Below are 60,296 nucleotides of genomic sequence, written 5' to 3'. Positions count from 1 at the left end.
TACCACAATTGTTGAACCATTCTAGGTAGTAGGGGTGAGGGATAGAACGAGTGGTCAAGCCAAGGTTCTTGACCAAATCTGAACTCACCAAGTTGCTGCAACTTCCGCTATCAATTATGGTGAGAACACGACAATCCTGCACAATGACAAACATGTGGAACAAATTCTTGCGTTGGAGCTTCTCCTCATCCTCATGTTCTGCTTTAGAAGTCAACACACGCTGCACAAGAAGACTAGGAAAATCCGCCGTTGCAGCAATGGAATCAATTGCCTCACCCTCATCTTCCTCTGAATCTGCAATAATGTTAGCTGCAAGGACCAAATCATCCTCAACATCACTAGCACTTACATATCCATTACCATCAGGTGCAGTGATGAAAGCACAAGCACTTAGACAATCCTTCATGACATGTCCCATTCCCTTGCAGTGATGGCACACGATGTTTGTAGATGATCTACGAACCCCTTTCAAGCGTAGCATGCTTCTTGTGTTGTTGGGCCTGCACAGTAGATACATTGCTTACCTCAGAAACTGGCGGAGGAACTGGTGGTGTTGCTGGTGGCTTAGTAATAGGCGCCTTGGGCTTCTCAACGTCGGAACACTGCTGAAACGATCTCCCAGTGTTGGACCTGAAAGAATGTTGGACAATGCGGCGTCCCTGTACTTCCCGTTCTGCCTTAAGAGCAAGATGATACAATTGGAAAAAACGAGTCCAGTCTTTGTAATCAAGAATATCTTGTATATCACGATTTAAACCACCAAAGAACCTAGCACTAGTGTTATCATCATCCTCATGAATACCACAACGTGCTAGACCAATAAGCAATTCCTGATAATATTCCTCTACTCCTTTATCACCTTGTTTTAAATTTTGCAATTTTAAACGTAGATCACACTGGTAATAAGGAGGAACAAAATGAGACTTCATGCGTTGTTTCAAAACAGGCCAAGTTTGAGGCATAGCAGCAGCATTACCAGCATTGCAAAGATCATTCCACCAAAACAAAGCAAAGCTAGTAAATTCACTAGTAGCAAGTCTAGCTCTATGCTCAGCAGGAACCAAATGAGAATTAAATTTTTGTTCAACAGCAAGTTCCCAATCTAAATAAGCCTCAGGATCAGCAGTGCCAGCAAAAGGAATCATGGTAAATTTGGCTTTAGCAAAAGGATCATTGTTACCATGATTTTGATTACCTCCCATACCTTGACGATTGTGCCAAAGACGGTCCGCAGCACGAGCATCAGCATCAAGGTCGGCATCCTCATCCTCGTCGTCGTCATCCTCATAAGGTTGGCATCGGTGTCGCCGTGGAGGGTGACGTTGTTCAACATGTTCAACCCTGGTGACCAGGCCGTTGATAGTGCGCATCAGCTCATCAAACTTCCCGTCGATGTAGGTGCGCTGGTCATCAACAAGTTTCTACAGTTCATTCTTTGACACACACTTGTTGAAGTCTGTAGGTGATTCTCCTCCTGTCCTTGGCATGGTTAGCAGATAGCAAAAGACAACACCAAAGTATTATCCCTATCAACTAAAAGGTACTGGGTGGTGGTGACAGTGGAGTGCAAAATCTCAAACGGCTTACCACCGTCTTGCAAGTGTTCTTACCAAAGCCAAACAGAATGGTACAATCTATTGTCGAGCTGGGTGTAACAGTTGCAAGATGAACATGTGCTGATCAGAAGAATATGTGTAGCTTGGACAGACACAATATGGCAGCAAGGGATTAGCAATAAACGCAACAGAGTAGCAAAGTTCAATAAGTATCCAAGGAATAAGTCACAATTGCTGGCTAAAATATGTCCCTAGGCGTAGCACAACAAGTTGGAATAAAGAACGATAGATAAAGCTCAAAGAACAAGCAAAACAACACTTGCGCGATTGTTTTTATTCTTTTTGCCGATTTCCCTACAACACTAGTAGGAATCAAGATTTCTTACTTTCTCAACTATTTTTTTATATTTTTCTCTGAACAAGGATAACAAGAGATGGAACCACAAAAATTTTCAGCTTAAACAGAGGTGGGATGTGGCCTACACAAAATCAGGAACGTTTCCTGAAAATCTGAAAACAACGTCGGACCCTCAAAACTCGATGTTTGTGAATTTTTTTTGAATTTCTGAGATCATCCCCAAATGGCAAAACAATTTTATTGTATGTGCAAAATTTCGTCACCTTTCTGGTGTAAAAAATTGAGCCAAAACGGAGCATCGAGCGAAAAGTTATGCCCGTTTTACCGAAGGTATCTCAAGTTATGGTTTTCAGAGAGCACAACTTGGAAGATTGGGTGACGGCGGCTAGGGCAAAGCTTCCCTATTCTCCAACACAGAACCACGGCTGAGCAAAGCTTCTCAGCCATTGAACAACCTAAGGCAAAGCGTCCCTGGTGTATGCAGCAAGGGTATCGCCAGATGAAATCAAGAAGGGCTGCGATGCAAGGCGAAAACACAAGGCGGCTTGCAACCTATCTAGGGCTTGCGCGGCGAGAGTTCACACAAGGCGGCTAGTGAGGACAAGTCAAGTAGCATGAGGGCTCGACTCATTGGTGGGGTAAACATGGATAGGACGGTGGCGGAAACAAAAACAGCGACGAGCGGTTGACTATGACTGCGAACACACTAAACCAGCAACAAGACTCGACCACGAACACGAACTCAACTAAGCGAAACTGAAATGAAAATTACAGAGGCTAAAACAAGTTATGGGATAGCGGAAAGTGTAAATTTTTTTGGGCTTTTTGTGGACTGTAGGTAAAGGAACAAGATGAATCTAAAGGGAAACACAAAATTATACCTCACGGTAAACCTGAATCCTAATACCACTTGATGTAGACGCGGCCCGATCTTCCGAGAGGTAGGGTAGATTCGATTGATGGAGTACGTGACGTTGGCGATCTGACTTCTAATCAGACATGAATTCGAAGCTTGCAACCATTACACCACCGCTCCACTGGTTATCAACCAAGCACAACTTGATTGACCTCGCCGAGAAGGCTTTTCCTGCAAGCGAATCGAAGAACACAAGCAAGAATGGATAAACACACAATTTGAAATTACAGATGTGTATGAAGCGAAAATCAAAGTGGGGTTCAAAAACTCAATTCCAAAGGACTAATCGACACAGTGGGAGAGATCAAGAACGGGGGCCCTGGATCAATGTATAAGGACTTGTCGCCACAGATACAACGATGCAATATCTGTTCCTCAAAGGAAAACTCAAGACTAAACAAAACCCGAGTCTAAGCGGCGGCGGCTACTGAGTTTATAGAAGAACCAGGTGACCTACGGTTGGGGCAACCAGAGGTGGGCGCCCTCAACTTGGGCTTAAGGTCCGACACGATACGCAGGCCATTGGCCCAAAAGAGGTGGCGCAGCACCTTTCCAGATTCTGGATGTCGACTTGTTTCATGAATTTCTGTTGACTCCGAACAGATATGGACCTGTATCTAGTGGCGTTGGAAAGGTTATAAAATTATCTTTCCAACCATATAAAGTTCTCCTCAAACGGACTCCGTATGTGGCCGTGGTGTTGTGTTTTGTGCAGACTGTTTCTGGAATCCGAGAAGGAAACGAAGTCCAAGTTGTAGATGAGTCGGACTTCAACGTGTACGCATCCGATGCAGCGATGTCCTCATCAGAGGTATACAGCCCTTCTTCCAACTACCACATTCCGCCAAGGGCTTCCGCTCCCTTCAAGAAGCACAAACCGGCAACCATCAGTACCCGCCCTTAGGGTAAACCACGCACCCAGTATCAAGGTGAATCGTCTCAGTGCAAAAACAGGATCAACAAAGTACTGCTACACAAGTGCTTTATCCACCCAAAGAGCTCTCACACGATCTTCCAGTGCGACTCACTCTGCAAGGCCCTTGGGGCACCTCCCCTGAAGGAGACACCACCGATTAATATAGTCGACCTCTGCATCAACTAGTTCTACCTCAAATTTAGTCGATCATCATATCGACTAAGTTCCTTCTTCGAATAAATTTTATCCAGTCATGTAAACCATTGCTCACGTCTAACGAGCAAAGGGTAGGTCTTAAGAGTCAGAGTCTGTCACTTTACAGCTATTGTAATTTCGACAAATCCAAACAAAGTTGATTTTTCATATATCGACTACTTGGCTCTTGCTCACACGATCAGTACCCCATCTCGAAAGCCTTGCTCGGCTCGAGCAGCTATCGAGCAGTTTTTATGGTTCATACGTGCTTTTTGGGCATTTACGTCTTAGGCAACTCGACGGGGTTCGTACCTAACAGTTCTGTCCTAAAAGACACTCTAGTCCTCTGGTAGGACACCCTATTCGCCCCGCTCGAGTAGGTTTTGGATACTCTTTTGGCACCTTCATCTTGGGCAACCCGACAGGGTTAGTACCTAACAGACTTGACCCAAGAGTTAATCCAATCCTTGGTTAAAAGGACACCTTACTCGCCTCGCTCGAGTAAGTTTTGGATATCTTTCTGACATTTACGTCTTGAGCAACCCGATGGGGTTTGTACCTAACAGTTCTGTCTTAAAGATTACTCCAGTTCCTAGTTATAGGGACACCTTAGTCGCCTCGCTCGAGTAAGTTTTGGATATTTTTCTGACATTTACGTCTTGGGCAACCCAATGGGGTTCGTACCTAACAGTTCTGTCTTAAAGATTACTCCAGTTCCTAGTTAAAGGGACACCTTAGTCGCCTCGCTCGAGTAAGCTTTGGATATCCTTTCGACATTTACGTCTTGGGCAACCCGACGGGGTTCGTACCTAATAGTTCTGTCTTAAGGATTACTCCAGTCCTTGGTTAAAGGACACCCTACTCGCCGGCTCGAGTAGGTCTTGGATACTCTTTCGGCACCTTCGTCTTGGACAACTCAACGGGGTTAGTACCTAACAGACTTGCCTAAGAGTTACTCCAGTCCTCAGGTAGGACACCTTACTCTCTCTGCTCGAGTAAGTTTGGGATGTTTCTAGAATATTCACGTCTTGGTTAACTCGACGGAGTTCAATCCTAACAGTCCTATTCCAGAAACCAATCAAGTCCATTAAAGGACATACTACTCGATACGATCGAGTAGTTTGGGCCATTTTCGTAAACAGCTGCATACTATCTGGGTAATCAAACAAGGTCTATCCTAAATGGTCAACTACAAAAATCCCTTAAGGAGCATGGGTAAGTTCATGATACTCTAAAATAATGTGACACAAGTTTCCCGCTTGCTTAGTTTACTATGGGAATCTCCGCTACAGAGTCTTTTTGCCTCGAGTACTTGACACCGTCGCCGTCTCATGGTCAGAGTCCTCCTTGATCTTCTTAAGCCACTCTATTTCATCTGCGTTGCGGTACATAAGAATCTTTAAATCCAGTACCAAGCTTTTTTGAATCTCTAAAGATTTGGCACAAGCTGTATACTCGATGGAAAGAAAATCTTATAAACACTAAGCAGATCTACTAGTCGAGTGCATATTGAATGCTAACGACTAACCTTTTTTGGATTGGGAAAGCTTCTTCAGCTTCCCCTCAAGAGCAGTCTTCTCAGACGAGAGCGTTTTAACCCTCTCTTTGAGAGCATTTAGCTCTGTCTCATCTGGAGACTGGACACTCATTCGTCCCAGTGCTTCCTGCAAAACAAAAAGATCAGAATACTACTCGATCTACTCGAAAAGTACTCGAAGTATTCGACTACTTACTTCTAGCAGCTTGACAGCTAGCTCCACAATCTCTCTTGGCAAATTGCTTCCCGATGTGACCTGGGGAAGCACTCGCCACCACCTCTGTAACAACCCTCTTTGGCACTTCCTCAATTTTTCCTATAGTATTCCCTGTGACTTGGGAATCTAAAGGAAGAACATGCTACTTAAATTACAATAAGGGCAAATAAAAGGATACTTTTCCTACAAGGCACTACAAGCGTACCTGCAGGGGTCTCCACATGCTGTTTATTATCGCCTCCCTCAGGAATCTTCTCGCCTTCTCCTTCTTCCGAAAGCTTGCCGCTTCCACCACCTTCCGGGATCTCCTCGTTGGCCCTCTCAGAATGGGGTAAAGGAGAATCCAGAAGCATGGAGTCGACCATAGCCTCCGCATCACGAGCACTCATATCGGGTGTACTCAGGGGCTTCCCCAGCTCCAGCTGAGAAGCCGAGTGGCTCTCAGCCCCCACGTCCTCACCAAGGACCGCATCTCTTTAAAGACAAAGTAGTTACAAACTACTAGATTCAAGACAGATCCTACATATACAAGTTCTAAAGAACTTACGCAGGAGCTCTTATGAGGGCAAACCCCTTGACGCCAAATTTGCGGGCAGGCTTCGTGATCACGGCTAGCTTACCCGCATCGACGGTTTTATTTATATCGGAACTACTCGCTGAAGGAGTAGCCCCGATCCCACTTGACAGGTCCATTGTGGTGGAGGGGACAGGTTGTACCACCGCAGTATCATCCCCAGATAATGAGGTCCGTGGCATCTTAGCCGCCGGACTTAGAAAAGCAAAAACACAAATCAAAACTTGCAAATCGACAACTAGAAAGTACTCGATTGCAAATATAACTAGCTATACACCTGTCGCTAGTAGTTTTGGAGGAGCTGCTACGCTTCCTCGCCACTGACCGAGTACTCCTCAGGCGTTCGGTCTAGGCATCAGCACTTGGAGTGGGTCTGTGCTCCCCATCACTCCTTTCTCCAGATGCTGCCTCATCTGCACAATCAAGTCTGGACATCAGTACTGTTCATATGAAATCTCATATGAGCATACTAAGATTTGATTAACAGATCAAGGAAATTAGAAGAACAAAAGGACAAATAAATGTCTGGTAGTGAAGGACTACTCTTAAAACGATCCATGTCCTCCTACAGAAAGCAAATCCTATCAGATTGACACTATAGTAAAGTACTCAATTTTCTATGAATCGACTACCCCTAACAAGTACCTGCTTTGGAGGATTCGCAGCAGAAAATGTACCAGGAACAACTGGGATTTTCTTTAGATTCTTCAGAAGTCGTTGTACTCGACTAAAAACTACATCATTCGAGATCTCTTCCTCCGAGTATCTCGATGGATCAGTTGTCCCTTGGTACTGAAATCCAAGCGATTCCCGAGCCTGTAATGGCTGGATCCTTCGCTTCATCCAGTCAAATATGACTGCTTCCCCAGTCAACATATTTTGCCTTAGAACAGCAATTCACTCGAGAAGTTGGGGGATCTGACTCTCGTCGACTCGTTTTTTATTCCATTCAGGCAACTGAATTGGAGCGCCTGGAGTAATTGATGGAAAGCTTCCTAATCGGTTCTCGATAAAGAACCACTTGGGCTTCCACTCGATTACTTTATTGCTAAGTTTATAAGAAATATAGTCTCTATCTTTCTATTGCCTAAGTTGGAGACCCGCACCTCCTACTACATCTAAAACAAAGGAGTCGGGCTGCGGCTTCAAATGGAAAAAGTAGCGGAAGCGTTCAAAATGGGGCTCAATGCCCAGAAAAGCTTCGCATAAATGCACGAAGATGGACATATGAACAAAGGAATTTGGGGTCAGATGATGCAACTGGATCTTGTAGTAATGCAGGAGTCCAGAAAAGAAAGAAGAACAAGGAAACCCCAATCCTCGTTCCAAGTATGAGGTGAAAGCAACAACTTCCCCCGTATTCTCATATGGATGATCCGAACCCAAGGCAGGACGCCATTGGATAACAGATCTGGGAACTAAAAGACCTTGCGACACTAGAGATTCCAAATCAGATTGGGAACACTTATTGGTGTTCCACTCTTCATTGCGGGTTGGCTCCGTAGCCGCACCCTTCCCCTTGGTTGATTTCTTGGGCGCCATCCGAAAATCCACAGATCGCTTCACGCGCATAAACTGGTGGAAACCCTAAGAGGAGGATGGCGAACGACAAGGAACAGGAACTTTAGATCTGGGAGCTTGAGAGCGGAAAGACAGATCTAAAGTAGTAAAAACTAGTGGCGGCCAGTGGGGTAAAACCTAAGTCACCTTTTCATTTTATAATGATGGTGGCAAACATGGTAAAAACACCTAACAGGTCAACAGTCAGTTGTAAATCGCAGAAAAAATGGGATTTAAAAGAGACATTCCTTTTTCTGATATTACATTCTGGTAGCCCCAGAGGTGACAGCTCCGACCAGGCCTTTGAATTCCACCACGTTCGGGTTGGTGTTTCGTAGGGCTGTTGGTGGCCTGACCTTGATTACCATTTCCTAGTCTTTTCAAGGATCGAAAAGGTACCGTCGCTCCGAAGTAAGTGAAGTTTAGTGAGCCTGACCCTTTAGCATCTGATAATCTTAGGGATACCTTAGGAGACCCTCTCATCCTACAAAAACATTCTTTCTACCTTATCTTTGGATGACCTTGGCTCCTCTCTAGTTCACTTCTCGTTCCCCGTGGAAATCAATACCTTGGAATACTCTGGGTGAAAGCTACAGCAGTATCCGTGCGTTTGCGGATTTATCTGTTTGCGTTAACAAATACCAACAGTGAACATATTTACATAGCCGGTCATATGTTGTGTACATCCGCTATCAAGCACCCAATGCTTTCCACTGGCTTTGTAGTTCACCTACACACAAATGAATCACTTTTGAGGTTTGGGAACTCAAGTAACTTTCGGTCCTTTGACATGAGTTACTAAAGCTTTAGGAACCTATATTTGGCATGTAAGCTTTTTCTTTTCTTGGGTACCAATGAATTTTGCCTTAACCTTGCCACTTTTAAGTTTGCTTAACAAGAAATGATGTTCATTGAATTGTGACTTGTAGTTAGGAGGCAAGGTAGGAAGAGGGCGATTAGGAATTGGACACTCCCTTGTATGATGCCCGGTCACTTGACAATGTTGACAATAGGAGCCCACTTCCTTGGTGAAGCATGCTTTGAGCTCCAGCGACTTTGGACAATTTTCCGGAGTCTTGGGGAAAGATCCAAGTCCATTTGTCCCAAAGTGCCTTGCATTGTGGAAGAGAATCTCCTTGTGCAAGTGTGCTCCCTTTGTCATATTGTACATGCACTTGGTCGTACTTTGAAGTTTCTTCTCAAGTTCTTTCTCCCTATCATGGTTAGTCTTTGAACAAGTAGGAGAAATATGATGACAAGCAGTAGCATGAGGTAACTCCACAAGATCATCACAAGAAGTAGACATGTCTTTCTTGATGCCATCCTTTTTAGTTGCATTTAGTTCTTCATCCATGGCATCAAAGGCTAAGTCAAGTTCTTGATATTTCATGTTCAAATTAGCATAATCAAGCTTAAGTTTCTTGTTGCTTGAGACAAGTGACTTATTAAGCACAACTAATTCATCATGTTTAATAACTAATTCATTGTGCGTAGTAAGTAACTTGTCATGCTCCTCTCTAAGTTGCTTGCTAGAAACAATGCATGTGTCATGAGTTTCAACTACTTTTTTGTTTCTAATAAGCAACTCTTCATGTGAGGCCTTAAGCTTAGCATATTGGATTTCAAAAACTTTGCATTTAGATTTATACTTCTTGATCACTTGTTGGTGCTCATCTAGGATGGAATATAAGTCATTAGAAGATAGACCATTTTCACTTTCATCACTAGAGGAGTCCTCATCATCGCTCACATTGCTGTTACCTCTTGCCATGAAGCACATAGGTGGTGGAGGTAGAGGTGGCTCATCATCATCATGCATGGCAATTTCCATAATTGTCTTCTTTGATTCATCATCATTTGAGTCATCACTTGAGGTTTCGCCATCGGTGACCCATTCTCCAAGGAAGGCCTTGATGTTCTCTTTTCTCTTGAAAGACCTCTTCTTGCTTGAGTCTTTCTTCTCATGGCTCTTCCTTGAGTGCCTATGTTGATTGCCCTCATCTGCTTGCCTTTTGTTGGGCTTAATTGGTTTGGAGCAATCATAAGAGAGGTGCCCGTATTTCCCACAATTGTAGCACATCTGGTTGGAGTTGTCTTGATTTCTCTGGGTACGAAATTTGTTCTTCTTGGGATCATAGTTGTACCCTTTCTTGTTTAGCCTTGACATCGTCTTGGTGGTCTTCCTCATGAGAAGTGCTAGCTCAATGTCTCCATCCACATCACTTGATTCTTCACTAGCTTCATCATCACTTGAGCTTGGTGAAGGAGCCTTGCCCTTGTTTTTCTTCTTTGACTTGTGCTCACTTTTAGCTTTGAGTGCAAGGTCCTTCTTGGCTTGTGGAGGATCAATTTCGCCTAAGAAAAACATCTCATGAGACCGAATCTTCCCAACAACTTCACTCACTTGTAGTGTGGAAAGATCTTTCTCATAGAGCAAAGATGTGACAATGTCGTACTTGGGCTTGTGCAATGAGTGGAGGATCTTCCGGATGATGTCACTATTAGACAAAGGAGAAATTTCAAGAGCGTTAATGTCCTCAGCATGTACATTCAACCTAGCATACATTTGTTCAACTAATTCACTAGAAAGCATTTTAAACTTTTATGGTCCTTTTAGTACTTGGTATTTCTCTTCACTTACAGTGTTATTGAGTTTTCCTTTTAGCACTTGGTATTTCTCTTCACGGAGCTTCTTAGACCCAACATGGATGGTCTCAAGCTCTTCTCAAACTTCATGGGCGATTTTCTTGCTATGCACACGAGCAAATATTTCTTCACTAATAGCATCAAACAAAGCATTCTTAGCTCTAGCATTCCATTTTATATGGTCCTCATCCATAACACTGGCAACGGCTTTGTCGGTGACCTCCAAAGCAAGGGGATTAAGAGCCTCAAGGTAACCCGCCATGCGTGCTTTCCAATAGCTATAGTTTTTCCCATCGAGCATGGGTGGTCCACTACTCCCCGGGGCCATTCTCTAGGTTTTTAAGCCTATTAAAAGAGAGTCTAAGCTCTGATACCTATTGAAAGGATCGAGGCCCAAGAAGTGGGAGTTGAATTGGGACTTTTACAAATTTCTATCGAATTTTTAACCTAGACTAGTGTTGCCCAATCTACAAAGGTTGATCCTAACAACTAAAGCACACTAGCATCATCATTCTAGGTAGGATAACATACTAACATGTTCGTCTTCCTTAGAGTTGATCACACTAATAAAGATGCAACACAGTCAATAGAAACAAACTAGCATGATAACTTCTAGGCAAAAACAATCAAGTAAGAGTCTAAGCAAGCACAAGAGATATGAAATGCTAGTAAAGTAAATGAGAGAGGCACAGGACAACCGGATTTTTTTTCCCGTGGTATCGAGGAGTTGACGCTTCCCCCTAATCCACGTTGGAGCACCCACTAAGGATATCTCTCCCTTGCATCACCAAGAACCAAGTCTTCACTAAGAATGCTCTTTCTCCAACTCCAGAATTGCGAGCTTCACACCATGTACAATCTCCTTCTCTTGGGACTCCCACAATCTCTAAGAGCTCACTAAGAATCAACCGATCATCAAGATCGTCTACGTGCCGTCAAACACCAAAAGTAACAAGCTCTCAAGGCTTCACTTGACCCTCACTGAGATGGCCCTAAGCACTAGCACACTTGCTACTCAAGGAATGGTTGATTTCTTCAAGTTTGAATCACTTGCAATCACTAGATCTTCATTCAATGGCTCCAAACACTTCTCTTCTCTTCTCTAGGGTATCCTCAGGTATTCAATGCGTCAAAGACATCATAAATGAGCCTGGGGCTCAACTTATATGGAGTGGAGAAGCACCCCTAGCCGTTGGAAGTAAACTGCCCAAAAGTCGTAGGCACCGGTTAGGCCACTGAGGTAGAACTGGTGCAACCGGTCACACTAAAACTAAATAGTAGCCGTTGACAATCTGACACAGTGCCAGTCTGACAGAATTGCACCGGTGCTTGCTAATATGAGACACCGATGTAACCGGTGCTGAAGAGTTTCCTTCAATGCCCATTACTTAGCCTCTGATCAATGCCATAGTGAATGCACCGGTGCTTCCATTTCATGCCACCGGTGCAAACGGTGCTGAAGAGAAACTTTTCACCCCAAATACATGCTCTCTGAAGGATGTCACGGCGAATAGACCGGTGCTCATTTGTTGTACACCGGTGTAACCGGTTTTCCACTTTGATCCTTGCTGCAGAGTCCGGTTAGACCGGAGATAAGGCACCGGTGCAACCGGTCGCCTTCGGATGCACCGGTGCTTGAGCACCGGTGTAACCGGTGTAACTAAGCTTTGTCTGTTTTCAGCTGAGTTGATTTGGAATTGTTTCTTTCTTCGACCTTTTTTCTTCCAAGTAGTTTCATTGACTTGTATGAGCTGTTTTGAGTAGGATTGAGCAAGTGTGCATCGTTTCTAAGGCCAAATCAATTCGAGTCAAGCTACTTACCCGAGAACCCCTCTTAATAGTACGATCACAAACTAAAACCTATAAAACTCAAACTAAAACAAGTGTCCTTCATCTCCTTGTGACACTTGAATCTAGAAAGGTCCTTGTCCTTGAAAATTGAGTCCGTGAATCATTTGATCATGAATTTTGAGGGGTCTCCTTTCACATTTTATATGAGACTTAACTTGTAAAAATTATTTCCTTCAAAACACACGTTAGTCGCATACGGTCATCATTAATCACCGAAACTTACTGAAAACATCTATGGGCCTAGATGCGCTTCAACCATACATACCGCATGATACCGTGCCGTGCCGTGCCGTGCCGTGCCGTGAATAGCTAATAGGCATAAATAATGGAGCCCATAACTCAGAGCAACTTGTGATTGAATGGCATGCAGATAGCAGAAGGATGCACGATCAAGTTGGGCGTACGGCTCGAATCGATCGAGATCGACGACGGCGACACTCCAATCCTGCAGTCCTGCAGGGAGGGAGGGATCGTGTTCGATGCATGTATCGTTTTCCAAGCAAGCAAAGAATGATTGAAACTAAATAACGGATCTGCCTGCCGGCCGGCCGTAAGCATCGACGAAACGGGAGCGGTGTGCATGGGCGTGGCTTCCCGTGTTGAGTTGGAATCGCACCGGTTCCTCTCCTTTGGTTGGACTGATCGATCTATCGACTATTATTATTACTATTCCAGCTGATGCCTCTCTCTCTCTCTCCCAGCAATGGCTGGAGAATACTAGTACAGAAAGGCTTTTTTTTTTCATCCTTTGCATTTCTCCAGCCATCGTTGGTCCTGGACCAGCGAAGACTTTAATCCCGAATCCAATAGCTGGCTAGGTGGCCGTGGGATTAAGATTATTCAGTCCTGATAAAAAGCACATGATAAAGGTGCTCTTTGTTGATGTTTGTATACTGTGGGCATGCACTTTACCGTGTGTTACACACGATAAAGATTTTACCGTGTGCAAAAGGGCATTTGCCGTGTACATCTGGCACACGGCAAACTGGCCGAACTCCATAGTGCTAACTGATTTCCATATGAATGATATATGCTTTAAATATTATATAATATATCAACAGTACAGTTCTAATATATATACATATATATAGTTGTCTCCAATTAATGATTGCACTCAAGGAATCGAATGATCTCACTTATATTAAATCAATCAGCGATAGATCAAGCCAAAAGGAACAAGCAAATTAAAGGACCACATGGCCGGATCGGATGATATGTTAATAATTAAGTTCCTCCGCAAGTTGCTTCCGTCATGGATCGTCGTATGATTAACGGCCGGCCGGTCATGGCAAGTTGCCGTGGCGTTCGACCGGGACAGGGCCGTGACTCCCCCCGCGGATGGCGAGAACGTAGAAGAACTGCGTCACTGTCAGGACGATCGTGAAGGCCTCCATGGTGCCCTGCCAAAAAATAATGCAGATATATACATAAATGTATCCTAAAATTACAATATATATAGAATTAATAACGACGGACGGATCGATCGGAGGAGTACTATATAATACGCACCAGCTTGGCGTTTCGTCGGTCGAATGAGATCTCCTGGCATGCTAGTCCCATGGCTAGGACTGTGAGCGCCCAGGCAAGGAGGCCCAACGCCGCGGCGGGCTGCAGGCTGTGGTAGTTCCAGAAGCGGAGGTGGGCGAAGCCCACCATGGCGGAGGCGATCCCCACGACGCCGGCGATCAGGGAGAAGAGCACGAAGAAGCCGGTGGCGAAGTTGCCGACGGGGAAGAAAATGGGGTGGAAATGCGCCGGCAGCCGCAGCTCGGGGCCGATGATGAAGCTGCGTTCGATGGAGACGTTGAGCGCCCACCCGCCGATGATGGCCAGGATGGTGTACAAGCACAGGTTGAGCAGCAGCAGCAGCAGGGCCACGGGCTTGAGGTTCTCGGCCATGGATGTGTCTGAATCGTCAATGGTCGATCGATCTGTTCGTCGCTGCTGGTAGCTACCTAGCTAGCTAATAATAATTAGCTATGGATCGGATGATATGACCGAGCGATAGTTCTTGCAGTGGGAGCCGATCGATCGTCGATATATATGATCGACGCCTGCCTGCTTGCTTGTGCGTCAATTACATAGTATACGGCCGGGTACTTCTGAGGTCGGGCAATGCAGTGCATCAGCTAATAACAATTAATTGCTGGGAATTATTAGTAATCAAATTAGTTTGTTCTTTGCTTGCCCCCGTACGTACGCCTCTGTTAGTTGCTCTCCCACCAATGCAAATAAAGCATCTATATCTAACTGGAGAATAAGGAATAACGTACATGATAGATAGATGATCTGATCAGCAACCCCGGACGGGCATGCCTGCCGGATGGCTAGCTAGCTGTAAAGCGAGCGAGAGAAATGTAGATCGATATTATATATTTAATTATTTCTTGATTGGGAATTGGGATGGATCATATATATCATATATTCCTTCTGATTTTTTTTTACATGTCACGCTAGCTTAGGTTTGTCCTAAGTCAGATCTGTTCAACGTTGACCAAGTTTAGAAAAAAAATAACAATATCTATATTGCATTGTACTATCAAATATATACATTATCAAAATATATATCAGGATGGATTCAATTAATCGGTTTTGTTCCTGTAAACGTTATTATGTTTTCTTATAATTTCTGTCAAAGTTGAATAATTTGATTGAGGATAAAGATAATATAATATGTAAATAAAAACAGAGGAACTATATACAGTGTACTATATGATGGTCTGGACGGACAACGTGCGGGCCAAGCAAGGAAGCGAACCGGCTGCATAGTGTATATGTTAGATATATAGGCAAATTTTGGTATATTTTAGTTCCAAATATTACTACTAATTTCATAAGCACATATAGCAAAAGATATTGCCTATTCTGGCAAAACCATGTAGGCAGGTTGTACATCGTCAGTATCACTGGCCATGTACTGTGGGTGCTACTTTCACCAAACGGATTCATTCCATCCGTACTCAACGCAAACCGAATATTTCTCTAATCATTCCCAGATTCCAGATAATACTTGTCATCGAATTCCTTCCACTGCCGAGCATCAGCTGGCCAGATATCGGAGCTTTCCATCACCCTTCTTGCGATGATCTGAATTCCACTATCGCATCAGCTCAGTATCCTTCGGGTTTGAGAAAAATGCCTAAGGCAACCGGAAACTGGGAGGTACCACATAACCATGGAGGGAATTTTGCTCTGCTTCTCAGAAATGCCTAAAGTAGCATCGTCTGCCTCAACGGATGGACCTTGATTGTCATCACCATAGTAACCCGCTTTGTTTTTGTACCGACTTGCAGAACATATAAGGCATTTCTTCAAGTCTTTGAAAGTATCCCCACGATACAACATACAATGATTTGGATATGCATGGATTCTTTCAACACCCATCGTGAACGGGCTAATAAGCTTCCTGGCTTGGTATGTGTTGGCTGACACTTTATTTAGCTTTGGAAGCAACTAAGATACGTAGCAGATCGTTGAAACTACCATCTGACCAACTATGCTTAGCCTTCAGAGTCAACAGCTCCAATATGAAGCGAAGGATGGTCCAGTGTTTCGGGCATCCCTTTGATCGCTCATATATATATTACTATGCAGATTTTCTCACAGTCTCAAAGTTTGGTAGTCCCCTAGCACTAGCAGCCAATACCTCCGGTTTGGGGTGGCGTAGCAACTGGCTTAAAAAATCTCTGACGTCAAGTGCATCTTCACTACTATCCACTACTACAATTCTGGATTAAGCGTGGCACTTTGAAAAGGCCTCTAAGGTGGGCACAAAAAATAACCTCCCCAGCATTAACAGAGGCGGTCATTTTGTATTAATTGAGGCGGTTACACAAACCACCTCGCAAAATCTATTAACAAAGGCGGTCATCTGAAACGTGACCGCCTGTGTTAATGGGCCTATTTTCAAAGGCGGACACGTTATAGAAAACCACCTCAGTTAATGGGCCGAGCCCAATAGAACCCATATACCCCCAGCCAAACCCTAACTCCCTCAAATCTCTCTCTCCCTCGGATCTCTCTCTCCCTCCCTCGTCCGACCCAGGTCACCGGCGGCGGCCCCCTCCATCTCCACCAATCGGCGCCAGCCCCCTCCCTCTCCACCGCAAGGCACGGATCCCCTCGGGCAGGCGGCGGCCGCCGCGACCGTGTGCAGCGTGTTGCGGCGTGCGGCGGCAGTCCACTGCCTTGCGCCGCAACGGACGGAGCGGCAGCGGTGCAGCGGGCGAGCGGCGCGCTGTCAGCGGGCGGCGGCGGCGGGTGGAGGCCGGCTGGCGGGCGCAGATCTGGCGGATCTGGCGGTGGGCTGCGGGCGGCGGATCCTCCTCCTCACGCGAGCCAGTGGCGGAGAGGGCGCGCCGCGAGCGGCAGCGGCGATCGCGCCCTGCAGGCCGTGGTGGAGGCCGCGCGCTGCGGGCTCCAGATCCAGATCCGGCCACGGCCCGGGCCATAGGGAGCTCGGCAGCGGCGCGACCGGCCGGTGGCGGAGTGGGCAGCCGCCGGCGCGGGTTTTTTAATTTTTTTTGTTTTTCTTATTAACTGAAGTGGGCCCAATACAACCCCTCAGTAAATGCCCAATTAATAGAGACGATTGATCGAAGTCAATTGCCTTTGCCCGCCTAAGAAAATACTTTTCAACCGCCTCTGTTAGGATTTGTGTAGTAGTGATCACTATGGATCGACTTGTCATCGACATCATCACTATGGAATCCATCCGCTCCATCATCAATGCTAACACCATCATCTCTGTCAAAATCATAATAAGCATCAAAAATTCTGTCGAACTCCTCGCCTTGTATGATTTCATCCAGTGGATTATTCATCGGAGGGGGAGCATCCGTCTCGCCTTGTTTCTTCCAGATCGTCCATCACATGCGATTTGATTGTAGTTGGGTTGCTAAATACTATCAAATTCCCGCAAGCTCTGCACGGGCAATGTATCAACTGTGTCTTCTCCTTTCTTGTGTGGTTTTCTGCAACTTTAATGAATTTATCAAGCTCTCCACAGAAATATGTGTTCATCCTATTTGCAATGTACATCCATGGCCTATCCATCTATGAACAACAACAAATGATAAATAATGGATTAAAACATTAATAAATTCTTGTCTCCAAGGAAAACCATAAATGGCAATAAAAATATACTTCTTTAAATGTGTAGATATTGAAAAAAAAGGTAATTTACATAGTACTAAATGAGAAAATTAAAACCCAAGATCATGCATAAATTAAAACCTATTATCGTACCACTACATCTTAAAAAAAATCATGCATGTGTGTAAAAAAGGAAACAAACAAATCTTCTTCTCCCTCCCCCATAGATCTAGTAAATAATTTGCTTAGGAATGAGGATAAAACATATAGATCTAGTCCAAATGCTTATAATCTTGTTCTCCTACTAAAATAGCACAACTTCATCCAAAAGTTTGAGGCAAATAATGTCTCAAATCAAATGGCTAATCCACACCATGGAGATCTAGATCTAGTGAGAGGCAAAGAGAGCTCCATTTGAGCCATAAATCTAACAAAAAAACCTTACAAATGACAAGGATTTAGCATTAACTTACCTCCTAGAGCCCCCATCTCGATGGAAATCAAGTTGAAATCCCCCCTTTTTATTTTTTTGGATATTGAGGGTGCTCCTCTCCCGAGCCAACAATGGGGGGTCTGGAGGAGGAAGGAGGTGCCCAAATTTGTACATATATTTTTAAGGGCGGGTTGGGGGGTGAACCGCCCTTAAAATCTATTTGTTTGGGTGGCTCACCCCCCAGCCGCCCCTACTAATGGAGCTATTTGTAGGTGCGGATGGGGGGTGAGCCGCCCCTACAAATGGTATTTCTAGGGGCGGCTCGATTGCTATAGTACCGAGGATCATTTATAGCAACGGGTCAAATTTGGATCCGCCCCTAAAAACGTGACGTTGCTTCAAATCGTTTTTGTTGTAGTGTGAAGGCCTAGCCTAATTTTCTCTCTTCTTATTGAATAGAACTAGAACTCCAAGAGAGAAACCCTATACCTAACCATTTCTTCCCGACGCCACTTTTACGTGTCGGTCGGTAAAACTCCTGAGCTTGTCAAACAGTTGATTGGTAAAAACATGTTAGTCGGTATTGATTTATCCAGATGATATTTTTACCGACGAATAGTTAGGGTCGAGCAATGATGAGTTGATCGGAATTGGGGGGGAGATCAGCATGCCTCTCGGGGGGTGGCGGTGTCTCCGGGAGCTCCTAGGGCGATCTTGAGGCTCTCCAATGGCGATTGCTGATCTCCTCTACTTCGTTTGGTATTCTTTCGGTTTTCATGGCGGATCGTCAAGATCTATTTGATGAATTGGATCCAAGTCATGGATTACAATTCCAACGTGAAATCTGTGCCAGGTTTGGACGATCTGTTCATCAACCTTCCTCCTTTCCGGATGGCTCTTTCTTTCTTTTGGCAACCTTTAGGCGCTACACCTTTCGCTTGACGGAGGATTCTGTGGCCTGTGCTCTCCAATCCTATTTGGGTGGTTCTACTAATGGATTTCATGTTCAATTTCAAAGTGATCGGCATTTTTGATTCTCAGTCTCATGCAAAGCTGTTGACTTTCATGTTTATAAACTTTGTCACTTCATTGGTGATAGCGTTGATGTCTATTTCCATCTCTGGTCTAATGGTGCTCCGCATTGGGAACGGGAGAAATTCTAATGGGAGCAAGAACAATTAAAGGAATGGACTTATGTCCAATCATGCAAATAGAGAAGGAAGAGCAATTCTCCAACCCCTCGCCGTGTCAGGTTTGCTCCTAAGGTGTCTTCTGAATCAGCTTCAAATGTTTCTCCTCCCTATAATGATCCTCCAAGTGTTGTTAATCATGTTCGAATTGGGGAATTCAATATTCCAACATGCATCCCGGTTAATTAAGTTTTCAGTCGTCTAAGGTTTTCTGCTCGGAATTCGCCAAGAACAGATCTAGATTCTGCGCCGATTTCTTCAAGGGAGAGCAATGAAACAGTTCAAAATTAGAATCAGTTGGGCCGTTCGCACTGTCAAACCTACTCTAAGTGTTTGGCTTTGGGCCACTCAGCCCGTTTCTGTAATTTGCTTTGGCGGTGCAAAACCTGTCGTCATCTTGGACACAAGGCTAGAAGGTGTTTTTCTGGAACTACCAAGCCAAAGTTTATCTGGGCCCCGAAAGCTAAACCTAGCCCAACCGTTGGCCCATCTGTGCATACTTCTGGTTGTTCAGTTGGAAAGGAGCTGGAAATTACGAGAAAAATCCACCCTCCTCTGATACAGCAAACACACCGGTTACTCAAGCTACCCCTTCGTCTTCCTCCCCAATCTACAGTAACTGGCAATCGCCGACATCATCGCCATTGACATCGGAGGTTCAGAGGATTCTATCAACATGGCCAACTTCCCATGCAACCCGATGCTGTTTGTGCCTCCCGGTTTACATGTTGAGCATGGATGGATGAGGCCCGCACGTGCCCGTGTCGCTCTGGGAGGAGAGCTGCCCAAGCGCCATGAGCAATACGCCATCATCACATTGTAGCCGGAGCCGCAGTCAGTACAAGTTTACCTTCTGCTACACCATCTTTCTGAGTTTCTTTAACAAGAATTCCCGGTTCGTGTGGTTTTTGCTTTTCTGTGTCCTTTTGGATTAGGGGTTTTTGAGTTTCAGGACCCCATTCAGCGTGCATGCTTCCTTGGTGCTTCCCCGATTCACTCCGAGTTCGGTGTTCTTTGTGTGGTCAAGCATGATGAAGCCCGTAATTTGAAGCCTTGTCCCTATATTCGAGAAAGGTACATCATGTTCTTGGGGTTCCCTTTGGACTATCAGACACATGACTTCATCAAAACAACAGTTGCACCTTTTGGCAGGCTAGTGCGATGGTTTGAAGGACCGAATATGTCACGTGTCCTTGTCCAGTGCCTGCTTCTATCACCTGATAGAGTGCCAAGAAGTGTTGTTCTGTCTCAAGGCACATTGATGGGAGGAACAGGTCATTCCTGGTCACTTCCAACTTTCATTCTTGATGGCCAATTTCCTGGCATTTCCCCCCTAGATGAGGACCCAGTGCCGGCTGATAGTTACTCCCATCCTGCTCATGGGGAAGTTGGTAATGTTAACATCAACATTAATCAGGTGTGGCAACATGATCTTGCGAGAGCTGCCCCTATAGTGCAATAGGATTTCGGTATCAACGATGCTCAAATGAAAAATTTTCAGGCTGAACGCAACCCACAAGAAGCAGCTGAACATGGGGATGAGGAGGATGATGCAGTGAATGCCTAGCCTGAATGGTTACCGCATAATGAAATGTAGGATGACAATGACATTCAGGATCTGAATGAGGAGGTGGCTCAGCAGCAAGAGATTTCTTTTGATCAATCGGGATCAATAGCCCAGTACTTGAGAGCTGATGGGCCTAACATTGTACTTAATGTGGCTGATGTGTTGGCTGGAAATTATGGCACTTCCTCTTCCTCTGATGAAGCATCTTCATCTTTTGTTGGGCCATTGCAATTACCCTTGCAGCTGCAAATTGTGGAGGGCCAAGATTTTCAGGATCTTAATATCATGTCAATCCCTGGTCAGTTGCATCTCCCCATAGTTTTGGACAGATTCAGTGTCAATGTGGGTCACAAAGAATCAATTGCCTCTAAGAATTAGAGCAGCTCTGAACTAGCAATTGTCCCCTACCAGCCCTCCCTTCATGCTGTTCTTATAACCCTATGGGCTAATTCAGTGCATGCTCCTTACCTACAAGCTAGAAATACAGAGGTGGAAAATGAAGCTTCCTATACTGTAGTACCTGATGATTTTGTGCCTACTACCAGAACATCTCAGAAAACTGTTTCCCTCCCAGCAACTATTTCAGTTAGTAACTCCTCTATTCCTATGGAATCCTCCTCTTGTAGAAGGAGCTCAAGATTGATGGCTAATGCAGAGAAATATTTGATAGAGCTTGAGGATAATCCAAGGAAGAAACAAAGGGTATGGAGGGAAGTTTCTGCTACCAAACCTCCAGGGCTGCAACTACTTGACAATCCTGCAAGGCCTGATGATGAAGAAATCCTGCTGCTGTCCCTAAGGAGATCCTAGAGTTGGGCCATTCTCTGTGACATACCCTAGGAGGACCTCAGTGATGAAGCCCTCCATGCAAGCAAGACCCCTAGTATCCCAAATGATGCAGAAACTTTATGATCTTTTCGGTTGTCCACTTATGCTTTTGTGGCTCTGGTGGATTATGGCTCCAAATTTGTGTACTTATTTTGTTCCTGTGTTGTAGTGGATGTTTTTGTGATGCTGTGAACCTGATCTTGGCTATTATGGTTATCTATATCATGGTTAATGACTATCCTTTTACCTTGTTGCTCTCTATGGGCCCTGTGATCATTCAACACATGCTCTTGCTGTATCAACCAGTAGTATTGCTTACTATTGATTTCTACATTTCCCCTCTTGTTTTATATATCCATGAATAGAAGCTTGAATGTTTTATGCCGTAATGTTAGAGGAATAAACAATCAAGATAAATGGAATGCAATTAGAAATAAAATTGATGAAAGTTCATGTATTGTCATATGTTTAAAAGAAACAAAAAGAGAACATTTTGACACACAGTACATTCGAAACTTTGCACCCAGAAGATTGGATAGGTATGATTATGTCCCCTCCATAGGCTCTTCTGGGGGTTTGCTAGTCCTATGGGCTAGCTCAATGTTTGATGGCTTAGTTCTCGAGAAGCATCAATTTGCAATCACCCTCGCTTTCACCTCTGCTCATAGTTTGGAGACATGGAAACTTTCAACAGTCTATGGGCCTTGTATTGAACCTTCTAGAGGCCTATTTATTGATTGGCTTAAGAACATGCAGATCCAAGACACTGATAATTGGATGATTTTAGGGGATTTCAATTTCTATAGATCAACTGAAAATAGAAACAGACCTAGGGGTAATATTTCTAACACCTTTTTTTTTAATGATGCTATTGGGGAGGCTGGCTTGATAGAGTTACCTTTGAAAGAAAGATCTTATACTTGGAGCATTATGCAGCAGAATCCACTCATGGAACAGCTTGACTGGTTTTTCACCTCTGTAAATTGGACAACAACTTACCCAAATACTAAAGTCCTCCCAATGTCAAAGCCCATCTCTGATCATATTCCCTATAAAATAATGATTGGTACGATATACCCAAATCCAGAATCTTCAGATTTGAGAACTTTTGGCCTGATCACCCAGGGTTCCATGAAATAGTTCAGAATAGTTAGTCCTCCCCTAGAGTCTTCAAAGCAAACTCTGCAGCAAACATCTCTGCTAAATTTAAACAGTTGAGACAGGCCCTCAAGAAATGGAGCAAGACAATATCACAACTGGTTAAGCTGATAGATACCTGTAACAAAGTGACCTTCTTTCTGGACTCCTTGGAAGAATGCAGAGCAATATTCCTACCAGAATGGAATCTGAGGAAAATAGTCAAGGCAAAGCTCCTACAATTATTGAGATATAGAAATATTTATTGGAATAAAAGACACACTAAAAACAGAATAAAGTTCAGAGATGAATGTACCAAATATTTCCATGCTATGGCAACTCACAATTATAGAAGAAACTCCATCTCTCAACTATTGGATAACAGTGGCAACTTTGTTTCTGACCATGAGAGTAAGGCAGCATTGATTTGGACTATATTCAGAAATAGGATGGGTGTGACATCCTCCACAATTATGCATTTCAACCTATTAGACTTAATCACTCGACATGGGGATCTATCATCATTGGTACTACCTTTTACACATGAGGAAATTGATGCAGTGATAAAACAAATGCCCAGTGATAAATCCCCAGGGCCAGATGGTTTTAATGGTATGTTCATGAAAAAAATGCTTGAATACAATCAAGCATGATGTTTATAAGCTCTGTCAGGATTTCTATGATTGTGTGGTGGATTTGAGTCCTATCAATAATTCCTTTGTCACACTGGTACCTAAAATCAGCAGTCCATAGCACGTCAATCATTTCAGGCCCATTTCTTTGTTGAACAGCATAATAAAAATTCTCACAAAGCTCCTAGCTAATAGATTATAGCTCATTATTCTAGAAATGATACATGTCAATCAATATGGGTTTCTGAGAAACAGAACTATTCAGGATTGTTTAGGATGGTCTTTTCAATATATCCATCAGTGCCATCAATCCAAAAAAAATTAGTTCTCAAGCTAGATTTTGCAAAAGCCTTTGACACAGTGGAGCATTCCACTATCCTCCTAATGATGGAGAGTTTGGGCTTCCCACATAGATGGCTTCGTTGGATCAGCATGCTATTTACAACAGCATCCTCCTCAATACTGTTTAATGGTGTGCCTGATAAACAATTTCAATGAAAAAGAGGTGTGAGACAGGGTGATCCTCTCTCTTCATTATTGTTTGTACTGGCTACTGATTTGCTGCAAACATAGTATAAACAGAGCTTTTAGAATGGGCCTTTTGAAAGCACCTTTGCCAATACATGGGATGAATTTCCCAGTAGTACAATATGCTGATGACGCACTGCTTCTGATGCAAGCTCATGCTACACAGTTACTATGCCTCAAAGCCCTTCTTAATACTTTTGCACAGTCCACAGGGCTTCATGTTGTAACGTCCCACCTCCCCGAGGTCGGGCCCGCTTATATCTGGCTGCTTTCTAGGACATAGACTGTCCTCACAGACCAACACCAGTCTTTTCTGCACACTTTGTCCTCACTCGTGCGCACCCGGGAAGAACTTCCCGGTCGGTCACCCATCCCCAAATTTCTCCGGGCCAAGCACGCTTAACCTCGGAGTTCTTTGGAGACCGGCTTCCGGAAAAGAAATTGCAACTTGTTGGTATGAGTATCCTATTAAGCCCTGGGCCGGGGTGTCACATGTATTATGTAACGTCCCGCCTCCCCGAGGTCGGGCCCGCTTATATCTGGCTGCTTTCTAGGACATAGACTGTCCTCACAGACCAACACCAGTCTTTTCTGCACACTTTGTCCTCACTAGTGCGCACCCGGGAAGAACTTCCCGGTCGGTCACCCATCCCCAAATTTCTCCGGGCCAAGCACGCTTAACCTCGGAGTTCTTTGGAGACCGGCTTCCGGAAAAAAAGTTGCAACTTGTTGGTATGAGTATCCTATTAATCCTATTAAGCCTTAGGCCGGGGTGTCACACATTTAAACTATAGTAAGTCTGTGATGGTTCCCATTAATGTTGATGCAAATAGATCTCAACATCTTGCTGCCACTTTTGGCTGTACCTTGGGAACAATGCCTTTCACATATTTGGGTCTTCCTATGGGAACAACTAAGCCAAAAATAGAGGATATGTCCCCTCTCATGATTAAGAATGAAAGAAGGTTGAATGCCACATCTTCTCTGTTATCTCTATCAGGATTGGGTGTCATGAACCTCAGAGTTCAGAATGATGCACTTCTTCTTAAGCAACTGCACAAATTTTACACAAAGCATGACAACCCATGGGTGAAGCTGATGTGGCACACCTATTATCAACAAAGGTACCTCATGCTGCAAGAGAAGTTTGATCCTCTAGGTGGAAGGATATTCTCAGGCTAAATATTCTTTACAGGGGTATTGCCAAATGCACCTTGGGAAATGGTTCCACATTGCTTTTTTGGGAGGATTTATGGAGTCCGGTAGTCCTTGCACAAGCATACCCACACCTCTATCAGTATGCCATCAATTCCCCCCTCTCTCCTCCCCCCCCCCCCAATGTAAGTATCTCGCCTAACCTTCTTCTATTTTTTAATGGAAAATGAAGTGTCGTGGGGATCACCCCACAGTTTCACTTCAAAAAAATAGTTAGGGTCGGCATAACTTTACGCTGATCGATGATTCATTGCTAAAATGTGGTACTAAATGCCACCATTTATTACCGGTTGGTGTTACGGTCCAGTACTAAATGTCTGCTAGGGGCCCCTAGCCATTTAGTACCGACTTTTAACACCACCGGATACTAAACGGTGGCATTTAGTACTTGGTGTTGGTTATGGTCTGGTACTAAATGGACCGCTCGGGTTAGTTCGAAAGAATTGCATCTTCTATCTACTCACATGTGTTGTATTGGTGGGATGGTAGAGGAGCTTACGCGCGAGGCCACATGTCACAAGTTCGAATCCCGACTAAGGCACATTTATCCGGACATATTTTTCTATGTGATGATGCACTTAGTACCGGGTGCTGCGACCGGTACTAAATAGACCTCCATTTAGTACCGGCCAGCCGGTACCGACTGCGGGAGCCTGTACTAACGGCGCCTTGCGCCCGGTACTAGTGCCACTTTTTGTGGCAGTGATTATTATTATTGTATTAATGAAATATTAGTCGAATATTTTTTGTTTATTAGGTCATACTCGTTGAGGTGCACGTACCACAGGCACATGTTTAAAGAATTATTATATTTAAAAATATCTGATATTTAAGGAATAATTATATCTAAAATATCATTGTGTAGCAGTTATTATATTATAGAATACAAAATAATATGTAGTAATACCAATACAGAGTAATTGTGAATTGAGGCACTATGTTATTTTGTAATAATGAAACTTAAAAATACTTCTCGACATCCATGTTTCTTATAGAGTAGATAACAGCTCTTATATCTTCTGGAATGTTATCTGCGCTCTCATTAAAATAACATTTTAAAACTTCAACTAGGAACCAGTTTATAAGAACAATTGAATCTTGTAGAGCAATTGAAAACATTATTAGTAAAGGAGAAGTTGAATGATAACAGAGAACATCTAATGGACTGTATTACTAACCATACGGAGTCTTTGCTGGAATGGCTGACCATCCCACATTCTCATAAGTTCGTAGACTATATACCCGTCAAGTTCCTACACATCATAAAATTTTCAATGAATTTTTAAAGTTATCAAGTCAAAATATTTCAATCTATAGATGTAAAATATAAGTATTACCTGACAGATGTTTTAGGAATAAAAAAAAAGGAATATGGGATGCCAATCATAAATGTTTTGGTTCCATATAGGATCTACTTCCTCCGTAGCACGATCAAATGGTTGTCCAACTTTTTGTATCTGAGGAAGGTAGTAAAAGTTGTTATATGCACGTGTTCACGCACATGTGAAGGAACAACTATCACTATGAATGTGATGTCCTAACTATTAAGCTGCACCATAAATTACTACTCACAGCAAAAGTTAGATCTTAACGACACATTAATCCCATCGAGTCGAGAACTTGTATTTGACGTTTGTCGGCATTGATGACATCAAGGTACCAATGATATGTTTCCATATTTATAGGAATAAAAACCCATTGTGACCAAAACTGTGTGTGTGTGTGTGTATATATATATATATGAAATGACACAAGATAAACAATAAGCAAGTACAAATAAAAAATAACTAATGATTACCATGTCATGAGCCACATAATTCTTCACCCTTTCCACTATACAGTCCTCTTGACATTTGGAATAGACTTATCCTTATTTCGACCATCATAAGCATCATCGGCTTGCTCTTCCCCGGCTCGCACTCCTCTTTCTCCTTCTCTACTGGCTCTCGTCCTCCTTTCCTCCTTCCTCTTGTGTGTTCCCTCTTGCCGGTTCGATAGGAAGCAAATGGGATGAGGGAGATGGCCTCAGTGGATCTGGTGCATGGTTAATAGGAAGGTTATGATACTGATTACCAAATAACAGGAGCGGCAATTTAGGAACAAATTAGATTCGGATGCAACAAAAGGCAAAACTAATAGTTTGTCCCGCGAGACATGCATTTTTTATTTCACATCCATGCAATATATAACCATACAATATTTATTTTCTTTTATTAGAGAATACACGGTTGGTTTCCATCTATAATAGTATCCATAATGGAAATATCTATAATTGAAAGCTACATAATTTGATTCGATATATACTGATTTATGATCATTAGGAAAGCATCATTCATTTTATTGAAACATGGAAATCAGAGAGAAACATGAAAATATTGATCAGCGAGAAACATGGAAGATTGGATACACCCAGGATGAAAACCACATGGCCGAGGATTGAAACATGAAAATCAGCGAGAAACATGGAAAGATGGATCAGCGAGAAATATAGCAAGATTGAAAGTCGATGATTTCCATCCAAAACAGACACGGAAGGAAGCAAATTTCGCATGTGGGTACACATGGGCTGCTAAACAAAGGCGCGGTATCAAAAAAATTGCACTTTGGGCAAAATCATTTTCCTTCCATCAGTTTTTTCGTCCACCAAGAGGCTGTCAACCAACTGGCCTTACATGTGGACCTTCAAGAGGGGTTTTGTAAGGAGGTTAGGTGGGTTAATTTTAGTGAGAAATGTATTAGAATGTTTCAACTTTTATAGTGTAGATTTACCCAAATAAAGGAAATGAAGTACACACATTGTTGAAAAACACGGAGAGAGTACTCCATATATGATTTAGCGGTCGTTCTAGCGCCCACGCTAAGTTGAGGAAAGGAAGTCGTTCAGGGGAAGCAGTAGTGTTTTGGACGCGGCTGCCCTGCATGGACGTCGTCCAGGGGAAGTAGTAGTCGCTACAAGAACCAATGAACTGTGGCGGACCTAGAATTGAAACTTATGGTATGCTAAATCAAAATTTCAACATACAATTTGGTATTCGGTACAATCTAAAAAAACAATACACAATAATAATTTCCCTTTTAGTATCTTTTTTTCTCTTTGCCACCAAATGCAGCACTACCCACCAATACGCATGAATCGGATCATGCAAGAATCAAGATGTATGCAAACATCTAGACTTTCAAGACTTGCGTAAATAAGAAGAAAATATCAAGTCACGATACGGAATAAATCCCCTCGCCTATCAGCGTGCGTTTATGTTTTGAATATGCAGTGCACAATCAAACTTCCTAATTAATACAGTGATTGCCATTCGTAATCCACACAATTTAACCCCCAACAGACAACTATCAAATCGATTACTACTAGCTCCTTAATATAGAATTATGAGAAGTTCAATAGTTGCTAAATTCGTGTTGGCTTTAGCCGCCGGCGAGAGCCATCCGTCCGTGGCTGCACATCTAGGATCGCATCGCGGAAACGCTGTCGTCGCTTGACGCCCGCTGCCCATCGTCGCATCGAGAAGGTGCGCCGAAAAAATAAAAGAAGAGGAGGCATCGGCGGGGAAGGCCGCCCGTGAAGGGGAGGAGCGCTGGCGATGCTCGCCCGGTCGCCGTTTGGCCGGGAGAGGCCGCGCCTGGCCGTCGAATGAGCGGAGATGGGGCGCTGGGGAAGGGAACGGCGCTGCGCGGCAAAGCGTCCGGACGGGGTCGCCGGCGCCCTACCGCGGCGGGGGGAGGGGGGACGCGCAGCTGGCCGGCGCCTGCCTGTTGCCTGGGCGAGATGCAAGAGCCGAGGAGAGGGATTCGAGGGTGAAGGTGGCGTTCGGGTGAGAAGACAACGACGTGCTCCGTGTCCGAGCAAGCCGAGGCCGAGCGACAGCCGCGCAGTCCGATTTCAGGGTGGGGCGGATCTTAGGGTATGCCATGGCATACCTGGATCATCCCATAGGTCCGCCCATGTCAATGAAGCCGCATTACTTTAGTGTCTATGATTATATACACCGGCAACTCTATTTAATAAGTGTAAACAGGAAAAACTCTATCCAAATTAATCACTTCTTGGTATACACAATCATGTCCTAAACGACCTCTAAATTATATACGTCTTTCCACCAGCCTTTTTGTTTTTACATTATTCACACGTAATGATTTGACGTGTGTATATTCACTTATTCATTAACACTAGGTTATTTAACGAAAGTTTCTTGTTTCCCTTTCTGATGGGACGAGTTGTCCCGGCCTGACATACGCCCTGGACACTGATGATGCGGTGACCAAAGAAATAAAACGCTAGATATATGATCTTCACTCAATTGTTTCACCATTACACTAGCAGATGCCTTGCATATACGCGCGTCGAACATTAATTAATTATATTATATATGACATAATCAAACAATAGATGACCCGTTGACTGGAATATATAGGCATGTACTAATGCAGGAATGTATGCCCACATGCAAATAAATTGTCTAAGCTGACCTTGCTAGCTCGTAGGAATCTACTACGTTAACTTAGCTAGCTTTTGAGTTTCTAAGCGTCCGTCGTCCTACGCATGCACCGACGACTGACCATTAATTTATATAAGAAGAAACGTCATATATGAAGAATATATATATATATAATGGTGACAATTAAGCAACGTCGGATGTGCCATTAAACTTTTAAACAGTTGGTCGATCGATCATTCTTCAGCGGTCGAATGAAAATGGAAAATAATAAAGGAGAGAAAAAGAAAGTAATAAATAAATAAATATATATATATATAATAATCATGGGACGAACAGCAGCAGGTAATAACAATGCAAGCAGCAGTTGATTGTTTGGATACTAATAATATAATCTTGTCCCGACCCGGCCTTACCTTTTCCTGTGTAGTATATATGTATTGGTGTGGTGGTATGAATTAAATACCGTAGCTAGCAGCAGGAGCTCAGCAACAATGAAGATTTTTTTTTTGAACAACAACAACAATAGTAGAAACTTAGACGTATGTAGTATATACGTATTCGTACTGCATGCCATTTTTATTTCTCCATCGAAATCATATTTTTTTTGAAAAGATATCGAAATCATATCGCATAATTAAGAAATGCGCGCGCGTCTGGTCACGCCGCGTAGTCGCAGTAGCCGTTGGTGCACCTGGTTCTGCACCTGACGCCGCAGCGGCCGCAGTTCTTCTTGTCGGTGAAGGTGTTGACGCATTTGCCCTCGCAGCAGGTCTGCGTGTACCTGCACGTCTTGTTGCAGCTTCCGCAGTGCTCGAAGCTGTGCTCGGTGTCGACGCAGGTGCCCTTGCAGCACGTCGCGCCAGGGCTCCCGTCCTCCAGGCAGATGGACGGCGGCTTCTTGCTGCAGTCGTAGAACGACGCCTGCGGCGGGAAGTTGGCGGCGTTGGCGAGGAAGCGGCTTCTCCTCAGGGGAGGCGCCGGCGCCGGCGCCGCCACCGCCGCTGCTTGCAGGGGAGCGGCCGTGGCGAGGGCGAGGGCGAGGGCGGCGAGCGCCATGAGAATGATGGTGGCTTTTCTCATGGCGGGCAGAGGGCGCGGCTGCTGCAATGCGCGCGTCGTCGTCTAGGATCTCTGCAGATATGATGCGCCTCAGGAGGGAGGAGGGGAAGGAAGGAAATGGGGGCGACGGAGGGAGGGGAAGGGTGCTTATACTAATTAAAAGGAAGCTCGCTAGCTGCTAGCTAAGCGAGGTGAGAGTCAGAGCACGCATGCCATGGTTGATTTGCACGGCAAAAGCCTGGAGTGCAGGGAGGGAGTGTGAGGAGCAAGCTTGTGGGCCAGCTGCATGCCGAGACGACGCGACGCAAGCTAGCCGGCGGCTTCCAGGCCACCCACCCCAATGCAATGCAAACACACGGTTGATGACTTCTTCATTCGTTCACTAGTTTCCGGCGTATATATGTACGTTGATAAATGGAACCAAACCATACCTGCCTGGGTGGCACACAACAAATAAATAAATGCACCGTACCCTTTGAGTGATCAGCAGCTGAACACGATCGCCCCCAAGCTATCTAGAGGGCTACGGCTAATATTATAATGATGGCAGATCGCACCCTGAAGCAAAAAGATTTGAGATAACCTTACTTCTTTAATTGAGTTGTATATGTCAGCAGATTAGTTATTAGGGAAAGCTATTACACACCTGAGTGCTTTGAGGTATCTCCTTGATTTTTTCTTTCACCGAATCCTCCCTTTCTTCTCCAACTCCGGCGAGAATCCACCAAGGTTTCGAGTTCCCGACCCTAGAAGAAGGGCTCGCGGCGGCCGGCCGGCCCGGCAGCGGCGGTGGCGAGGGCCGCACCGCCGGCCCGGATGGTGGAGGAAGGTGGTCGGGGCTGGTGCCGGGCAAGTGCGACAGCGGTGGGATGGGCCGGCGGTGCAGCCGATGCGAGTGAGCTAGGGCTGCAAGTGGTGGGCTAGCGCTGGGAAGAAGAAGGTTCGGAAGGGGAGGAAGAAGAAGGTGGAAAAGATAAGATATCTAGAGTTAGAAGATTAAGAAGAATCATTGGATTTTGATCCAGCGGTCCAAAAAATCGAGTGAGGAGAGCTAGAATTTCTCTCGAGTGATAGATTGACACTCTAGTTATTGGTATTCATTCGGGAAGGATCGAAAGGGCAAGCTGTTGACCAGCTAGCTAGTAAGCATACATTAGATCCCAAATGCTATTGTACACCTACCTTGCGTGTAGCTACACCCAATTAATTGCTGAACAAATTTGCAGTAATAACGCCGCGCATAATTACTGAACATTGTTTTAGTGAACGTGATTTATCAACTCGGTAACTCGGTTTAGTTGTTCATTGATCAAAGTCAATCGATCTCTTATTACTGTATTAATTAGATTGCAGTACGTCCCTCCAGGGGCACTCAGTCGTCGTCCTTTGCTGTGCAGTGCATACTACTCAATTAAGGATCGGAACAGCCAGAGAGTCCAAGAGCAAAACCATGCATGTTTCCAAGAACCGAGTGCACAAACCGACCATTTTTCAAATTAACATTATTGAAAATAAACATACGTTATATTGTTTCTAATTGACTTTTCTATGGGCAGATCACCGCCCAACCCCACCCGCTCCTACAAATAACTTTTCACCTGTAGATTTTTCTAAAAATCATTTACTATAGGTCACAGAGCAGCGCTGGTATCGCTAAAATCTTGCAGACGAAGATGTCTGGACCCATCATTCCTAGATGAGTTCTTTGCGGCAAGAGTGGTGCATAGAGAGGTAAGGTGGACTGTGTAGATGAGTCGGAATCAATTACGGTGCATAACCAGTAAGTTAAAGTACCTTGCGGATCCTGACACCATGGACTGCCGATGTGGATTCTGTGGCCACAATAAAACCTTGATATCTTTGCCATCCGGACACGGAATCGAGCCAGATTTTTTGTCATGGCTGCAGAATCAAAGGTCTGACCCTACAGAACCTGAATCGGAAAGATTTGACCCCTGTGGATTTTTCTAAAAATCATTTAATAGGGCACAGAGCAGCGCTCGTATTGCTAAAATCTTGCAGTTCTGACGAAGATGTCCGGGCCCACCCGTGTTTCAAGATGAGTTCCTTGCGGCACGATTGGTGCATAGGGACGTAGGTGGACTGTGTAGATGAGTCGGTATCAATTAGGGTGCATAACCAGTCCGTTAAAGTGCATAACCAGACCCCGACACCATGGACTGCCGATGCTGATTTTGTGGCGGCAGTAAAACCTTGGTATCTTTGCCATCCGGACACTGAATCGAGCCAGGTTTTTTCATAGCTGCAGAATCAAAGGCCTCACCCTGCAGAACCTGAATCGGAAAGATTTGACCCTTGTAGATTTTTCTAAAAATCATTTACTATAGGCCAAAGAGCAGCGCTCGTATCACTAAAATCTTGCAGTTCTGACGAAGATGTCCGGGCCCACCCGTGTTCCTAGATGAGATCCTTGTGGCACGACTGGTCCATAGGGACGTAGGGTGGACTGTGTAGATGAGTCGGTATACATTACGGTGCATAACCAGTTCGTTAAGGTACCTTGCGGACCCCGACACCGTGGACTGCCGATGCTGATTTTGTGGCAATAGTAAAACCTTGATATCATTGCCATCCTGACACGGAATTGAGCCAGGTTTTTTTTCACAACTGCAGAATCAAAGGTCTGACCCTGCAAAACCTGAATCGGAAAGATTTCACCCAAGTAGATTTTTCTAAAAATCATTTACTATAGGCTACAGAACAGCGCTCGTATCGCTAAAATCTTGCAGTTCTGACGAAGATGTTCGGGCCCACCCGTGTTTCAAGGTGAGTTCCCTGCAGTACGATTGGTGCATAAGGACGTAGGGTGGACTGTGTAGATGAGTCGGTATCAATTACGGTGCATAACCAGTCCGTTAAGGTACCTTGCGGACCCCGACACCGTGGACTGCCGATGCTGATTTTCTGGCGACAGTAAAACCTTGATATCATTGCCATCTGGACACCGAATCGAGCTAGGGTTTTTTTCACAACTGCAGAATCAAAGGCCTGACCCTGCAGAACCTGAATCGAAGAGATTTGGCCCCTGTAGATTTTTCTAAAAATCATTTACTATAGGCCACAGAGCAGCACTCATATCGCTAAAATCTTGCAGTTCTGACGAAGATGTCTGGGCCCACCCATTTTCCAAGATGAGTTCCTTGAAGCAAGAGTGGTGCATAGGGAGGTAGAGTGGACTGTGTAGATGAGTCGATATCAATTATGGTGCATAACCAGTCTGTTAAAGTACCTTGTGGAACCTGACACCGTGGACCACCGATGCAGATTCTGTGGCGACGGTAAAACCTTGATATCTTTGCCATCCGGACACGAAATCGGGCCAGTTTTTTTTCAAGGCTGCAAAATCAAAGGTCTGACCCTGTAGAACCTGAGTCAGAAAGATTTGACCCCTGTATATTTTTCTAAAAATCATTTACTATAGACCACAGAGCAGCACTTGTATCGCTAAAATCTTGAAGTTCTGACGAAGATGTCCGGGCCCATCCGTGTTTCAAGATGAGTTCCTTGCGGCACGACTGGTGCATAGGGACGTAGGGTGGACTATGTAGATGAGTCGGTATCAATTACGGTACATAACCAGTCCATTAAGGTGCATAACTAGACCACGACACCGTGGACTGCCGATGCTGATTTCGTGGCAACAGTAAATCAAAGGCCTCACCCTGCAGAATCTGAATCGGAAAGATTTGGCCACTGTAGATTTTTAAAAAAATCATTTACTATAGGCCACAGAGCAGCGCTCGTATCGCTAAAATCTTGCAGTTCTGACGAAGATGTCTGGGACCACCCGTGTTCCTAGTTGAGTTCCTTTCGGCAAGAGTGGTGCATAGGGAGGTAGGGTGGACTGTGTAGATGAATCAGAATCAATTACGGTGCATAACCAGTCTGTTAAAGTACCTTGTGGACCCTGACACCGTGGACCACCGATGCGGATTCTGTAGCAAAAGTAAAACCTTGATATCTTCGCCATCCGGGCACGGAATCGAGCTAGGTTTTTTTTCACGGCTGCAGAATCAAAGGCTTGGCCCTACAGAACCTGAATCGAAAAGATTTGACCCCTGTATATTTTTCTAAAAATCATTTACTATAGGCCACAGAGCAGCGCTCGTATCGCTAAAATCTTGCAGTTCTGACGAAGATGTCTGGGCCCACCCGTGTTCCTAGATGAGTTCCTTGCGGCAAGAGTGGTGCATAGGGAGGTAGGGTGGACTGTGTAGATGAGTCAGTATCAATTACGGTGCATAACCAGTCCGTTAAAGTACTTTGTGGATCCTGACACCGTGCACCACCGATGCGGATTCTGTGGCGACAGTAAAATCTTGATATCTTTGCCATCTGGACACGGAATCAAGCCAGGTTTTTTTCACGGCTGCAGAATCAAAGGTTTGACCCTACAGAACCTGAATCAGAAAGATTTGACCCCTGTAGATTTTTTCTAAAAATCATTTACTATAGGCCACAGAGCAGCGCTTGTATCGCTAAAATCTTGCAGTTCTGACAAAGATGTCCGGGCCCACCCGTGTTTCAAGATGAGTTCCTTGCGGCACGATTGGTGCATAGGGACGTAGGGTGGACTGTGTAGATGAGTCGGTATCAATTACGGTGCATAACCAGTCCATTAAGGTGCATAACCAGACCCCGACATCGTGGACTGCCGATGCTGATTTTGTGGCGACAGTAAAACCTTGATATCTTTGCCATCATGACATTGAATCGAGCAAGGGTTTTTTTTTCACAGATGTAGAATCAAAGGCCTCACCCTACAGAATCTGAATCAGAAAGATTTGACCCTTGTAGATTTTTCTAAAAAACATTTACTATAGGCCACAGAGCAACGCTCGTATCGCTAAAATCTTGCAGTTCTAACGAAGATGTCTGGGCCTACCCGTGTTTCAAGATGAGTTTCTTGTGACACGACTGGTGCATAGGGTCGTAGGTGGACTGTGTAGATGAGTTGGTATCAATTACGGTGCTGTTGACACTAGATTTTAACATGTGTCAAGAAAGAGTGTTGCAGAGGAGAAAAGGTGATGTATAGCGCGAACGGTTGATTTGGAAGGGTGATCGTACATCACCAATTTGGAAGGGTGATCGTACATCACCAATGGAAATCCTGTTGACCGGAGGAAGGAAAAGTTGACCAGATATTTTGGCTTCGGTTTGGCAGGAGGTATCTTGTTTTAGAAGTAGTTTTATTTTCTAGATTAGAATCCATGTTTTGTCGTGATCGGCTAGGACTGTGTTAGCGTGGGGTATAAATATGAGCCCCATGTCATTGTAGAAGATTGATACACATCCAACAAACACAACTTTACTCTTTTTGCAATCTACTTCTCCATCGGCGGCTTCGGCATCTTTTTTTCGCGAGTTCTTTCAAGCTGATCAAGGACGCCTCACATTTGAGCGACTTGATTTGCTGGTAAGTCTTCGTTTACCGAGTAAATCTGAGCTTTACCTTCTGGGCGCATCGCTGTGGCTTCGTTCAGATCTATTCAAAAGTTATCGAATTTTTCTAAGCTTTTATCTCAGGCGTATCGCTGTTTTCTCGTTTAGATCTATTCACAATTTACCCAGCTTAGTAACTTGTTGAATCGGCTGTAAGCTCTCTGTTTATCACGATAAATCTTGTAAAGCTAATTAGATCAGTTACAATCTTAGGTTTGCTCAGATCCATACAATCGTGGGTTTGCGCATTGTTATCTGTCATGTGTTGGTTTTGGATCTAGCTGTCTAGTTGCATACCGGTATCGGCGGCTCCTTGCCGATTCCCTGTAGATCGCTTTTAATACACACTCTTTATACCCGATCTGTTGTCGTTTTCTGTATCGGCAGAGCCTTGCCGATACACTGCGTAAGAGCGATTTGGAAATCCAGCCGATATGCTCTTGTATTTGACGGTTTGCTGTTTCCTTGTCAATTTATAGGTCAAATTGTCTGGCACGTCTTGGTTTGAATCAAGTGCAGTCCGAGCTTGGCGTACGAGGCTCTCGGGCTTTGGTGTTTGATCGTTTCACGTCAACACATCTTTTGGCACGCCAGGTGGGACTAGAAGAATCAAGATATCTGACGAGAAGGACAAGGTTTCAAAAAGTAACCAGATCCCGATCGACAAGGACAAGCTGAAGGAAGAGCAGAAAGCAGAACTCAAGGCAGCTACTGACGCTTATGAGCAGCGGTGCCTTCTATCCTTCAGTACAAATAGGAGTGGAGAGGTGACCAAGAAGTACGATTTTCCTACTCTTACACCCTATGATGAAGCACAGAAAGAGGACAGGATGGTGCATATGGTGAATAAAGTGATCGGGCAAACTTTCATAAACCATGCTTCGATCATGGCTAATTCTGTTCACAATGTTGTGCTCAAGACGCTGCAAGAAGGGGGATTACTTGGTTTCATGGGACCAGCCTATCAGTAGGCTAGTCAGATGGCTTTCACCCCTACCGGATCGGCTACTGCAACACCTCCGATTAACCCTCAGGCTCAGGCAGAGGGGGATATTGGGGCCACACAGTCGATTGGTACGACAGCATCGTCTCCGTTCGCTCCTATGTATACAAACTCCACGCCAATGGCCACACATGCACAGGGAGGATTCATGACAGGGTTCCCGGTTGGATGGAATTCTGCTACTAGTTATGGTATGCCCCCAGAGTACATGATGTCATCTACAGCAGGGCAGCCAAGCTCATCGGCTTCACAGTCGATGAATCAACAAGCTAATGCATCAGCTCCACAGCCGACCCAATCTCAAGACGCCATGCCGGCTCCACAGCCGTCGGTTCCACCTGCGTCAGCACCATCGCCAGCAAGTTCAAGCAACGTGTCGGCTTCTGGGCCGATACCTCATCAGTAGAATCTGGCGATTATGATACAGCCCAAGTCTCCTACAGTGGTCCTTGTGTCCAGACTCCCTCACACCAATGGAGTTACTTGGATATTCCATGATCTTGCAACCAGCTACGTTCGTCATGTGAATGTGCCAAACATACATCCTGTGGCACAGGCGAATCATGGCAATGAGATGGTCCTCTATCAGCCACCATCCAATCGGGTTACTCAGCATGTCACATAGGCAACATCGGCTGCTCAGCCGATGGCTACACCCAGTCCACAGCCATCCACCTTGCCGATAGCTTCACCAGCATCACAGTCAGTGTCATCCACTGATTAGCAGATTGATTGGACATCCAAGATTGCTGAGGTAATGAGAGATCAGTTTGGCTTAAGTCCAAAGCAGCAAAATCTGATGTACAAAACTCCATATCCAGCTACGTATGATCAACTCCCTCGGCCCCATAAATACAAGCTTCCAGATTTCACTAAGTTTTCTAGACAAGGGGAGGTCTCCACAGTAGAACACATCAACAAATTCATTATGCAATATGGAGAAGCAGCACAGAATGACGCGTTGAAGGTGCATCTGTTCTCTATGTCTCTCTCAGGGTCGGCCTTTACATGGTTCACAACATTACCAGTCAATTCCATATTGTTCTGTGCCGATCTGGAGAAGCAGTTCCACCAGTTCTTCTACTCTGGCGTACATGAGATGAAGCTGACCGATTTGACCAACTTGAGGCAAAGGAACAATGAATCGGTCGTTGCTTTTATTCAGAGGTTTAGAGATGTCAAGAACCGGTGCTTTAGTTTGGTTCTGTCTGATCAGCAGCTTGCAGAAGTTGCTTTCCAAGGACTCTTGCCACATATCAAAGAGAAGTATGCTTCCCAAGAGTTCTACAGCATCAGTCAGATGGCCTATAGGATGACGGGGGAGATCAAACCTTATGAGCAGAAGAGGGGTAACTTTCAGAATAAAGTTAACTTTGCTGATTACTCAGATTCTTCTGATTCCGATGATGACCAGATGGTGGGATCGGCTGAGTGGGTTTAGAATAACAAGAAGCCGATCTCATACCCATTTGGCAACAAGGAATCCAAAAATTATGGGTTTGACATTACAAAGGCTGACAAGATCTTTAATCTGTTGCTGTTAGAGGGTCAGATTAAGTTGAAACCATATCACAAGATCCCAACATATCAAGAACTGAAGAACATCAAGTACTGCAAGTGGCACAATGCAACATCTCATGACACAAACGAGTGCAAAGTGTTCCGTCAGCAGATACAATCGGCTATAGAGTAGGGCAGGCTCAAAATTTGAAGCACCCAAGAAGCCGCTGAAGATAGATGGGCACCCGTTCCCTACTAATATGGTAGGTTGGAGGAAAGAGGTTTGCACTGCAAACCAAGGTGCTCACGTTGCAATCGGCCAAGGAATCTGGAGCTGTTGACCCTAAAGCTCAGATAACGGCCGATGAAGCCAAGGGCAAGGAGCCGCAGGAGAAAGCTGAAGAGTCTGCGGCATCAAAGAAGAAGGTCACGTCCTAGATGTTGCTAAACAAGTTCCAGCGTGACCAGGACAGGCGGCAATACAGAGAGGAAGCTGCACGGCGCCATGAAGGGCATTGGAGATGTCCTTTCTTTGTGTACTGTTGGGAGGAAGGCTTGACTCTGCCGACAGTGGATAACTATCCAAAGTGCAATGGTTTCTACCATGAAGACCGATGGTACAAGAAGCCACGATTCAACCAGAGGCCTCGTGGGCCAATCATCAGAGAAAAGGAGTGATGACAGACGCATCCATGTACATGATCGGCTGGGGGGCAGGGTTTCAATGCATGATCGGCTGGGGGCAGGACCATGCTATGTGATCCTGCAGGAGCAGACTGCTAATGCTCGAGTTTTAGATGAGTACCCACATCGTCGGGATCCAGAAAGAGAGCATGTTCATGATAATGTTGATTGGCCTCGATGGTGTCCAGCGGGTTTGACCAGATCGCAGAAGAGGCGAGTTCAGAGGCTGCGTCAGACTGAGCTGCTGGAAGAGGAGAGAAAGGAGGCTCCCAAGAAGAAAGGAGTCAGGTCAGAGGTTTGGCGTGTTAAACCAAAGGCTGATGATAGGCAAGATCCAGAGTCATCAGCTGCGCCTGTTAACATGTTCACCATGCTTCCACCGATCCAAGCAGTCGGTTTCCCAAACTATTCCTAATGGATGAGTTCCTTGATGATGAAGGAAAGTTGGAACATGGGTTCACGTCGGCCGATGCTTTGGAAGAAGTAGACATTGGAGATGGAGTGATGAAGGAAAGTTGGGACACGGGTTCACGTCGGCCGATGCTTTGGAAGAAGTAGACATTGGAGATGGAGATAGACCAATGCCGACGTTTATTAGCGCCAAATTAGATCTTGAGTACAAACAAGAGTTGGTGAAGTTGTTAAAAGAATATAAAGATTGTTTTGCTTGGGAATATTGTCAGATGCCTGGCTTGGATCGATCTATTGTTGAGCATCGGTTACCTATTAAACCTGGATATCGGCCATTTCAGCAAAGCACGAGACGGTGCAATTCTAAAGTCTTGCCAGATATAAAGGCCGAGATCACAAGGTTAGTAGAAGCAAAGTTCATCGGGCAATGTAGCTCTCGGGCTTTGGTGTGAGATCGTTTAGCGTCAACAATACTTGCATATCCTCATCATGGGATGGACGAGTGGCTCGTGCTCCAAAACTTCTACAACGGGTTAACTACAACATCAAGAGCCCACTTGAATGTTGCTGCTAGAGGAGCCTATCTGGACCTTACCATTGCCAAGGCTACGGCCTTAATTGAAAAGATGGTCTCCAACCAGACCTAGAACGAAGAGCGTTCCCAGCCCCGAACCAAGGGCGGAATGCATACCATTAAGGAGACAGATATGCTCGTCGCCATGATGTACCTCCTACTCAAACATCTACACGGAAGGGTGGAATTCAAGAAACACATAAATAACTACGCCCAAGCCATGAACTCGCACACAGAATGCGAATTTTGTGGTGATGGTGGCCACTCGGGAAATGACTGCCCTGAGACCCATGAAGATACAGCATACATCTACAACAACAATGGGTTCCGTCCACAAAGGGGCCAAGGGTGGGGACAAGCACGCCCACCAGTCCAAGGAGGATGTAACAATTTCAACTCAAATTTCAATTCGAACCAACCCTCATTAAGAGATCTAGTCTTTGGCCAAGTTAAAATAAATGAATCTCTAAACAAAAAGCTTGTTGCCAACGATAAAATCTTGGAAAACATAAATGCAAAAGTTGAAACTCTTTCTTATGCAATTAAAAATCAACTAAGTTTCAACAAAATGATAGAAACACAACTCGCTCAAATCGCTACTGCGATCCATGTTTCTGAGTCCGGGAAGATTCCTTGGCAATCCGAATCTCCCGTTGAAACTGCAAACACGGTGTCCACCGGATGGGGTAGTTCCTTCCGGCGTGTACCATGTACTAATCATGCAGGAAGAACCACGCACCCAAGGATGAATGCATGGGGAGGACTGACAGTGAAACTACATGGAGATCCAGGGTACCCATGATCAGCTGCTCCATCTTCGATCAGTTCTACAAACAGGCCCTCTGTGACCTTGGGTAAAGCATAAACATCATGCCCAAGGTAATTTTTGAACAATTGCAATATCCTGCTCTTTCTTAGACCCGTATGCTCGTACATCTTACAGATTCCATAGTTCGACATCTCGAGGGGATATTCGAAAACATATATGTACGGATCAAGAACTGCTTTGTCCTCGCTGACTTTGTCGTCCTCGACATGGAGGCGGGCCTGGACATAGATCTCCGGCAACGGCGCCAGAAATGCTTATTGGTATTTCTTAACTCTCACAGAGGAATCCGCAAGCGCATGGAAATACCGTTGTAGCACTTCATCCGGGAGTATTCAGGGTATCATATTTTCCACGAGGAACGGGTGTGTAACTGTCTTCTAACTAGATTACCCCGAAGAAGATAAGAGATAGAGAGACCTTAGGGTAGTGTGGTTCTGATCTAAGGATAGGTTCAAGCGAAGATCCACTAATGTTTCCACTCGCTCACTTCAGGCACCGGTTTGACCCTGGTCTGCCAAGGAATATCCGGTATCGCTCTATGTCGTACCCAGGCGGGGGGAGTGCACTAACCATGCAGACTGTCTCCGTAGCGGACGGACAGGGCTGTCACCACCTCCCGTCTACCCCACAATACCAGCTAAGCAAGAGACAAACAAAGGTAATCTAATGCCCAGACACCACGCCTATGCCTTGAACTACTACTCTAGAGTTGCGCAGGGTTATCCCGTCTTTATCAGGGGCCCTCTTCTAGAGTATCCGCTACGAGAACGAACGATGAACCCGTGAACAAATAAGAACAAAAGAATAACTTTACTAGAACTCACCAAATAGAAGAACCCGGATATGTACTCCAACCGTACCGTATCCATAGAGGTACTAAGCCGATGAGATGCCGACAAGTCCGACTCTTCTCCGCACTCCTTCCTCACACACTCCCTAGGCTAATGATACAAAGAGGTGGAGCCTCTCTACTCTTCTCCTTCACATATGAAATGGTGTGTGTGTTGAGAAGGGTCTCTCCTCCTCCATATGTAGCCTCTCCATGGATGGATCCATGGTTAGACTCGCGAGGTGGTACTATGCACGTCTGGAGTAGACGTAGTGGAGCTGTGAGAGGCTGCAAGAGAAAGCTGGGCCCATTTAGGCCCAATAGGGGGTCAGGCGACCCATTGGGTCGATCGAGCCCAAACAGGGTTCCCTCAGGCCTGTCTTCTTCTGGATAACTGGTAGGTGGGCCCTGGTGTTGATCCTTGGGTGCATCTTGCTTGCCGTGCCCGTTTCGTCTAATTTGTGGGCCATCCTTGTAAGTGGCATTTCTGGGTAGCAGTATTCTGTGCATTTCATCGTGTGTTTTCCTGTGTTTTCCCTGCTTTGCAGATGTGGGTGCCTGCAGATGACAATTCACCAAAACTCGTGGAATTGATTAGTTACAAGCCCTATATCTAAGTTTGGTGATTAAAAATCCTGAAAAGCTGTAGGAGTTGACGGTTAATTTTAGCACTTAAGGACCGTCAACAACACCCCCACACTTAGCCCTTTGCTCGTCCTCGAGTAAAGTTTGAAGGACTAAGGCGGATGCCACTCCTTGAACATAACCTGCATACAAGTTATTCCAAGCATCTTCTAGATTCTGTGAACTTTTGAGTGGCTACCATGCTTTCTTGGGTAATTGAAGAACGGAATGAAGCAGACTTCAGGTTCCTAGATCTTCCTGATCAGAAACTTGGGTTTTATTTTTGAAAACAAAAGCATAGTCTTGCTCCTCAAATTATTCTCTCGAATCTCTCTTTTTGTTTCAGAACCTCACCAAGGCAAAATTGTTGCCTTCTTTTCTCCTACCGTCTATCTGGCTTATGTGGAGCTCAGGGTAGGGGTAAAGAGGCACGTTTGCTTTGCTTATGTTGTTAAATCAAAAACAAGATCCAAGCAGAAATGAGTCATACAACCTGATCAAGAGGTGCAAGTGTGTGAAATGTTTCTGGTGAATAGTGGATCAACTCCATTGGATGATCTATCTCTCTCTCTTGGTATTTTTTTCTTGGACATGGGTTATATATATATATTCTTCTTTTTTTCGACCTGTCTTGTGGACATGTGGCATACCTTCTTTGGGTATGCATCTTTTCTCTTTTTTTCATTGTCATGCCTTTTGGGCATGTGGCATACCTTCTTTGGGTATGCATCTTTTATTTCTTTTTGTATAACCCATATCCTTGATGATAACCTTGGAGAGAGAGACATGATAGAACTTGGAGTTTTATTTTGTGAGTGGATCGAAATGATTGCTATCTTCCAGTGGTAGAAGTATAGCATGTCAGTGGACGTGTACGTTATCTTGATCATGGGAGTATGACAAGTTTCTAATCAAGGGTCAAAGAATTTGACAAAACTCAAAGCAAAGTCAAACTGCATATGAGGGTTTGATCATGAAAATCTAACTTTGGCCTTGGTAGGAATTTGAAATTTGAGGAGACAAGCCACTCCACTTTTTTTTTTATTCTTGAAAAGAAATCTCAAGTACTTTGCAAGGAAGAGCATGGTTCCATTCATCCAATCATATCACATTCGCCAATTACTTAGATAGCATGGGGTCCCTATGATAATGATTGTTCACAAGAACCAGAGAGAATGCAAGGAATAAATAGTATGCATGTTTATTCATGAAAGCGCATGGAGTGCAAGGCCCGTCTTTGCATTGTGATTTGGAGTTGAAATTTTAGATCAGAATTTATTTGAATAGGGAGGTGTGAGTTTAGGATGCAAACCAGCGTGATTGATGATGAAGGGCTGTACATGCCTCCTTAGGAGTTCAGCGGGCCTCGGGGGCCCGGCCGACCCTTTAGTTGGTCTGCTAGGTCCTATCTTGGGCATGTTGCTTGGAGCTGGTCTGTCGGTGTCGTGCGGCATGTTCGGGGAGAAACCTCAAGTGAGTTTTGCTCCTTGTGCTTTTGAGAGATCTCCCCCACACTTATTCTTATTCAATAAAAGAACAAAAGGTGGAAACAAACAAGGACTCTGCCGGTTGTAAACACCGGGGAGTCTAAACTTTATTGAACAAGTAATTGAAAAGCCTAAGTTTCTTTTATTTTACTTTCTATTTTTTTCTTTTTCTTTTTGTTTTTTTTTATTATGGCAAACTAGGCATGATGGGTAACTTAGCAGGGTGGAAGCATGACATGAGGATGCATGAGTTACGGGATTACATACCTGAAAGAACTCACCTAGCATGAACGATAATGCTATAGCTAAGCTTCATGAAGCAAAGCTTTGCACTTTGTTCTGCTTAGTTCCTCGTGCACCTGTCCTCCATGGGACCGAGGGGCATTGTATGTGTTGGGTTGTTGCATGCTACTCCTTGGTTGTTTTCTTTATATTCCCAGTAGAAGGTTAGTAGACAACAAATACTCGAGGCATGTTTAAAGAAGTTTTGAACGGATTTCATCTTTGCCTTGAGATTAGTTGTTGACATCCATGCTTTATGGAAAATTAGATTTGGAGGTTCAAAAGCCATGGATCCCAGATTGTTTGCCATTATTTCATTTCATCATTTTTCTTCAAGAGAGAGATATACTTTTTTAAAGGGTATTTATTGTTGTTCACCAAATTTTTATCTTTTCAGAAAACTCAAACAAGGCCAGGATAAAACTGCATGAACGCAAAGTGCATTTTGACAAAATACTCACAGTGCACCTTGAAAGGTGATTTGTGCCTCCTTTGTGCGTTGTGCATTTGTTTCTCCTTTGAAGTGCATCTCAAGCCTTGATTCACCTCCAGTATGAACCTAGCTTTAGGACATCCCATATGTTTGAAGTCTTCCTTGCAGGGGTTAGTCCGCAGAATATATGCATCCAATGCCTATGAAAGTATTAACTTTGATGGATCATTAATCAAATTTGACACGAAGTCTCATTTGATTAAAGATCCCAAGCACTAGGCTAAAACCAGAGCATACCAAAAAAACAGGCAAGGCTGTATGTATTTGTAAAGTCAAGCTATGTTCAAAAGGAGATAAATATGAGTGAAGGATTGATGTACATTCACTTACCTTGGCACATACCTAAGTGTACTTACCAGCAGCGCATATGGATGGAAGTCTTGGAGTTGCTGCAGTGGTGGCATGGTCGCATCTAGTTGTCAATGACTCTTCCCTTTTGATGCGGGCTGAAACGGAGGAGGGTGACATGCCTACTCAGGCGAATAATCAAGGCCAGGTCGTCGTACACACGGCTAGTGTGTAGAAACCATAGACCTTGGTGGCATGATCCTTTGGCATAATTCTTTGGGATTGGAGGTGCAAAGTACGTCTCCTTTCTTTGCATATGAGCATGTGCCAAACGCGGTGGAGTAGCAAAGCCCTGGATCGTGAGAGGAGCATTCCTCTTCTTTATGTGTGTTGGGGCTGCTAGCGATACTATGCAAAGCTGGCAGCGGATGAGAGTTATGGCAAGGCTTTGCAAGCGCGCGAGAGCAAGGTTGGGTGGAGCCTAGTGGTGAAATGTTTTTCTGTTGAAGTGTAATGCCACAGCTTGAAGGCGTGCACACAAGACAGCCTTTGATGTGTGTAGAGCTAGCTGGCTCACCCTACCTTTTTTCTCTCTCTTTCTTTTTTTTTGTTTTTATTTTTTTTCTCTTTTTTTCTCTCACTCTCTTTTTTTGTTTTCCTTCTCTTTCTTCATCTCTTTTTTTAGAGGAGTAGGCTAATACCAACCTTGGTACGGATGAACTTTATTGTGGGGTGATTACCAATCTCCCCCACACTTGGATTGTGTCATACGACACTAAATCAAGTGTGCGGTGTTGGTGCCTCCTTCACAGTGTGCTCCATCGCAGATGTACCAAAGTGTTGATGCAATCCCTATGTTTCCGGCCATCGTATGTCCTCTGTTCTTCTTAATCTTAACCTACAATGGTTAGGGCCAAGAATACCCAAAGGTGCATACTAAACTGAAAACATGTTCATGCTTATTAATATAAAGAAGGAATTTTATTACATATATTCTTTTTTTTTCTTTTTGATAATCCGGGCTGTCTCCCGGTAGCGCTTCGTTTATGGTCATGAGCTCGACCATGGGGGATTCTTCCTGCAACTATCAACTGGTGGTGTAGCCCCCACCTTCACCACCATCCGTCGATTGTGCTTAAGCTGCAGGGTTAGTGCGATAGTGCAACCACGAAATTTACAATGCTTATGATAAACAAAGGTGTCTACAACCATCCTTCTAAACATTTTGCTAGGGAGAGCAAGGAGGTTGCATCTCAAGAAGGCATTCATGGTGCAACAAGCGGCTAACTCTGGAGGGGTGCTAATAGAGCATGGTGGTGGTGATTCCAGGATGAAGATGTCATGCTCGTTTATAGAGCCTTTTTCTTTGCACTCTAGAGGCAGTGCCTCACTAGATTCCATAGCCCAACGGTTTTCTATCGCAAGAGGATCATCGTGGAAGATCATGGTTGTATCTCGATCATGATCGAGAACAACACAATGTGGGCTAGTGGGATGAGCTTCAAACTCGATCTTGGATGATGAGGTTTGCACTATCATCTCGAGCAAGTTCTGCTTGGGAAAAGGCTTCGCCAAGGGATTTTCTAAGCAAGATGTGGCAGAAGTCATTTTCCCAAGTTTCTCGAATAGGCTCCCTAGAGGTGTATGATGAAGGTTGTCCAGAGGGCAGCTTATGAGACGATCAAAATCGAGGACATCAAAGATGTGAAAGTCAAATTTGACCTCGATTTTGTCTATAGTAATTGGCACGGCACTAGCGACCCCTCGGCACTCAAGAATGTGTCCAAAGGGACATCTTTCCAAGAGTTTGCCGAATGGCTTTAGCGAAATACTACTATCGGTGTCCCGACCCGGGGGGCCAGATCCCAACTAGTAAATGCTGCGTGATTCCTCGTCCCAGATGATGATATAAGAGGCAACACAGTAACACACGGTTTATCCTGGTTCCGGCCGCGGGGCCGTACGTCCAGCAAAGGGGGTGTGCGAGGGCACTGTATTATCTTGCACCCGGAGTGCTTGTAGTAGGGGATACAAGCGAGGCGAGAGAGGGAGGTAAGCTCCTAGGTCTCTGCTAGAAGCGGGGTTGAACGTGGCGAATAGGGATGCCAGAGCGTAAGTAATGGTGGGTCTCGTCTGGGAGCGTCCGAGCGTCCTTTGTGGGAGAGAGTGTGTCTGAGCGTGAGAGTGAGCCCATCTCAAGGTAGCTCGCCTCCTCCTTTTATAGTTACAAGGAGGAGCGGCGCACATGAGTGGGGCGTGGAAGTCGTCGTATTCCCCCGAATTGCGGGGTACAGTGGTCGGATACTGTAGAAAGTAAACTGTAGGGCATGGCGTCATGCGTGGCAGGTGTCCTGGATATCATACTTGGTCCTGCGAAGATTGCGCCGGTCGTCCTTCCAGCTCCTGCAGGCGGCGTGGTCGTCGCTGGTGTATGGTCTTCTATATACGGCGCGGTGGCGTTTGGTGGGCCCTGCGGACTAGGGTCCTGCATACACAGCGGTAGCCGGGGCGCGCGACGGCCCCGGCCCCCCTGGTCGGAGTGCGGGCGTGCACACTAGGAGGTCCGGGGGACACGTGGAGGTCTCGGACTTCCAGAGGGGGGAGGTCTGGGGCCCCGTCCGTGTGCGCTGTGCGCCCCTCTCTAAAGGACACGTGACGTCTCCGGACCCCTTCCCCAGCGGGAGGCGGGTCCGGTTGGTCGGTGTAGGCAGAACAGTAATGGGAGCAGTGCAGAGCCTGTCTTGTCTTGCGTCGCAGGTCCAACAGTGCTGCTACAGCATCCAGGATGGCGGAGCGGTGACCCGAGTCAGCGGATGGGACCCCGGTCACATTCACTGTGGGACCCACCCTCGAGCGAATCGGAGATGCGGGGCGCAGTCGAGGGGTCTCGACGGGGACCCTCGAGCGAGGCGAAGATTGTCCCACGGGTTCGAGAGGGATGCGAATGGGCCACACGCTGGGCTTCTTTGAGTCCTTTCCTTTCTTCCGGATGGGAAGCAGGTCGTGGGCCTTTGTGGGCTCAGTCGCTTAACATGTGTTTGCGTTTCAAGGCGATCTTAGTACCTCGATTAGGGTGTCCCTAATCGTGGTACCCGACAGTAGCCCCTGAGGCTTTGGTCGAGTCAAAGGATTCGGCCAAAGGGTGATTCGGCAATTCCCCCCTTGACGTGATCAGTCAATGTCGCGCACCCGCCAGACGCGCCTGAGCGCCAGCCCGGCGGATGTGACAATACGCCGGTCGGGGTAGTGCGCCCGCGGGGGGGAGTACTTCGAGGCGCGCGCCTCTTTGTTTGTTTGTTTCAAGGACGAGACGTGTCCGCGTGCTGAGGGGGGCCAGGGTGACGACGGCGTCCGCTGTTCAGCAGCTGGCGCTTTCGTCGCGCTGTCCCGCACTCAGGGCCTTGGCCCTGCCTTCCCTGGTTGCCTTGCGGCGCGCCGTTCGAGGGTGGTCGGCCTGAGCCGATGCTGTGCCGCCTAGCGTCCAGGGGTTCAGCTTCGCTTTATTTTGTTCAGTTGTGCCTCGGCGCGGTGACCGAGGGCATCCTTTTTCTTCGTGGAAGGTCGCGTCGTCACGGGCAGTCCAAGCCCTTGCCCTTTGACAGGCCTGAAGCTTGGGGCCCGACGCAGCTATAAATAGGGGTCGTGGGACTCCCTTTCCTCTCCAACCTCCCAGCCCTTTCTTCCAGCATCGCCCAAATCTTGTAATGTTTTCCTTTGCCTTTCGTGACCGGCCCCCAGATGGGGTGGTCTGGACTTTTTAGGCCTTGGCGCCAGAAGAATGCTTGCGAGCGGTGGAGGAAGACCGGAGTGGGCGTGCGCACCATCCCTCAGCTTAAGTGGGATCCGCAGAAAAGCATTGGGCCCATGGAGTCCTGCTCTTGCGATGTCCCCTAGCCTGAAGGGGGATGGAGACGCCTGACCGTGGTGCTGGTGCCAGGTCTGGCGGCTGTTTTTCGCATCGTCCCCCCCCCCCCCCCGGCAACAAGGTTGCTCTCGGGGAGACGGTGCGGAGGGTGCTGTCCGCCAACTCGACCCCCCGCGTAGTCTTCGGTGGAGGAGACGCTAGAGGAAGGCTTGCGAGGAGAGCATTCCGCTGGTCCCGTGCGGCCTGGGGGCTGCTCCTCGCATCCCTAGCAGCCTGGCTGTTGCGTCAGCCAGGGGCTCGGTGCCTTTCTTCATCACTCATTCCTCCCCAAGACAGGGAAAATTGCCACGTAGGTGGCAATGTGTTTGTATCTTTCGACGGCTTCGTGCCGGTAACCCTTTGTAATCTTTATTTTCATTTGAGCAATAAAGCCCCCTTTCTCTTCTACGGGGAGGATAACCGAGGGTATAGGGGTGTACAGAGAGTTACGACCCTCGAATATGTGTGAAGTCTCCTTCGCGGGGGCGCGTCAGCGCACCCGTGGGTGTAGCCCCCGAGGCCTTGGAGGAGAGTTTGTGCTCGTCCAAGGGCTATAAACGTTGTCCCACTGGGTTGCCTCACCGGGGTGGCCGTCCAGCATCTTTTTCAGCCGGCATCAGCACTCTTTCAGCCGGCCTCGGCATTCTCAGTGCTGGAACGACGATCCGGCGTTCAGCATAACCATCGGGGGAGCGCACGTAAATAGCGGAGGATTTGATTACACACACAGAGCTTCGTGGTTGGGAGTCGACTTATTCGAGGGTGCGGTTTGAACCATGGTGTGCGAGGAGCCCCCAAGCCTAGGCCTACGTGAAGGCGTTCAGGGGAACCCTCAACTTTGATTACGACCCTCGTCGCCCTTCCGCAGGGAGGAGGGGTGAAGCGCGCCATGCTACCCATGCCCGGGCCGCGAGCAATGGCTGCTTCGATGAGCTATTGGCGGGTAGTTCAAGCGGACGTCTGTGCCCCGTTCGATAAGGGTCGGCTTGTGGTCCATAGACACGTCACATAGAGCACTCGCGAAGGTTCGCTAGGCGAGGCTCGGACCCATTCGATAGGGTCTGAGGGCTCGATGCTCTCCCTCGATGGGATCCCCTTCTAGGCACCCTCGACTGGGCTTGAACACTGCGTAGGATGTCTCGAACTTCGCATTCGAGGGTAGCTTGTACGGCACATCCCTGCAGTCCCTGACTCTGGCGATCTGAGGCGCCTGTCGAACCCCCAAAGGGCCAGGCTTCGAACCCCTGATCAGTAAGGCCTCGAAATGCGATTCCTTCGGGGGTTAAGGGACCCCTGAAGGAATATTCCGTCTTGATTCGAAAACGATGTAGAGTCGCGAGTCACGCGCACGGGTCTTCCGTTGGTAGTGGGCGACGTGGCCCGATTCGTGCCGGTGCGGTGCGCCTTTTCAGGCGGCAGCCTCGGGCAGACGAAACGGCGTGGGCGGCGACTAACGGATGGGATAGCGCAACAGTCGCGCCGCGCCCGCCAGTTACCGTGCCGCAGTTATTGCTGCATGCGCGCGTGGGAGACTCCGCGGTCGTGGGGCCTAGCCGTCAGCGACAGCGAACTCTACCGTATTCAATATGGTAGATTTGGGTCGTGGCGGAAAGTCCGCCCGTCGTGGTGAATAAAAACGAAGAGAAGGGGGTTGTTTGGGCTCACCTGGCTATTTGTCTCCATCCCACTTTGCCTTCCCCGCCTCCCCTGCATCCTGAGCCCGTAGCCAAGAGCGAAAGGAGGAAGAGGAAGGAGAGGGAGAGAAAGCGCACCTTAGCCATCCCAGAGCCCTCGCTCCCACATTCCCCCTCGAATTGAAGGAATGTCGGACATCCAGGAGCCTTTGCCATGGGGGAAGTCCTCCGCCACCATGGCGGTCCTGGAGCAGTTGGTCGCCGACCGGCTGCTGCCGCGGATCACCGACTCGGGGGCGCCAGCGTGGATTTCCCCGCATCCGGACGAGACCGAGCCGAAGCCCCCGCAAGGCTATGTCGTGAGCTTCGTGCGCCTTCACGAGCGAGGCTTCAGCGTCCCCGTCAGCAGATTTATGAGGGCGTTGTGCGACTACTACGGAGCGGAGCTGCACAACTTCAGCCCCAACGCCATCTCACAGGCGGCGGTCTTCGTCGCCGTCTACGAGGGGTACCTTGGGATAGAGGTGCACTAGGATCTCTGGATCCACCTGTTCCGTGGCGAACTCTTCGTCGAGAGCGGGCGGGGCCAACCGAGGCAGTTCGCGCGCGCCGGCGGCCTGACATTCCACGTGTGTCACTCCCAGAGGAACCTATACATCCAAAGCAAGATGACGACAAACAACGCCGGGTGGAGCCGAGGGTGGTTCTACCTTCGGAACTACCGTGGTGCGCTCCCGGAGTTCACCAACAGGGTGCTCCGGGAGCGACCAGCGAAGTGGGATTGGGGGGTGTCGCCCCCAGCGCAACAGGACAAGCTCGAAGTCCTCACCGACGCGCTGGCGCACCTGGCGAGGAAGGGGTTGACGGCGGCAGCTGTCATCGCGAACTTCCACCGGCAGAGGGTGATCCCTCTCGTGGAGAGGGCCCTGCCGATTTTCCAGCTCACCCCCGGGAGACAGGTGGAGGGCTCGAGGACATCGTTCAAGCTGCTCTCCCGCACCACCGCCGCCCGGAGGACAAAGTATGCGGTGGCGGAGTTCCCCCAAAATCCTGAGGATCTTTGGAGGATCAAAATGCGCCCAAGACGGGGTACATTTCTCTAGTAAGTTTTAATTTCGAGCCCGCTATGTGTTGTGTAGCCCCATTTTCCTGACTCAGTCTCGGACGTGCTGTGCAGGGGTTGAGGTGCGGCGCCTCGAAGCCCCCAGTCCCGGAACAACACCTGATCAACCGTCTCCACGCGGAGAAGATGAAAAGGCGGAAGGACGCGGCAGAGGCAAATGTTGAGAGGAAGAGAAAAAGGAAAGAGAAGCACGTCAAGGAATGCAAGCTTGCTCGCGCAGAGGGGAAGACGCGGCCCGCCACGCCTGAGTCCTCGGAGGAGGACGAGGAGGAGGCCTCGGGCACCGAGGACCATGCTCTGAGGGGCGATGAGGCGGCGGAGGTTGCGAGTCCCCCACCGTTCTACCGGTGGGACAATGACGAAGGGGAGCCGGCGGCGCCGGAGGAGACAAGGGTCGTGGTGGAGCCATCGGCGGGCCCATCCCTCGAGGGTGCAGAGCAGGAGCCGTCGCCTCCGGCAACCAGTGACGAGACGCCCGCGTCCCAGGCGCTGATCCGTGGCGGCGAGGCTACGACGGGCGCTGAGCCGTCCGTGCTGGCAGCCTCAAGTTACCAGGCCGACATGAGGGGGGCGCCCTCGGGGCAGTCTTCGAGGGGCGGCATGGTGCCACGGGCCCGAAGAAGCGCCACGAGGAAGCGAAGCATGAGCGCTCGATCCGGGTAAGTAAACTTGGGTTTCGTTTTTGTTGTGTGTTTGGTCGATTTCTCAATCTTATTGTCCTCAACTTGAGTTCCTTGATTTTCAGCCCCGGGGCTGTCCCCAAGGATGCGGTGCAGCTCGCCCCGGCTAAGGCCCTCAAGACCGGGGCACACAGCACGCCGCACACGGCGCCGCAGCCCCTGCCTGCCGTGGACCTCGAGGCGGCGGCCGCAAAGCTACGGGAGGCCATGGCTCGAGGGGCCCAGGCGGCACAGCAAGCTCGGGCACAGGAGGAGGGCGACGCTGGCCAGAGCGGTGCCGAAGCAGCCGCACAGGCTGCCGATGCCCAGGAGACCGGTCGGGGCGGCGTGGATGGCACCATCCTGGCGGTCACTGAAGTCGAGGCCGGTCAGGGCGATGCGGTTAGCGCCGCTTGACCGGACACAGGAGGAGAGACCGGCGGGGGCGCGCAGGAGCGCCCTGCCGACCAAGCAGAGGAGGAGACCCTCATCCTTGAGCCCCCGAGGGCTGAGGGCGAGGTCGTCGCAGAGGAGGAGATGGCGTCGAGGGCGCCGGGGGCAGAGGGAGCCCCCATCTCGGAGCCCACCGAAGCCTTGCAAGCCCTCGTCCGTGCCTTCCAGCTCCATCAGAATGCGGATTACCAGGTCAGCCAGGTAAATATTTCCCCCAAAAAATTGCTCGAATTCAGTCTAACTTTAATGTGTCTTTACCCACGTCTTTCCTCTTGCAGCGACGAAGGGAATTCTCGCGCGAGAAGAGCGCCGAGATGACCCGAATGTACTCCCAGATGAGCCAGCTTGGGCAGCACAATGCCGAGCTAGTGCTCAAGAATATCGAAGCCAACACCAAAATGGTGGATCTGGGGGCGCGTCAGCAGGCGCTGGAGGAGGATCTAGCGCGGGTTGCCGGTGAGCGGGACGTCCAGAGGGCGGCAGCGGAGCAGAAGGCCCGGGAGGCCGAGGTGCAAGCTGCCGAGCTGCAACGCCTCCGGACGGCGCTCGAGGAGAAGGCTCGGGAAGCCGAGGCACAGAGTGCCAAGCTGCAGCGCCTCAGGACATCGCTCGAGCAGCAAAAGACCAAGCTCCTCCACAAGGAGGTGGCCATAGCTGCACTCACCGGCACCCTCCGGGAAATGGGCGAGCCCCTCGAGGGGAAGGAGGTGGCCCTCCAGAACGTGGGGACCGCTCTTAGGGAGAAGGAAGCCTCCTTGTCCTCGCTCGAAGAGGCCGCCCGGACCTAGAAGGAGGAGGCGCAGAAAAGTATCACGGGTGAGTACCTTCGTGTTTTCGTTGATTTATTTCCTTTCATAGCTTACGTTGATTTCCTTTGCCCAGAGCTGAGGCAGAAGGTGGCGGATGAGTTCGCGGCGAAGGAGGCAGTCCACACGGCGCTCACAGCGGCGCAAATGGAGTTTGCTGAGCTGGAGCAAACCGCCGTGAGCGTGTGTCAAGAGCTCGAGGGGGAAGGTGCCGTCTCGGGCAGTTCGGTGATCAGCCGCCTGCGCGCGCTAGGCGGCCGGATTGCCGAACACGCCAAGAGCACCTTCCGTCTCGGTGTCCTGCGGGCCCTCGCCGTGGCTTCGACACACTACCTCATGGATCTCCAGAGGGTGTCGTCGGGGTACGTCGTTCCTGATGATGCTGATGCGGATGCCGCGTAGGCCATCATGGACGAAGCCGACGCAGCTGCGGAGGAGTTCGCCACCGTCCTCACCGAGAAGCTTGAGGCAGACATCCCTCCCATCGCCGAATTCGACGCCACTGAAGACCCGCAAGGGGGGATGGTATCCTGTAGGAAAACTGGGCCTCGAAGCCTGTATAATGGATTAGTGAATATTGTAGTCGCACTTTGTAATCGTACCTTATGAATGTAAGAGATTTTTGTTGAATCGACTGTGTGGCCCATCGAGGCCTTGTGTGTTCGAGCCTATGTTTCTTTACTTTATTTCCGTGTTCTCGTATGCGACTTAGATACATGTCTACGAGGAATTTCGCGTTCATAAGCAACGTAGGCGTAGGGTGGTGAGGGTGGTGCCGTATCCCAGAGGCGTAGGCGGCCCCACGACTTAGCCGGCCCCGTACTGTAGTTGATTATGCCTCGCGTCCATTTTTTCCAAGGATACGAGAAGCTTAGGGTCGAGACGGAAGTATTTCGAAAAAACATTGGCGATTTTTGGGGACGTTCGGGGGTTCCACCCGTAGTAGCCCCTGAGGGAGGCTTGGCTTTGCCGAGGGTAAAGCCAAGCGTACCTCAATGTTCATGCGCATCCGAGCCCTCGAGGGTCCGTAAGGTTCCCAAAAATAAACAAGCAAAGCGTACTTCTTTATTATTTCGGGAAATCAAAAATGCGGGCACAAACAATGTACAAAAAGCTCGAAATTCTAAGGATAGAAGCGACGTAGCTGTTGTATGTTCCAAGCGTTGGTGAGGACTTCGCCTTTGTCGTTCGCCAGCTTGTACGTGCCGGGTTTTAACACCTCGGCGATTATGTACGGTCCTTCCCATGATGGTGAGAGCATGTGGCGGCCCCTGCTGTCTTGTCGAAGCCTCAGCACCAAGTCCCCTTCATTGAGGTCTCGGCGGCGGACCCTCTGCGCTTGATACCTTCGTAGGGACTGCTAGTAGCGCGCAGAGTGGAGGAGCGCCATGTCTCGAGCCTCGTCCACTTGGTCCAGCGAGTCTTCGCGAGCTCGCTGGTTTTGTTGCTCTTGGTATGCCTTGAGCCTTGGCGATCCGTACTCCAAGTCAGTGGGGAGTATGGCCTCGGCGCCATAGACGAGGAAGAACGGGGAAAAGCCCATGGCTCTGCTTGGGGTTGTCCTCAGGCTCCAGATGACCGAGGGTAGCTCCGTGAGCCACCTCCGGCCGAACTTGTTCAACTTGTTGAAGATCCTTGGCTTCAGTCCTTGGAGGATCATGCCATTGGCACGCTCCACTTGCCCGTTCGTCTGTGGGTGTGCCACAGCCGACCAGTCCACACGTATGTGGAAATCGTCGCAGAATGTCAAGAACTTCTTGCCTGTGAACTAGGTGCCGTTGTCGGTGATGATCGAATTCGGGACCCCGAACCTGAAGACGATGTCGGTGAAGAACAGAACCGCTTGCTCGGATTTGATCTTGCCGATGGGTCGAGCCTCGATCCACTTGGAGAATTTGTTGACCGCCACTAGCAAGTGGGTGAAGCCCCCGGGCGCCTTCTGCAGCGGACTGACGAGGTCCAGTCCCCACACGGCAAACGGCCACGTGATAGGGATGGTCTGCAGAGCATGGGCCGGGAGGTGTATCTTTCGAGCGTAGAACTGGCAACCCTCGCAGGTCCGCAGGACGTCAGTGGCGTCGGCGATCGCGGTGGGCCAATAGAAACCTTACCGAAACGCGTTACCCACGAGGGTGCGTGGCACAGCGTGATGGTCGCAGATGCCGGCGTGGATGTCGTGGATCAGCTCCTTGCCCTCGGGGACGGGGATGCATCGCTGCATGACACCCGAGGGACTGCGCTTGTATAGCATGTTGTCGATTAGGATGAAGGACTTCGCCCGCCTGGCGAGGCGCCGCGCCTGACCACGGTTCGAGGGTAAGACCCCTCGAATCATCCAGTCGAGATACTGGACGCGCCAATCTTGCGAAGTGGGGGCCTCGTCAACTTCCATTGCCTCGGCCTCATCCACGGAGGTAGTCCCGAAGTCAATGTCCATGGGCTCGACCTCGTCCGCGGGGGGGTTCCCGCCAGAGGGCCCAGTGGACGAGGGGCCTGGCTCCGTCGGATCCTTGAACTCGACGGAGGGCTTGGTGATGTCGCGAGCGAAGATGTTCGGTGGGACAGTGGTTCGCCCCAACGCGATCTTGGCTAATTCATTGGCGTCCTCATTGTACTTGCGCGGGACATGATTGAGCTCTAGGCCGTCGAACTTGTCTTCGAGGCGGCATACTGCATTGCAGTATGCCTCCATCTTTGGGTCGTGGTAGCTGGATTCCTTCATCACTTGGTCGGCGACGAGTTGAGAGTCGTCGCGTGCGTCGAGGCATTTGTTGCCGAGCTCGATGGTGATGCGGAGGCCACTGAGGAGGGCCTCGTACTCCGCCATATTATTAGAAGCGGGGAAATGCAAGCGTATCACATACCGCATGTGTTCTCCGAGGGGTGAGATGAAGAGGAGGCCGGCACCGGCGCCGGTTTTCATCACCGACCCGTCGAAGTACATAGTCTAGCATTCGCCCTGGATTTGTGGTGGGGGTAGCTGAATGTCCGTCCATTCAGCCACGAAGTCAGCCAAGATTTGGGACTTGATCACTTTGCGGGGGGCGTAGGTGAGAGTTTCTCCCATCAGCTCCACAGACCACTTGGCAATTCTACCCTCGGCTTCCCGGTTGCGGGCTATCTCTCCCAAAGGGAAAGACGACACTGCGGAGTAGTGGCGCAGCTTGCGCCGAGCCAGAACCACTGCGTAGAGCAGCTTCTGAATCTGCGGATAGCGTATCTTAGTTTCAGACAACACTTCGCTGATGTAGTACACCGGCCGTTGGACGGGCAGAGCATGGCCCTCCTCTTGTCTTTCGACCACGATCACCGCGCTAACCACTTGGGTCATCGCAGCTACGTACAGGTAGAGGGGCTCGCCATCCGTGGGTGGTGTGAGAATGGGGGCACGAGTGAGCGACGCCTTCAGCCTTTCGACGGCTTCTTGGGCTTCGGGGGTCCACGTGAAGCGTTCGGTTTTCCTCAAGAGTCGATATAGGGGTAAGCCTTTCTCGCCGAGATGCGAGATGAACCGGCTAAGGGACGCTAGGCATCCCATGACCCTCTGTACCCCCTTTAGGTCTCGGATCGGTCCCATCCAAGTGATGGCCGAGACTTTGTCAGGGTTGGGTTCGATGCCCCGCTGGGAGACAATGAAGCCCAAGAGCATGCCTCGAGGCACCCCGAACACGCACTTCTCGGGGTTAAGTTTTACCCCTTTGGCCCACAGGCAATCGAATGCGATCCTGAGATCGGCAACCAGGTCGTCCGCCTTCCTGGATTTTACAACGATGTCATCGACATATGCCTCTACGCTACGCCCGAGATGGTCTCCGAAAATGTGGAGCATACACCGCTGGTATGTAGCTCCGGCGTTTCTGAGGCCAAAGGGCATCGTAACGTAGCAGTACATGCCGAAAGGTGTGATAAAAGAAGTCGCAAGCTGGTCGGACTCTTTCATCTTGATTTGGTGGTAACCGGAGTAGGCATCAAGAAAGGATAGAAGTTCGCATCCCGCAGTAGTATCTACAATCTGATCAATCTGTGGCAATGGAAAGGGAACCTTCGGACATGTCTTATTTAAACTAGTGTAATCTACACACATCCTCCAGTTTCCACTCTTTTTCTTCACCAATACTGGATTAGCTAGCCACTCGGGATGGAATACCTCCTTGATGAATCCGGCCGCCAGAAGTTTCTGCAACTCCTCGCCGATCGCCCGGCGCTTGAGCTCGTCGAAGCGGCGCAGGCGCTGCTTCACCGGCTTGGAGTTGGGTCGGACATCAAGGGAGTGCTCGGCGACCACCCTCAGTATGCCAGGCATATCCGAGGGGCTCCACGCACAGATGTCTGCGTTGGCGTGGAGGAAATCGACGAGCACAACTTCCTATTTGCCGTCGAGGGTGGCGCTGATCTGCAACACCTTGTCGTTGGGTGGCTCGGGTCAAGGGGCACCTTCTTGATACCCTCGGTGGGTTCGAAGCTCCCGGTGTGTCGGTGCGTGGAGTCCAAGGCCTCGCTTGCCATTTTGTCGAGGGTGGCTGCGAGGGCCTCGTCCTTTGCTTGAGCCTCCGCGCGCTCAACGCACTCGACGTCGCACTCGTAGGCGTGCTCGAACGAAGAGCCGATGGTGATGACGCCCTTTGGACCCGGCATCTTGAGCTTGAGGTAGGTGTAGTTGGGGACGCCCATGAATTTGGCGTAGCAAGGACGACCAAGGATGGCATGATAGGATCCTCGAAACCCCACCACCTCAAAAGTGAGTACCTCCTTGCGGAAGTTAGCTGCCGTGCCAAAGCAAACAGGTAGATCGATCTGGCCGAGGAGTTGGACGCGCTACCCCGGCGCAACGCCATGGAATGCCGACTTGCTGGGGCGAAGCTTGTCCAGTCCGATCCCCATGAGCTCCAAGGTGTGGGCGTACATGATGTTGAGGCTGCTGCCTCCGTCCATGAGCACCTTGGAGAAGCGGGTGTTGCCGATGATGGGATCGACAACGAGCGGATACCGTCCCGGATGCGGGACGTAGTCGGGGTGGTCCTCGCGGCCAAAGGAAATGGTGTCCTTTGACCAGTCGAGGTAGGATGGCGTGGCCTTGGTGACGGAGAAAACTTCCCGGCGCTCACGCTTACATTGCCGATATGTCATGTTCGTCGTTGCTCCTCCAAAGATGAAGAAGGCGTTCTCCACTGGGGGGAACTCCTCATCTCCACCTTTGTTGCCCGCATCCTTTTTCTTGTCTTCATCGCGATGCGCGACGCGGTTGTAATACTTCTTGAGCATTTTGCACTGCTCGAGGGTATGGTTGACCGGGCCCTTGTGGTAAGGGCACGGCTTCTTAAGCATGTCGTCGAACTGGCCAACACCGCCTCGAGGGGGGCCTTGAGGTCCTTTGCGGTCCGGGGCAGCAGCGAAGGCCTCCTCGGAGTCCTCTGCCTGCCCCGAATCGCGCTGGTTCGGTGGGACCGGCTTTTTCCCCTTCCTCCCCCGCTTCTGTTTCTTGGCGGGGGCGTTGGGCTTGACGTTGCTGCCCTCCGCGGGCGCATCGTCCTTGCGCTTACTAGGCTTGTCATCGAAGATGGCACCAACAGCTTCTTCACCGGCGGCGTAGTTGGTGGCAGCGTCGAACAGCTCGTTGGTGTTGGTCGGACGGCTTCTCGCGAGCTCATGCACTAGGTTCCTGCACGTCGTACCCTCGAGGAAGGCGTTGATGACCTCGACGTGGGTGACGCAGGGACTCGTTGGGCTTTTGGCGACACCCTTTGAGGTCCCAGGAGTTCCCAGGGCGCACGTATGTGCCCTGGAAATTGCCCACGAAGATCTGAACCAAGTCGGCCCAGTTGTGGATCTGATCCGCAGGCAGATGCTCGAGCCACGTTCGTGTGGCGTCAGCAAGGTGAAGAGGAAGGTTGCGGATGATGACCGCATCCTCCGTCGCACCGCCTAGCTGGCACGCTAGGCGGTAGTCATTGAGCCAGACTGCAGGGTCAGTCTCACCCGAGTACTTGACGAGGGTGTTGGGTTGTCGAAAACGCCCGGATTTCCCGACTGAACACCCGGGTGCCCGGAGGCTCTGGTGACCCACCGTTGTCGTGCTCGGGGTCGAAGCGTCCACCCCGTCGAGGGGTGTACCTCCTACCATCGATGATGTTGCGGGCGTCGACGTCACCGACATGCCCGCGCGTGTCACGGATTCGCTCCCTATTGGGAACTCTGCCGACGCGCTCGTGTACTGAGGGTGCCTTCGCACCGGGCGCTACGGCTGCCTTGCCCTTTCCTACTGGTGGTGTGTGCACAGAGACCTCATGGTCCTGGTGCGCAGTCCCACCAGGCTGCTCTGGGGCTTTCGAGCGCATACGAGACGCAGAACTCTCGGCCTGCTGCACAGCAGCTTGCTCGATGAGCTCCTGTGCCTCGCAGCGCAGGTTGCGGCCCGAAGGCGTCGAAGGCTCGGGCATAGCTTGGAGTAGATAGGCCGCAGCGACGAGTTTTTCGCCGGTCGTCTTCAGTTCCGGAGGTTTGTCGACGTTGTCGTCGGCCAGGATGCGCTCCCGGGCAACACGTCCCGCCGCCTGGGCATGTGCACCACGCGTGGTATGCTGCTGCTCGAGTGCGGTGCGCAGTTCCTGGGTTTGCTGACGCTACTCGTCAAGCTTGGCCTGAAGCTCCTTGAGCTGTGCCAGCTGTGCTTGCCGCGCCACCGAGCTTGACGAAGAAGAAGGGGCTGCAGGTGGCACCACCGGTGGGTTCGCCTGCGCGTCCGCCCCGCCATTCCCGTCGTCACCCGGGGCGTTGTCGTCTTGTCCGTCCG

At 48.0% G+C, this 60,296-nt stretch overlaps 2 protein-coding genes across 2 annotated transcripts; both read right to left on the bottom strand.

The window, feature by feature from the left end:
* Positions 1 to 13,346: 13,346 nt before the first annotated feature.
* Positions 13,347 to 14,435, bottom strand: LOC120674142 (membrane protein PM19L-like). The gene is made up of 2 exons (XM_039955271.1): positions 13,836 to 14,435; positions 13,347 to 13,726 (listed from the first exon to the last, which is right to left on the bottom strand). The coding sequence occupies exons 1-2, from the start codon at positions 14,223 to 14,225 to the stop codon at positions 13,610 to 13,612; spliced, it is 507 nt and encodes a 168-aa protein (XP_039811205.1). The 5' UTR covers positions 14,226 to 14,435; the 3' UTR covers positions 13,347 to 13,609.
* A 15,445-nt stretch (positions 14,436 to 29,880) lies between these two features.
* On the bottom strand, positions 29,881 to 30,533 carry LOC120676825 (stigma-specific STIG1-like protein 3). Its single transcript, XM_039958144.1, has one exon. The coding sequence runs from the start codon at positions 30,476 to 30,478 to the stop codon at positions 30,056 to 30,058; it is 423 nt and encodes a 140-aa protein (XP_039814078.1). The 5' UTR covers positions 30,479 to 30,533; the 3' UTR covers positions 29,881 to 30,055.
* Positions 30,534 to 60,296: the final 29,763 nt, after the last annotated feature.

The sequence above is a fragment of the Panicum virgatum genome, chromosome 5N (assembly GCF_016808335.1).
Source record: "Panicum virgatum strain AP13 chromosome 5N, P.virgatum_v5, whole genome shotgun sequence".
NCBI classification, from domain to species: Eukaryota; Viridiplantae; Streptophyta; class Magnoliopsida; order Poales; family Poaceae; genus Panicum; species Panicum virgatum.
The sequence above is the reverse complement of the archived record's forward strand: the minus strand, read 5'-3'. Positions and strand labels throughout refer to the sequence as shown.

Excerpts from the sequence above, each read along its gene's own strand:
- LOC120674142 (XM_039955271.1), bottom strand. The coding sequence starts at position 14,225 with ATGGCCGAGAACCTCAAGCCCGTGGCCCTGCTGCTGCTGCTGCTCAAC. Across the intron at positions 13,727-13,835 it reads ACCGACGAAACGCCAAGCTG|GGCACCATGGAGGCCTTCAC; the intron begins GTGCGTATTATA and ends ATTTTTTGGCAG.
- LOC120676825 (XM_039958144.1), bottom strand. The coding sequence starts at position 30,478 with ATGAGAAAAGCCACCATCATTCTCATGGCGCTCGCCGCCCTCGCCCTC.